At 48.4% G+C, this 70,614-nt stretch overlaps 2 protein-coding genes and 1 long non-coding RNA gene across 6 annotated transcripts in view; 2 read left to right on the top strand and 1 right to left on the bottom strand.

Moving 5' to 3' along the window:
- Nucleotides 1-32,679: 32,679 nt before the first annotated feature.
- LOC132649515 (uncharacterized) lies at nucleotides 32,680-38,042 on the bottom strand. The gene is made up of 3 exons (XR_009587984.1): nucleotides 37,698-38,042; nucleotides 37,445-37,583; nucleotides 32,680-36,641 (listed from the first exon to the last, which is right to left on the bottom strand). It is a non-coding gene; the product is annotated as an uncharacterized LOC132649515 (long non-coding RNA).
- Nucleotides 38,043-38,424: 382 nt separating this feature from the next.
- Nucleotides 38,425-60,246, top strand: Unc93a (unc-93 homolog A). 4 transcript variants are annotated; one of them, XM_060373290.1, is made up of 10 exons: nucleotides 38,425-38,571; nucleotides 43,314-43,367; nucleotides 43,587-43,732; nucleotides 45,815-45,996; nucleotides 46,427-46,656; nucleotides 48,476-48,601; nucleotides 51,516-51,733; nucleotides 53,572-53,707; nucleotides 54,309-54,440; nucleotides 59,755-60,246. In XM_060373290.1, the coding sequence occupies exons 3-10, from the start codon at nucleotides 43,646-43,648 to the stop codon at nucleotides 60,036-60,038; spliced, it is 1,395 nt and encodes a 464-aa protein (XP_060229273.1). In that variant the 5' UTR covers nucleotides 38,425-38,571; nucleotides 43,314-43,367; nucleotides 43,587-43,645; the 3' UTR covers nucleotides 60,039-60,246. The 4 variants fall into 4 exon arrangements, with proteins under 4 accessions (XP_060229273.1, XP_021511160.1, XP_060229274.1 ...); XM_021655485.2 differs by having other exon boundaries at nucleotides 38,425-38,561; XM_060373291.1 differs by having other exon boundaries at nucleotides 38,425-38,561; nucleotides 45,820-45,996.
- Nucleotides 60,247-70,320: 10,074 nt separating this feature from the next.
- Nucleotides 70,321-70,614, top strand: part of Ttll2 (tubulin tyrosine ligase like 2) — a 1,781-nt gene continuing 1,487 nt past the window's right edge. The window contains exons 1-2 of the mRNA XM_021655478.1: nucleotides 70,321-70,395; nucleotides 70,542-70,614. The exon at nucleotides 70,542-70,614 is cut by the window's right edge and continues 1,487 nt beyond it. Coding sequence (XP_021511153.1) covers nucleotides 70,321-70,395; nucleotides 70,542-70,614 — 148 coding nt within the window. The remainder of the gene's footprint in view (nucleotides 70,396-70,541) is intronic.

Below are 70,614 nucleotides of genomic sequence, written 5' to 3' on the forward strand. Positions count from 1 at the left end.
TCATCCCTTGCTGTCCCTTTTAGGAGCAGTGGGTCCAATGTGCCTCAGGGCAGGGCTGCTCTGAACACTCCCCAGACACTAGGTTCACACGAGACGGCTACAGAGCCCTTACCCCAGCAGCAAGTCTTTCTGTTGTTTTTAATCTGTGTGGCCTTTTATTATGTTTTATCTTGTTCCGTTTTCACAATGATGCATGAAAAACAAAAATCCTTTGTCCATTAAGTACAAACGGAAAATAATATGGTGATGAGAGTTAAAAAGCAGCCCTAACTGGTCTCCACCAGACTTCTGTGGCAAAATGTCTGACCCTCTGTCTCCCCACATTACAGCCCCTCCACGATGCCCATCAAGGGAGACTTTCCCGCATGCGCCTTGGCTGAGACGGTCAGCCTTTGTCATGAGAGGCTATGCCCTGCTGACCAGCCAGCCAAGTGAGGAAGCCCCTTCTTGACACAGGAGTGTGGTGAGCAAACCAGGCGATGCCTGGAGTCACAATGGGCATGCCCACTCCTCCCCATGACCTCAGTCACCATCAGCACCTTCCACCTCTCCATGCTTTTCAAGGAAACACTCATCTGCAATGGCATGTCATAGTGCCACCTGGTGGCCATCCCAGTTACCAGCGTCCAGCCACCTCCCATGGTCACCCTGCGCCTGAAGCCGGATCCAGAGCTATCTAAGTGCTTCTTTCGTCCCTCTGTCTAGGGTGAGAACTTCTGGCTCCAAACTGACCCCTCAGAGCAGCTGGCCTTTCACATTGTTGCCATAAAAAGGTCACAGGTGCCTCCCACAGCCATGTGCTTCAGACAGAGCCAAGCCCGACTGCTAAGCATGAATTTCCGTCTCCAAAGACAAAGTGTCCAGGTTTTCGGAGCCTTTAACAATGTTACAAAGCACACTTGCTTCAGAAGCAGAATCAGTCCTTGGATGTGACCAAACCAAGTGACCTGGCCAGGGTGTGACCTCTGACCTCTTCCTGGGGCTTTATCAATCTCTTTTTGGCTTTGAAAGGCCCTCTGTCCTGTGGGACGAGGCTCAATTATCTACCAGATTAGCAAGTGGCTTTGAAAGAGAGCATAGACCGGTTATTGTCTGTTTGTATCTGGATGTATTCAGAGGGCAGGGAGGACCCAGGAAACACAGGGCGTTGACCATGGCCCACTTCCCATGGCCCTGCCTGGTGAGCCTGGACTTGAGCCCATCCCCTCAGCTGCCATCTCTGCTTTCTATCACTCAAACTCTTGAATTTTAGAAACAGTCTTAAAGCCTGCTCCACTTCCCATGAAACCCCTGGTATGTCAGCAAAGATCCCGGGGGAGTGTGCCTATTTCCTCCCTTGCTGCCTCACTGCAGTGGCCCAGCCTCTCACCCTCCCCTCATGCTCTCTGCCAAGCCCCTACCAGCTCTGTCCAGAAATGGCTCATCTCCTGGCTTTGCTGAGGGAGGAGTCTTCCCCTGCCAGGGCTTTGGCTTCCTTTCTTGCACACCTCCCTGTCTCTCTGACACCTCCTCCTGCTTCCAGCCTTATCCACACGCTCCAGAGGCGTTTACATTTCCTCCTTGTTTGTCTCCTTTCTTCGGTTCTTCTCCACCTGTGGCTCAGATCAACTCTCTATTTCCTTCAACCTAGGATGGCCATCCATAGGTTGTTGGTGACCCTCATCACCCTGCACTGATCCTGAAGTCAACCCTCGTGGACTCACAATGATGCTTGCCCTCACTGAGCCAGGCAGCCACCTCACAGGTCTGGCCCTCACTGAGCCACATAGGCACTCCACAGGTCGTGCCCCAACAAAGCCAGGCAGCAAGCCACCTTACTCAGTAGCTGCTGCTGATCCAAATAGCCCTTTTGTGGAATACTTGAAGCATATTCACCCTGTGTGCCCAGAGCTTAGCAAGTAGTTGAAGAGACATGCTGTATTACCTTCACCCCTTCCATTCCTACATAACCGCACTCCCTGTCGAGGAAGGTGGTGAGACACGAAGCTAAATAAACCTTGAAGAAAAATACGCCCCTTATGAGTGAATATATACCCTGTGTGTCTTTCTGCTTCTGGGATACCTCACTCAGGATGATCTTTTCCAGTTCCCACCATTGGCCTGCAGATTTCATGATTTCCTTGTATTTTTTTTTTTTTTTATTGCTGAGTAATATTCCATTGTTTAGATCTACCACAATTTCTGTATCCATTCTTCAACTGAGGGGCATCTGGGTTGTTTCCAGCTTCTGGCTACTACAAATAAAGCTGCTACAAACATGATTGAGCAAATGTTCTTATTGTGTACTTGAGCCTCTTTTGGATATATGCCTAGGAGTCGTATAGCTGGATCTTGAGGAAGCGCTATTCTTAATTATCTGAGAAAGTGCCAGATTGTTTTCCAAACTGGTTGTCACTCATAAGTGGATATTAGACATATAATATAGGATAAACATACTAAAATCTGTACACCTAAAGAAACTAATCAAGAAGGAGGACTCTGACTAAGATGCTCAATCCCCATTCAGAAAGGCAAAGAGGATGGACCTCAGAAGAGGGAAAAAACAGGGAACAGGACAGGAGCCTACCACAGGGGGCCTCTGAAAGACTCTACCCCACAGGGTATCAAGGCAGATGCTGAGACTTACAGCCAAACATTGTGCAGAGTGCAGGGAATCCTCTGAAAGAAGGGAGAGCTAGAAAGACATGGAGAGGACAGGAGCTCCACAAGGAGAGCAACAGAACCAAAATACCTGGGCACAGGGGTCTTTTCTGGGACTGATACTCCAACCAAGGACCATGCATGGAGATAACCTAGAACCCCTGCACAGATGTAGCTCATGGCAGTTCAGTGTCCAAGTGGGTTCCATTGTAATGGGAACAGGGACTGTCTCTGATATGAACTGATTGACCTGCTCTTTGATCACCTTCCCCTCAGGGGGGTGCAGCCTTGCCAGGCCACGGAGAAAGACAATGCAGCCACTCCTGATGAGACCTGATAGACTAGGATCAGAAGGAAGGAGACGAAGACCTCCCCTATCAGTGGATTTGGGGAGGGGCATGGGTGGAGAAGGGCGAGGGAGGGAGCTACGGGAGGAGGGATACAAAGTGAATAACTATAATTAATAAAAATAAATAAATAAAATTTAAAAAATACGCCCCTTTGCCAGAAGTCAAAAGTTACTCAGGATAATCAGCCAGCTAGACCAGTTCATGCTCTCCATCCACAAGACGCAGTTACTTTCCAGTCACGGTGACCTGCTGTAGGAAAGCCGTGAGTGTTATTTCCCCAGTTTCCTCACAGCATGATAGAGGGAATGGAAACTGCCAGCCTGAGACCCGTGCGAACTGACCCCACATCTTCATCTTCTCAGCTGTAACTGGGTCCATGCTTCTCTCGAGATGATGTGGTACACGAGGTCTAGCTGTTCCTTGCCCAAAGCCAGGCCCGTGAGATGCATTTAGGGACAAGAAACCAACATGGCGGGTGGCGTGGGCTGCCACCCTCCAATGGAATAATCTAAAAACAGGAAAGTAGCATCCCATGCATACCCCAAAGAACTGAAAGTAGGAACAGGCAAGTGCATGCCCATTTCCACAGCAGCCACCAGAAACAGCCCAAGTGCCCATCTACAGATGACTGTGTGACAATTTGTCATTTACCCAACAAGGAAGTCACAGACAGGAAGGAAATACCGACATGCTGAGTGGTGGGTAAATCTCAAGGACGCTGTGCTGAATAAAATAAGCCAGTCACAAAACTCCAAACTCTGTGAGACGGCACAGCTCAAGTCTCATGTCAAAGTAGATGGGGGCTTCGGAGGGGTTGGGAGCGGACTGAGGAGTCGGTGTTTGATGGGTGTGGAATTTGATTTTGGGAACGTGGAAGGTTCTGGAGATACAGACAACTGTGAAATGGAGTGAATGTAGCCAATGCCACTAATCTAGATACAGAACAGTTGAGGTGGTAAAGTTATGTGGATTTTACGACAATTAAGCATAGTGCATTGCATTTGTCTTTATTTTGTTAATTTTTGTTTAGAATGTATTTTTGAAGTTATTTATTTCTGGTTACTTAGCTTTTTTGGAACAGATAATTATTTTATAGAAATATAAATAAAGAGAAAAACGATTTTCTCTTTCTTTGTTTTAGAAAGAGAAAAACAAAGCAGCTGTCTCATTTACTCTAAGCTTCATTCCAACGGGAGCTACGCAGAGCAGGAGAGAAAAAAAAGAGCAAATCAGCTCAACTAATGGACCAACATCTAATTGTAAGTGAATCCATTGATTTTTCAAACTAGTTAAAATGAATTAAAAATACATAGGGGTAAGGATTGTGTCTCTGAGAAATATCAACGTGAGAGAAATTATTAAATTATCACATGAATGGAGAGAAGAGTCTCGGGGATTCTCTGTGGGACTGCAGAAAAGGCATTTGAGAAAATTGCAGAGCAGTCTGTAATTAGAACTCTCTAACAAGGAAACAAATATGGCTTTTCACGTGGGCAAAAGTCCACGGCCAACACCGGTAGGAAAAGTTGCAAACAGAGCAAGGCCTGCTGGGGAAACAGACCAGAAGCAAGAGATAAAGCTGGCTGTATCAAACATACATACAGTAAGCCTGCCAATCAATCAGGACACGTAGATACCTCCAATCTTTGCTGTGGAAAATCCTGTTATGAAGGAAAGGTATTACCTGCACATCGTTTTTTTTTTGTTTTGTTTTTTTGTTTTTTTTAAATATTTATTTGTTATTTATATGGTATTCTGCCTGCACACCAGAAGAGGACACCAGATCTTGTTATAGATGGTTCTGAGCCACCATGTGGTTGCTGGGAATTGAACTCAGGACCTTTGGAAGAACAGCTAGTGCTCTTAACCTCTGAGCCATCTCTCCACACATCGTTTTGGTGGAGAGGAAAAAAAAAGAGTATCTTTAAGGCTGGGCAGTGGGAGGAGCTGGGCCGACCGCTTGCTGGGTGTTGCTCGCCTACGGCTCTCCAGCAGAGCACTGATTGGTGCACATGGTCTCTCCCATCTGGCTGATTAAAAACAGCTGTGCGTTCTGATTTGCATTTGAGCACGGAGGGCACCCAAGCCTTCCTGAGTGTTTATGAGCTGGTACCCTGTTTAAAACACATGTTCTTGCATTGAGGCCTGTTTCCCTCCCCCCCCACCCGGACATTTTTGGTCTATAGATGCTAGGAAGGTCACTTTTCTATCTGTGATAAATCACAACTTTTTTTCCCACTTCATTTTTTTTCCTCTTAACTTTGATACATGCTAATTTTCCTTTTGCATGAAGTGTTTCAGAACAACTATGTGGCCAAATTAATCAATTGTATCTTTTATGAGTTTTGAGAAGCCTGAGACCTATTTTTTTTAAAAAATACTTCCGTGTTCTAGTTTATGAGAAAGTTTTCTCAAGTGTCACACAATATGCAAAAAAAAAAAGAAGTTATTTGAAATAACATATTTCTAGGTTCAGTTAGTCTCAGTCAATGTCTGAGCTTGATTCCTCCACGCTGTTTTTGCTTCATGAAGAAAACACCTTTAATCCCAGTGCCAGGAGCCAAACCTATCTACTGAAGCCTAAGTCAATTAGTGAATCAAAGCTATCTAGTGGAGACAAAAGGTGTTTACTAGACCAAAGCCAAATAGTGAGCAAAGATCATTTAATGGAGACCTAAAGCTATTTAGTGAAAGTTATCTAGGACCCTAACTCATGGGTGATAGACTGTGAGGACATCCATTTGTTAGAGCATCCGTGAGAAAACATCCCTAAGTTATCTTGCAGGCACCCTATTTAACCCATGAAAGCACTCTTCCTGTCTCCTGCAGCAGCTAATTACCTTCCCCCTTTTCCTGACTTCTCCCTATATAAGTTGGGTAAAAATTTCTAATAAACGAAGCCTTGATCAGACAAACAGACTTGGCTTCCTTCCTTGCGCTTCTCGTCCCCTCCCATTCCTTCCATTCTCTTCCCTTAGGAACCCACGTTGAAGTCCCTAGGGTCGGGGCATATCCCAGCACTTGGGAAGCAGAGACTCTGTGAGGTTAAGGCCAGCCTGGTTATAGCTAGGGAAACATTGAGAGCTGCCTGTCTCAAAAACAAACAAAAAGAAAGGAGGGGAGGAAGAAAGGAGAAAAGAAGGGAGGGAGGAAGGAAGAAAGGAAGGAAGAATGAAAGGAAGAAAGGAAAAAGGAAAACCTGCAATTACTTCTTTAGAAAAGAAAAGCGAAGTTTGGTGGAGCTTCCTAAGAGGGAGTGAGGGAGTGAGGGAGTGAGGGAGTGAGGGAGTGAGGGAGTGAGGGAGTGAGGGAGTGAGGGAGTGAGGGAGTGAGATGGAAGCCTGGCAAGAAGATTGAGCTGAGGTACTAGTCATTCATTACCAGTGGAAGGCGGTCACATCCTAAGGCCCTTGCCATTGACAACATGAGGGCCTCTGGCTCGTGGCTCAGGCCTAACTCAGGAGCTGTGAAGACGGGAGTCAGTGTTTCCAATCTGCCGCTGACCTAAGTAACTCAATCCCAGGTGGCTGTGGATGGGTGAGCAGGCATTGGTTCATGTCTAAGGGCATGAAACAAAAAAGTTGAGAAGAATGACAGAGAAGGGATGGCAACAGAGTTGGTATCTGGTGGGAGAATTTTTGTAAAGATTTAAAAAAAAGATTTGTGCATGAGTGTGTATATGTGTGCACACGTATGTGTAGAACCCACAGAGGCCAGGAAAGGCTCCTGGATCCCCTGGGACTGGAGTTACTGATGGTTGCAGGTCACCAAGTGCATGCTGGGTAACGCTGGTCCTCTGCAAGAGCAGCAACAGCTCTTTGCTGTTGAGCCATCTCTTCAGCCTCTGATAGGGAAGACCTTTAAAAAACTGTTTTAAACATTGTGTTAGGCACCATTTAACATAGTATGTATCAACACTTTCAAATCTTTTAGTTCCCTTAACTGTCAAGAATTGTTAAAATGCACACATATTTAAAGATTAATTTTATTTAAAAAATCTAAGGTCTCAGAGAAAGAAAATAGAACCTATTCTTTCCCTCATTAAACAACAATAAAAAAAATCTAACTTTTGATGACTTTCATGAAAATGTAGGTGACAGCAGGCTTGAAGATGCATTAGGTTGGGCCTTGAGTGAAAAATCCCAGCCAGCACCTGCCCACTGTCCTCAGGTTGCCATCTTGCTTGTTTCCTGTGCACACAGCACTCTCCAGCTCAGGTCCCCTCACAGGACAGGAAGCACCTGCTCTGCCTTCCTGCCCATCTGCTGGGACCCTGGAAAGGGGAACAAGAGACAGTTCAAGGGAGCTGAAACTCCCAAGGAATGAAGTGACATGGAACACTCAATGGAGGCAAAGACTTTTACCTGCTTGATTTTTTTTTTTTTATTATTATGAAGTTTGTTTGACTGGAGAAATAAAACAGGAAAAATGCCTAATGGGCTGAGTGACTTCTTCCTTGCCAGAGCACCATCTTCCCAGGCTTCTCTGAGAAGACTGTCTCACCCATGTATACACCTGACCCAGACTGGCTGGGATTCACATCAGTGGTCCTCAACCTTCCTAACGCCTTGACTCTTTAATACAGTTCCTCATGTTGTGGTGACCCCAACCATAAAAGTATTTTCATTGCTACTTCATAACTGTAGTTTTGCTAGTTATAAATTGTAATGTAAATGTCTGTGACCCACAGATTGAGAACTGCTCATGTAGGACGAGAGCTGGGCCTGTCAGGAGGGGCTCTGGAGTTCCCAGGGAAGAAGCCACTTAAGGGTCCAGGGTTGAGGAACCACCACACCCAGCCCAGCAGTCTCTCAGAGAACCCCAGGGCCTGTCTGGAATAGGCTGGTCTCAGAGGGCTGTGAATGAGAAAGGGAGAGACCCTGCTATAAATACTGGCCTCCCTGTATAGCATCCTCCAGGCTCTTAGAAAGACCAGAATGTTCACAGAAGGATTCTTATTGTCGTGGCTCAGTGCTGAGCTCTGACGCCCAAGGGCCGGCCTGACCGTGCTCTCCGGCTCCGTCATCTTGGTTCCCTTGGTCTGCACAATGCTCTTCTCACAGTTGCAAACTGAGCTGAGAGGCCAGAGACGGCTCTGACAGAGAAGGTCAGTGAGGGTGCAGAGCCTCTTGGAGGCCATGGGGCATCCAGAGAGGTGCTGCCCACAGTGGGGATTCTGTCCTGTTGCTGGTGACAGTGGAGCAAGTTCCATGAATGTGGGACACCTGAAGGAGTAATGAGTGTGATGGAAGAGATAGGTAGGGTACTTATGGGCACACTATGGCCAGCACACAGTGCTCTAGCATGTAAGAACACCATTGGGACATGTGTCCCATAGGGGGGCCTGTTACTCTGTGCCAGAGAAAAGAGGGGAACAGGATGGGACCTCCTGGTGGCCTGGGGACCAAGCATCCATCACATGCCCCGTACCTCACCCCAGGCCATTAGCTTTTGGCATTTCACCAGCCTGGAAAGACCTGCAGGCAAGCCCTGCAGCCAGAGGCCCTGTCCCTTGGTGCTCAGCACGGCCTTTCTCATGCTCTGATTGGCATGGATCCTGGGCTTTAGGGGACAGGTCTGCAGGGCCAGCTCTGGAGGTCCAGAGCAGCCCTGGTCTGCAGCGTAAGCTCTTTCTGTGTAAAGGGGCTGGGTGGGTCATTAGGAATGCAAGCAGTGGCCTTGCTGCCTGGGCCTGCCTCACACCTGGCTGTCTTCTGTGCTGGTAGCCCAGGGAGGGGACTTGAAGAGCATGTAATGAGCTCTGAAAGCTCCCTCATGACCATCACAGGTCGGCTGTGGTAGAGTGCTTCCAAAAGACGAAGACTGCGTTGTTCTTTAAAATCAAAGTAGGTGAGTCTCAGGGAGGGAGATAGGAAGAGCTGCCGGGCCAGGAGAGTGAGGCTGGCCTTGATCAGTGTTCACCTGTTTGGCATGTTTCTCGGTAGCAGCCAGATGTGTAGGTGGGAGTGGGAGGAGGCGGGAAGCTCCATCTGTCTATCTCTGAGAAGGAGAGAGTGCTCCTGCAGATCAGAACAGGGTTCCAGTGGCCTCCGTAGGCTGGATCCCACTCAAGAAAAGCAAGGCTGGCTACCTCAACAAGGACGCTGTGTAGCCGGCTGCTTTTGCAGTAGCCTCCGGGGCATCACTTCCTGATGCACGCCCCTCCTTCCTGGTGTCATTTACCAATCCGAAAGTATATCTGTCTTGTTGACAGTTAAATATTAACACAGCAAGTGCTCTGTACAGTGTGGGTATCCTCATTCACCTCAAAGTAATAAGTTGCCATTTGTCAGGGTACTTCATCCTAACAAAGACAGACAACTAACTAAACTCAGGGGCTGCCGGGAGGGTAAAGTCACGTGGAAAGGGGCATGAGTAATCCTGACTCAGAGGATGGAAGCATTGGTGTCAAGACATCATCACTGGGAAGGCACCACCATGTCACGGGAGAGGACACGGAGCCTCAGGAAGAAGTGCTTGGCTCGTGCGGTTGTTAGCATTAGGGTCAGGCTTCACGGGTCTGACTTCCCAGCCCTGTGTGTGGTTCTTGCCAATAGTAGCCGCGTAACAACCTGCAAGACACTGAGAGGCAAAGGGTCAGGCAGGCTGGCCGGAGTTGCCTTCCTCAAGAGAAAGCCTACTTTAAACGGATTAAATTCGCTACAGCGGTATTAATTTACCCATCTAATGCTGCAGCCTCTCAGCTCTGCAGTCTACGACTGTACTGGTTGGGTTTTGTCAACCTAATACCTTCTAGCATCATCTTGGAAGAGGGAACTTCGATTGAGGAATTACCTCCATTAGACTGGACTGTGGCCAAGTCTGTAGGATATATGTACATGTGCATACTATCTGTATGTGTATATGTATGTTTTTATACATACATATATATACTTAATGGTGTATATATATTCACATATGTGTATGTATGCATGTACTTAATGATTGATGTGGGAGGGCCCAGCTCACTATGGATGGTGCTAACGTCAGGCAGGTGGGCCTGGGCTTTATCTGAAAGCAAATTCAGCAAGCCAGTAAGCAGCATCCCTCCACAGTCTCTGCTTCTGTTCCCGCCTCTAGGTTCCTGGCTTGAGTTCCTGCTCTGGTTTCCTTAGATGGTGAACTGTAACCTGTAACCTGGACAAACTCCTTCCTCCCCAAGTTGGTTTTAGTCAGTGTCTCATCACAGTAACAGGGAAGCTAGCCAAGACAGTTATATAACCCCATAACAGCTGTATCTGTAGGAGTTGGTGGTATGTTGTGAGGCTTGGACCTTGGGGCAGAAATAGGGACTTGAGAAGTTTCCTACTTCTGCCTCACTCCTAGAATAGGAGTGGAGTAACCCCTAAGGACCCAAACAGTTCAGCATTTTCTCATTTAGAGACATGTGTTGGAGGCTGGGGTCAGAGGCTGGCGATCTGAGAGGAGTTCCTTGGGTTCACATGTGGTTCTCTGCACAGGAGGCTCAGTCCTCAGGATTGTGTTGGGTCTGATGGGAGCTCACCGGTGCTCTTGCCCTGGGAAGGGATTTAGCTTTCTCTGGGACTCTGTCAACCCTTGAGAGAGCTGTCAAAGGAGATGACCCCACCCTTTTCTCGAATGTTGTGATATGTCCTCCCTTTCATGCTCCCAGTACATACCCCATCAGAGCCAGTGGGGCCATAACCCTTGGACTTTTGCCCTCCAGCCTAAGAACCCCTGCTATTCACAGGTAGCTGCCTCGTGTGTTCTGTTATAGCCGTGAAGGTCTGACTAACAGAGAAGCCCAGTTGCTAAGTTACTCCCCCTCGTTCTGCGCTCTTCAGCAGAGGACAAAGGGCTTCTGTCAGGAGAGACATCAATCGAGACATCAATTGGAGGCAGCAGCAGTTGGCTGCCTCGTTATTTTCATTAACGTGTCCATCCCTCATTGGCTACAGGTGTCTGCGAGCTTGCCTCTCAGCTCTGGGCTCTGAAAAGCCCCAATGTGCTCCTTGCTCTTGACGGAGAAACAGGAGCCGAGCACTGTGATGACAAGAACATTATCAGCTAAGTGGCACAGGGAATCTTTGCATAACTGATTGCATTTTGCTGCGCTTCAAATCTCCTTCTCCCCACCCTGCCTTCCTAATGAGCTGTTCACACTAAATTCCCTTTTCTTGTCAACGATCTTCTCTTTGGCACTGCTAATAATAAGCGACTTTAAAATGCCCTTTAATGTGAATCCATTTCGACTAATGAGTAAGAGCCAAGCCATCTATGCTCCAGGCGAATTTTCAGCCTGGGAAAGGAAACACAAACTCCTATCTTAACGTGAGGGAGGGCCCAGGAACATTGCAGCCAGGTCACTTTGGAAGCTGTGAGCATCACACAGGTTTGCAAGTGAGGCTGGAACTAAACTGTACCATCACAGTACCATCAGCATCCTTAATATCTCTCCACAGCCACCCCTCTTCCAGCATCCCTCCTGCAGCATCCCTCCTCCAGAGCATCTCACCTTCAATATCTTTTCTCATGCAGCAGCCCCACTGTAGCGGGATGCCATTCCCCAGTGTCAGAAGGTAGCCAAGTATCCTCTGTCTCTTTGTTAAACACCCTTATACATGCTTTCATAAGGGATATAAACCACTTAAAATAGTTACCACGTTTTACGTCTTAAATGAAAAATGGAGGAGGTTTTATCAATCAGATCTCAACACCAGGCCTCATTGATCTTTGGGTGTGGCTCACCCGGAAAGTCATTGAAAGGCTCACATTGAGCTTTGCCTTTTACTAATAGTTTAACATAGGGGATAGAGCATGCGCTGAGCTACAGTTTGAGTTTTGCTTGGAAGAGGTAGAGCTATCCACATGAGCAAGACTGTCAATACAAGTGGACAGGGAGGCATTTGGTGGGTGGTACACGCTCTGCCAAACTGTTCAGGAGTTTGGTATAACTGCATACCTTATCAAGTGTGTAATCAACCCAGAGGGTGTAATTAAAAAACCCAGGCTAATTTAACTGAGGATGGACTCCTGAAAGGGCAGAGTCCCCTCTAGGACCCACTCAGCTGTTTCTCGGGGTTGTTTTAGGGGTGGTAGCTGGGAATGATGGCATGCCACAACTTACAAGCATTTTCTAAAGCAAACCCCAATAGGCAGATGTGGGCAGCAGTAAGTTGGCTACTTAGATACAGTTAGGGAACGCAAGTATTTGGAAGATGAATTAGCCTCAATGCAAAGTAACCAATAAATCCTCCCTGAGGAACTGAGAAAGCTATAGAAAGGATAGAAAACATGTACAAAAATTATCAACATACAGTCATTCATTTGCCAAATTCCCCGTGATGGTTTGTCCCCTATGGCTCACGTATTTGGTTACTTGGTCCCTATTTGGTGACGCTATTTTGGGGAGGTGATGGAACCTTTATGTGCAGCCTTGATGGAGGAAGTATGTCACTGGGGGAGGGACTTTGAGATTTTATAGCCTTTCCCCCATCTACTGTTCATTCTCTGCTTCCTGTGTGCAGATATAATCTGACCAGTCCCCTTCCTCCTCTGGCTATTGGCTGGCATGTTTCCTGGACATTAGTTCCCACTGAAAGGAAACTTTCTTCCCTAACTTGCTTTTCATCATGGTGTTTATCAACATTAGTTAGAAAAGTAACTAAGACGCACCATAATAACATGTTAAGTATAGGCCACGTCATGCTGTAGTTTACATCAGAGTACAGAGTGGGGAGTAGTTATGTCACACACACAGACACACAGACACACAGACACACAGACACACAGACACACACACACACCCCAGACCTCACCTTCTCTAGTGGAGTTCTGGTGGTGTTATGGTGCTTCACTCTTTCTGTGATAATGCCTCCTGAGCAAGCTGCTGCTCTCAGGAAGAACATGGCAGAAGCACACCTCCCCCCCCCCCCCCCACCATGTGCTTGACATCCCAGGAGCAGAGTCTCAGCTCCTGTCAAACTGGAAAGTGCTGTTCAGCCATGCTGAACTAGACCTGTGGATACTGAGCAAAGAGGCCACCGTTGCTTGGGAAGGCAAGCTTTGGGGTGGTTCCGTAGGCGGCAACAGACATCAGAAAGAGGGAGGGAGTGCCTGGTGCGTGAGAAAGAAGAGCTGTGTTAGGCCAGTTGCCCAGGTTTAGGCTTTTGATATTTTATTTATTTAAATTTTTTTTTTTTTTCTGGAAAAGATGTTTGCTCTGGGTGTGCTCATTGATCTGCTTGTCTCAGAAATCCCAAGATCGAACTGTGAGAGCCAAGGCACGCTGGTAGGGGCTGGGCCTACAGAACTCTAGCAGCCTACCCAGATTTGCTAGGTACTGCACACTCAGCAGATCCCCCAGCCTGGGATCATGCGTCACGGTAGAGCTGACAGCTCCTCCAAGCATCCAATAGGCACGCCTCCCTCCCCCCAGCCCCACCCTGTGGGTACTGTGTCTGCAGCTTTGGGTAGCTGATACTTCAAATATGGATGGAGAAAGCCATGCCCCCAACACTTCATGCACCCCAGGCCGGTAGAGACGATACCACTGGGCCCTGCCACATTACTTCGTGTGAGCTTTGAGGCAGCCGCTAGGATCACCCCTCCCCTGGTTCAGTGACCACCCTTAGGGCAGCCATGAAGTGCAGTGTAGGATAAGGGAGCTGAGTTATGCAATTGCTCTATGCTGGCCGCTCAGTCTGGGTGATGGGGGGGGGCAGGCTCATAATCTCTAAAACACTTTTGGAATCACTCCGCCCCTGTCTGGAGGAAGACCTGCCACTGATCCTCACCAATCTTACCTAACTTGGTGCCATGTCCCTCACCTGGGTGCTCTCCTCAGTCATGGTTTTCGTTTTCCTTGTCACGAGAATATGCTGAGGATTTTCCAAATTCTGCTTCCCTTTGGATGAAAACACCCTTTTTGCTTCAAGCACCCAAGAGCATTGTGTCCCTAACACTTACTTAGAAATGTCTTCAGCCAAATATCCTGCTTCATGGCTCACACAGTCTACCTTCCACCAAACACAGGGATGTAAACGCATTTCACCCAGGCTTACTGCCACACGGTGGAAATGACAGGCTCTCGGTTTTCAGCGCTTGCTTCTCAGCTCCATCTAAGACACCATCAGAATAGCTCTGGCTGTTAAGTTTAGTTCAATAGTCTGTTCAGGGTCAAGACCTGAGCTCTCACTACAGCCACCAGAATCACCCCAGCATTCTAGGGCAACACAGTCTCTTCCTAGCAGCACCAGAAACTCTCCCATCTTCTTCCTACTGTGTGCGAAGTCTCCGTCCGTCCTTACGGGCGTTTATCACAGTGGCACCAAATACCAGTTGTCTTCATCTGCTCTGGCTGCTATAATAAAATACCACAGTCTGGGTGATTTACAAACAACAAAAATGGACTGTCCATAGTTCTGGAGACTGAGACATCTAAGGTGAAGATAGATTCGCTGTGTGGTGAGTGCCTACTTCCTGATTGCCGTCATGTCATCACAAGGTGAAATAAACACAAAGGCTCTCTTATTTATTTATTTATTACAATTTATTCACTTTGTAACCTCATTGCAGCCCCCTCCCTCATTTCCTCTCAGTCCCACCCATCCTCCCTCTTCTTCCCCTGTGTCCTTTCCCTAGGCCTGTGATAGGGCAGGACCTCCTCCCCTTCTATCTGACCCTAGCTTATCAGGTCTCATCAAAGCTGGCTGCATCATCTTCCCCTGTGGCCTGGCAGGGCTGAATCCCACAGGGGGAGGTACTCAAAGAGCCAGCCATTGAGTTCATGTCAGAGACAGCCCCTGTGCCCCTTACTAGGGAACCCATTTGGAAACTGAGCAGCCAATGGGCTTCCTTTGTCATGGAGTGTTACACAGTACAGCCCTTTGCCCACACAGCTTTCCTTGCAAACATTTACTTTAATAAGTCATTGGTTTGGTTTGAGACTTCTGGCTTCTGCTATACTACCATACTGGATCCTCACTGGGACTCCTCTCAGATATCCTATTGTTGCCCTGGGTCATAGGAATCCTGCAGCTTTGGACTTGCAGGACCAGCCCCTGAATGTACTCCAGCAGTTCTTCGAGGAGGTAGCTATTGGGCTGGGTTAACTCAAAGCCTTAGAACTGGGTTGGGGGTGGTGTCTGAAATGGTCAGCCCTCCAGCTCTCCTGCGCCCAAACCAGTAAAGAGGGCCAAGTCTCCCTCTTTACTCAGGTGAGGGGTGGGGCCCGCTCTCCTGCCTGTGGCAGCCGGCAAGGGGCAGAACTGGCTCTCCCACAATCACCCCATCAGGGCCAGCTCTTCCACACACATGCAACCAGCTCTCCACAACTGCCCCAGGCGAAAGGCCAGGCAGCTCACCCAAGTGCTATTGTCACTTGCTCTGCCACCAGAGGTCACTGCAAACCCACTGGGGCCTAGAAGAAAGACAGTGAGGATTAAATAAGACAATGTAAGGAAAGTGCCTGCAGCTTGGTAAATAGTTCCTAAAACTGCTCCTTCCTCACACCCATTTTCAATGCCCTGTTTTCCTTCTCCTGAGTTAAACTCTTTCCTGCTGTAAAAATCTACGAAGCTTTCTGGAAGGGATGTGGAAGGGATGGAGCCGAGGCATACTTCAGGCCTTCTGTAGATGCTTTGGGCAAATCTCCTCCTGGCAGCCTATCTGAATGTAGTGGGCACAATTTCCCCTCAGAATGTGAACTCGGACTAATAGGGTACAACCTCACCCTCATCTCCCAGTGGGAGCGGTAGGTCTCATCCCGACCTTCTCTAAGGTCTCATCCGGACCTTCTCTAAGGAATCTAATGCCTCCGACAGGATCTTGCAAACGTGCTCCCTTTCTCTCTCGATCAAGCTTTAGTGAGGTGTGGACTTACCCTGTGCACCATGAGTGCAGCTACCTGAGAAAGCCAGAAGCCATCAGAGCCCCTGGAATCGGAGAGGCAGGCAATTGTGAGAGGCCTCATGTGAGTGCTGGGACCAAACAGAGGTCCTGTGTAGGGCACTAAGCACTCTCAATCTCTGAGCCATCTCTCTAGTCCCCAGAAACTTCATAATAATGGCAAATTTTTCTTCTTTTTATTTATTATTATTTCTTTTTTATTATCTTAGTTTACTTACTTAAAATTAACTTATTTTTACGTACATTTGGTGTTTGGCTTACATATATGCCTGTTTGAGAGAGTCAGAACTACTGGAATTTGAGTTACAGACCAGGCAGTTAGGAGCTGCCATGTGGGTGCTAGGAATTGAACCAGGGTCCTCTGGAAGAGCAGTCAATGCTCCTAACTGCTGAGCCCTCTCTCCAGCCCCACAGGTGTTTTTGTTTGTTTGTTTTTTAAATGACTTCGTGGGACCCTCAAGCCTTCACCCTGCTGAAACAGCCACTTAACTTCCTCCGCAGCCATCATCCTCTCTCTCCCACATCTCACATTGCTTAGCTTTCCACTTTTGATTCTTTTCTTCCAGGGTACCATTCCATCCTAAGAGGGTCGCTGCAGGCATCACACTGCACTGAGAGCAGAGTTCAGCCTCAATGCTGTCTCAGTTGTCACAGTGAGGTTAGCACTGGGTACGCAAAATGGTTAGAAAGGAGTAGGACATTCCTGTCCAGCTATGCACACGTGGCGTGCAAACCTGCTTTGACTGCGGATGCCAATCTTTCCACATTCTTTAGAGCCCTTGCTTGCACTGAATGTCCCTGGAACAGGGAGATTAGGCCAAGCGGGATGAGACAGATTGCTGTCCGAGCTCCACTTGACCCTGTTCGTTGCTTTGTATCACTTGATTTGCATATGTTGTCAGAATCAGCCCTGGTCTTTGAGTGTTACCATAGGGACCCAGCGTTTTGTGTGTGGCCAGCCAGCGGACATTTAGATAGTTTAGATAGTTTAAGCCATTTAGATAGTTTAAGTTACTTCCCCCAGCCTTCATGCACCCAAAGACACATTGTATCACTACATTTTACTTTTACTTTTAGTTCTCTATCAGATAAAAAATATAGATATATATATATATGGCTCTGAAATGTTTTCAGGAGAGCTCTGCGTTGCCTCTTGACACCAGAAGGCAGCTTTACTGACCGACAGATGCTTGGAGGGTTGCTAGGTGGTAAGCCAAGCTGTGCCACTTAGGAATGGCCTCTGGCATCACTATCACTATTCTTGGGTGTGGATATTTTGGGGGAGCTTATTTATTTAGTGTGTGTGTGTGTGTGTGTGTGTGTGTACACGCAAAAGTGTTTAAACAGGTTATAGCAATCACTATGTAGAACAATCTGGCTTTGAATTCATAGAGATCCCTCCTGCCTCTGCCTTCCGAGTGCTGGAATTAAAGGCATGTGCCACCTGGCTTTATTTAAAAAGCTAAAATGCCTAAAGAGTTTAAGAGGTTAAGCCTGGTGCTGGGAGGTAGCTCAGCGGTAGAATATATGTTTAGCATATATGAAGCCCCAGGTTCTATTTCTTGCACCAAGAACAAACAGGGAAAATGCATTCTTTGTGTGTGTGTGTGTGTGTGTGTGTGTGTGTATGTGTGTGTGTGTATGATGCATGCATCTGTTCATGTGGGTTTGTGCTTGTATGTGGGTGCGTGTACACATGTGGACACAAATGGATGTGGAGTATGAAGGCTGACATCAGGTGTTCTCCTTGATTGCTATCCACATTATTATTATTATTATAATTATTATTTGAGATAGTGTCTCTTACTGAACCTGCAGCTCAGGTGACAACTGCTGTGGCCACCATTTTCAAAGGCTTTTTTTCCTAGGGTCCCAGTTGCAAAGATGAACCCCTGGGAAAACGCTGTCCAACTCACGTCTTGTGTCCCACATAACCTCTTGTCCTGCTTCCAGAAATGTTAAAATTCCACCCACCTCCAAAGAGCTTTGACTGGGACCAAAGACTCCTGCGGACTTGGAGGACGGGTCTGTGAGTTTCTTTCTTCCTTTCTCTCCACTGCTTAGGAAAAGTAGAGGGAACACAGACCTCATTCCCTAGAAGCAAACAAAAGTGGGAAGGGGAGCCCAGAGATGCACTCCCAACGCCAGCGCACCAGAGACTTTTTTCTTTTTTTCTTTTTGCTTCAGTCAGTCAGACCAGCAACTGCTTACATCCCTTATCATTTTTTTTTTCTGCCAGAGATCTGAGATCTGAGCTTGTCTACACAACATCCTAGATACTTCCCAGGCTTCTGTAGACTCAGGACCACAGGACCACCCTGTAGAGGCCTCAGAGCAGATGTTTAGGATGGCACAGTCACTCCTTACAATGCTCTGTAAGCCAAACCCTTCACAGTCTCGCAGCTCAAGGTCCTCTGCTGCTTTGGCTCACCTCCACCTTTGCTTCTGCCCACCCAGGTTCCAAATGCTCCTTGCCAAGCTGCTTAGCATTAAAAAGAGGTCAGATATGCCACCTAGCATCCAGGAGAGGAGGCAGGGCTGGGAGTGTGAGCCAGCATGTTCAGCTACTTTGCGGGCTAAGCTGGGGTCATATACTGCCTTGGGGCAGAAGGCCTGTCCTGCTGCCAGCCCTGAGTGCCAGGACAGGTTTTTTCTGATGTCCTCCATCACTTCCAGGGCCACCACTCCCTCTCACTGACATGCCTTCCTGCCATTCTCCCCGATCTCTCATGGAGGCATCGTCTCTACTCTGAGGGGGAATGGAACGGTAAGGCCTGGATAGATCCAGACACACTTTCAAGGATGGCTTGTGACCAGATTTCCAAGCACAGATATGCAGAGCCAGCCAGTCCAGTCTGTGACCTTTTAGCATCACAAGTTCAAAATCCTTCAACCAGAAGGTGGAAATCACCAAGGCCTGCGAATAGGAGAGATAGCACCTAGACCTGCCCCAAACACCCTAAAACTACTTTCTCTGCTATCCACTCAACAATCTGTTCCTCCCTGTGTCTTTCCCTCAAGCTCCTTACAGCAAGTCCTCATTCTGCATGGAGAGGACCCCAGGATTCAGAAAAATAAGCCCAGGAGGAAGCGGAAACTCGGGTTCAGGGTGACCGACTGACAAGACTGAAGCCCTGCAGCGGTATATGGATCTTGCAGAGAGAGTGTCCTGAGGGCCTTGCCCAGGGCAGCTCTACATGGTGGCTGGCATTGCTCTTACTAACGCACCTCCTTGTATCCTGAAGCCTAGGTCCCCATTGTCGAAGTTCAGGACAGTGATTCACACCTTCCCAAATCAGCCAGTATCAAATGGCCTGAAATTGCCAGGGCTCCAGGCCCATATGTCTCTGGATCAATATTTACTTCTCTTCTTTTAACACAGCTTCTCATGCCTGTGGCCATGCAGGCCATCCCTGTGAGCTGTACATCATGAGCTCAGGGGTTGAGCTCTGGGCTGTGACATCCCCTCTGTCATAATTGCTCCTCCTCCCTGGGAACACAGCGAACAGATCCACGCGTCAACCCCCCGCTGAGCAGCAGCAGGCTTGAGTCCTGTAATTATAAGCATGACGAGGTCTGTCCCAGCTGGAGCCAGATGGGAAGTGCATGATGAAAGCCCCTAATTACACGTATCGGCAAGGAGAACCAGGTGGGTGCAGGTCATAACGGCTTCCAGAAGGGCGCAAGGATGCCCATCGGAGAAATCAGCCCTGAGACACAAGATGGCAACATACAGCTTCTGGTGCCATGAGGGGCTGGGCTAGGTATTTCCCTGCCCTGCACTGCCTTGGGGGGTCCGCAGGACTGGGTCTGAATGGTAAGACAAGAGATCACAGCAGCCTGGAAGCCGACTCTCTTCTTTTAACGAAGACATGGGGGTTGTGAATCAGAGGTCCACCCAGGAGTTATTTCTAAAGGAAAAAGAAAAACAGCTTAATGGGCTCCGGGACCATGTTTTCTAAGCGACAGTGGACTAATGCAGGTGTAAGCACACATGCAACACAAATGCACATGTGCTTCATCCCTTACCCACTGTAAAACAGGTCCTTACATATGTGGGTGCTATCCTGTTGCTACATGCAGCCTACCGGTAGGTAAGACCCTTAAAGAGCTTCTATGTCTGGGCCAAGTCATACGGCTGGTGAAGGGTGGAGGAGACAGAGCTACACCCCCCAGCCAGTGTAACCACCATCCTACAGAGCCCCCCAAGAGCCATTCATGTCTAGCTCCAGACAAAACTGCAGGTTTCATAGTGGGTCAAAGAGATCACGTGACGCGATCATTCTTCCCCTCACCCATATGTCCAGCCTGAAATAACCTACACAGGACAAATCAAGCATTCATCTAGTGTAGTCACAGCCACAGGACCCATCGCTGGGGCAAAAGCCACTTCCCTGGAATCAGAGTTCCAACGCCTCTGCTTGTTTTGGAAGAATCATCTGAGCCTTTGGGGTGAATCCTAGGAAACTTAATGAGATCCTGTTCTGTCTCACAAAATGAAGCCCAGGGGGAGCAAGGCTGGAAACCCAGCAAGAAAATGCCACGGAGGTGGCTGTGATATGCTTCCTGGAGGGTCGGCAGAGAGGCCGGTGTGGAGGACGGAGGGAACTGTTTAGGCTGGAGGGTTCGTGCCGCCATGCAAAACAAACAAACCAACAAACACTCACGCCTCAGAAACAGAAACAACCTATTTTCTCTTTCAACATTAACAAATTTTGTGTATTTACTGTACAAGTGTGTGTGCATGTTTGAGTGTCAATGTGTGTGCAGGTACACATGAGCCATAGTGTGCATCTTCATGTGGAAATCAGGTGACAGCTTTTGGGACTGGATTCTCTCCTGGTCTCCTGGCACCTTGTGTGTTCTGGGATTGAACTCTGGTCATCAAACCTGTCCTGGCAGAGCTATCCCTTGGCCCAGGACCTGCTTTCTTAAGGTCATGTCTTAGTTGAGTTACTACAGTTATGACGAAACACCACAGCCAAAAGCAAGCTGGGAAGGAAAGGGTTTATTTCAGCTTACACTTCCACATCACAGTTCATCATCAAAGGAAGTCAGGACAGGAACTCACACAGGACAGGAACCTGGAGGCAGGAGCTGATGCAGGAGCCATGGAGGGGTGCTGCTTACTGGCTTGCATTCCCACGATTCGCTTTCTTATAGAACCCAGGATCACCAGCCCAAGGATGGCACCACCCACAATGGGCTGGGCCCTTCCCGTCAATCACTAATTAAGAAAGTTCCCTGCAGGCTGATTTTATAGAGACATTGTGTTAATTGAAGTTTCCCTCTCTCAGATGATGATAGTTTATGGTAAAGTTGACATAAAACCAACCATCACAGGCCAGGATGATGCCTGGGCTGGAGGAGGCTCAGACAGAGCAGCAAACACAGGCTTCATTCTCCAGGCAACGCCACAGCCTACTCTCAGAGAGACCCTGTGTTTGACCTAACTCCTGTTGTCTCCGACTTTAAACCACGTAATTTCATCTTGGCTTGTGTCCTGTGACTGAGGCTGGCTGGAAGGATGGTATGTGCCGAGGGATGAAGGAGGTATATGCACTGTCACTGTCTCTTATTCCCAGGGGTGGCTGGGTGGACTTCTGGATCCCACAAACCCAGATCTGAGTACTCCTATGTGGGCGCAAAAATGTCCCTGTTAATGAATATCTTTGTTTCCTCATTAACCTGTCTTCTTCGAAGATCCTGCCAAGGCTGCTGGATAAATAGGCATGAGAGAAAACACCACCTTCCCTGCACAGGATTGCTCTAGCTATGGCTGGGATGCAGGAAATCGTGTCTTAGTGAGCAGCGGTCCACTGAACCAGGACCTCAGGACCGATGATAGACGGTGGAGAGCAGGAGACAGTCTGTTGCTTTCTTGTTCTTTGCTCTGCTGCCTGCCCTCCCAGGGCCCCCCTTGACCCTCCCTGTTTCATTATCACACTGACTGAGGTTTGATGGAAACCTGACTATTGCAAGCATCGCTGAAACTGCCTGGATGTGGGGACAGTTGACACTTTCCCCAGTGGCAATGTTGTAGCGGAGCTGTTCTCACCTAGGAGAAGCTCTTTATGAATTTGAAGTTTTTTTTACTAGCTCATGCACTCATGACTACAGGTCTAGAGGTGCTCCGAGCTGAGCCTGCAGGGGGCTTATCTTTATAAAGGTAAAAAACCACAGTTTGGGGCTGGAGAGATGGCTCAGAGATTAAGAGCACTGGCTGCTCTTCCAGAGGTCCTGAGTTCAATTCCCAGCAACTACATGGTGGCTCATAAACATCTGTAATGAGATCTGATGCCCTCTTCTGGTGTGCAGGTGTACATGCAGACAGAACATTGTACACATAATAAGTACATAAATAAATATTTCTTTAAAAAGCCCACAGTGTGGTGGCTCCTGTTGACAGAGTTGTGATTGTTGGGTTTCCGATTTGGGACAAGCGGCTGAGGGGCCTATTTAACATACCAAAGCAGACCTGGCTGGTTCTCCCAGTCTCCCTCAGTCCCTACCTGTTAAAAGGAGTGGCTGGCACACTCCACTCTCTGCCCTGAACTTTCCAGGCCAGGGACTGGGCTTCCCCTCCCCAATGAAGCTCTTTCCTATATAATCCAGACATTTCTCATTTCTCTCTCCCTCTCTCCCTTCTCTTCCTTCCCTCTTTTCTTTCCTCCCTTTCTCCCTCTCATCTTTGTCTGTCTCCCCCCCCCCCATTGCCTGAATTTCTCTCTCTTTGGGAAGTGCCCCCTTCTCTGTCTCCTGGATGGCAACTTCCCTGGCCCCTGTCCTTAGGACTGGTGAACCTGCCCCAGAGCTGCCCCCCATAAACCTGCCTTTATACTTTAATTTGGCTTCAGTGATGACTGATAACAAGGATGATAGGACACGAGCTTTTAAAAATAACAGAGCACAGTTGTAGCACATGCTGCTTCTGTTTGATCAGGTAGCGGAAAGCCTTGTGGTTACAGAAGCAGAATGATGCAGGTTAGCAAAGGTTCCTGTAAGAACCATATGTGCCCCAGGGTCAGGCTGACCTCAGTTTTAGCCTGAGGTTGGGTCAGAGTTTAGCAAATAGGTTTTTCTCACTTCTGCATTCTCAGCTGTCCTGCAGCCTCTGGAGAAGGGCTCCCATCTGCTCCATCATTAGCCGTATGTGGGACCTTGGGAGCTGTAACAGCCATTCCTCTCTGGCTTCTTGTTTTAAACATGGTGGAGGCAGCAAGCAGTAGCTTTATCACCTTCACCACCACCACCACCACCACCACCACCTCACTGCAGAGGTGCTGTGTCTGCACCGGACATGCAGGCAACAAAGACAGAGGAAGCCTGCTGTCTAATGCTTAGGCAAGCTGCCTCTGGCATTGTATTTCCCCTCACCCCTGCCCCGATTTGAACGTGAAACACGCCCTCACAGTTTCCTGGGTTTGAACCATTTGGTCCCCAGCTGATGGTGCTGTTTAGGAAGCTTATGAAATCTTTGGGAGGTGGGCCCTCGCTGGAGGAAGTGGGTGGGCCTTGAGGGTCTGCAGACCAGCTTATTCCTGTTCACTCTCTTCCTGACGATGTAATGAGACCGTGGCTCTGCCATCATGCTGGAGGGTACCAGTGGGAAGAGTCACTGAGACAGCTCCTTAGAGACGAGCAACTCCAGGTGAAAAGGGAAAGTATCTCACACCCATGCTACCACCTGCAATCCCAGAAAAGGCACTAAGGCCAGCCAGGCCCTGGTTCTCTGCCAAACCACAGGAACCACCAAGTTGGAGCCAGTGGGTTTTCCGGGGCCTTGGGAGAATCAAGGGGGGAATGCTGTGCCGAGATTCTGGGCTGCCTGTCATACTGCAAAGGCGCAGAAGCAAAACACAGGGAATGCTGGTTCTCTGAGATTCCTCTTGGGCCCGTTGGGCTTGTTCCCTGCCAACTCCTCCTCACCCCTGATCCTCCAAGGGTCAAAGTCATCCCAAGAACAAGAAACAGAATCAGAACCCTGCAGGGCTCTCTGACACCTGGGGATCAGCTCAGCCATGCCCTGAGGCAGTTAGAAGGGATGAGGAAGGCATCTTCCTGGCAGCCGTTGGAGCCGGATAGGTGATTTAAGCAGCACGAATGAGGCCCGGTGTGCCTTGTCAGCATGGCCACCTCCTGCAGACCACACTTACTTGGCTTTGTGTTCAACACACACACATACTTCCTGGCAGGGGTTTCCTCCTGGTTACAGCCCTCATCCCACCCCAGCTCATACTACGGGATGCCCCTACCCTCAAAGCCCATGACATATCGTCCTCAAGAAGTTTGCCATTCTAATCTATATTTGTTTAGACACGTCCACACAAAGCCACAGCTCTCCCTTTAACGGAATGGGAGTTTACTCCAGAACCATTTTGAGTGACCATGGCTCCAAGAACACAGATTTAGGTTCACTCCAAGTTCTACATTCCATCGTGGAAGCAGTTTCATAGTTTTACAGGACAAAGAAAGTCATAAATAAAGGCAAGTTTAAAATACCTTGGTGGGTTTATCAGAGGCAGGTTTAGCATGATGCTGGGAGCCTTTCCATAGGTCCAAGATACATTCTCCGATTTGGGTTTAGTGTAAGCTAGTTAATGGATTCAAAAATTTTTCTTTCTTTTTTTTTTTTTTTTTCTATTCAAGATGTCAGTTCCAACTCTGAGGCAGGCGAGAAATAGCTGTTCTGAGGGCTAGAACTAGATAAGACAAGCAGCCTCTGGACCTGCAACCTCTCCCACGCCCAACCCACAGCTCTAATCAGCCAGTCGGTGACACAAGGGGGACCCTCACAAGTATATAGGCCGGGAAGTGAACCTTGAAGAGGTGAGAACAAAGACCGATGCAGATTGACTTTGTCAGCCTGGATCAGACCTGGGAGCCTGAGGCCAGGTTGTTCCTTATCGTATTTAAAACACAGTACAATTTGGGAAAAGATTTCCAGGCAACAATCAGGCCAATCAGTCTAATTCCAGGCGCACAATAAAGCTTACGGTGTCCCTGCATAGTACATGTGGCTATGGGGTGGGTTCTACTGCTAAGAGGCCTAGAGTCTAGTGTGGTCTCTGATGGAGATAGCATAGAGGTCAGCAGACCTTAGAATACATGTGACGTCTGCCCTAAGGATGGTTTCTATTAACGGGGGGGGGGGGGGGGGGCTAAAGGTCAAGGTCTGAAGAGAGCGAGTCTGGGATAATCATTCTGGGGAATTTGAATGAAGTCTGCCTTTACAGATAGCAAAAAGGTCTCCAGGTCATTAATAATATCTACCCCCAGGCTTCTGAGTGGTACACAGGTATTTTATCTCCTCCTTTGAAAAGAGGCCCCTATGTGTTTAACATTCCTGGCTCCCCAGTATTCTGTGGGCCCAAGGACCTTTGTGTCCCAACAGATGAAAAAGGGGGTCTCATGACATCTTCATGCATGTATTGTGAGGTAGCCTTCTCTAAGATGGCTCAGATGTGGAGTTAAGACAATAGAAAGCCTTTATTATCCAGTCAGTGACTACGGTGGGTGTAGATTTCAGTGTATCCTTGAGCCTTCCTCAGGATGAGCTTTTAAGCCCCATAACTGATATCCTATGCTTACATATTTCAGCTAACAGGAAGCAAAAAAAAAAAAAAAAAAAAAAGAAAAAAAAAGCAGGGTTAGTACATTCAGAGACTTTTCCAGAACTGTGGACTTTGATGGATTGGGTCTTTGTTTTTGTTTTGGCAGGTGGTGCTGTCTACCTGCTGAGTTTTATGGCTTGAATGATGCTTCCATCATGGAGTCAGTTCTGCTAACGTCTGGGGACCTATGAGTCCGGGGAACAATTCTAGCATGTAATAATCTTGCCCCCACACAGGCCTCCATTGCCCTTTCTATCTCCCATCCCCTTCTCCGCCTCTAAAGGTCCCCCTCACGCTTTCCCACAACCCTCAAATGATAGCTACTCCCTGATTTTCCTTAATAGGACGATCTCCAAATGCCATTCATTCTTCTCTCTGGTTTAATAAAACTCCACTTGTGATAGGCCACATTTTTATTCTCCATTATCAGGTCTACCTAGGCTGGTTCCATAATTTGGCTAATGTGAACCCTGCAGCAATAGACACAGCCGGGGTCTCTACAGGAAGCAGACTTTGACTCCTCTGGGGATGTACTCAGCAACGCTGGAGCTAGCTGGGTGTGGTGGCACGTGCTTTTTTAATGCCTGCTCTTAGGGAGGCAGAGGCAGGCAGATTAATGTGAGTTCAAAGCCAGGCTGGTCTACAAAGCCTGGGACAGCCAAGGCTACACAGAGAAACCCTGTCTTGAAAAACAAACAAATAAAAGAAATGCTGTAGCTGGACTCTACAACAGTTCAGGCTTTAGTAGTTCAGACACTAGCATCCTGTTCCCACAGTGGCTCCACTGGTTTATACTCACACCACAGCGTGTTTTGTCATCTCCCTACATCCTCACTAATACATGTGTTTCCCTGATGGTGGCAGTTATCCTGATTGGATGTAGAGATAGGCTCTCAATATCATTTCGATTTCATTTCCCCAGTTTCTAAAGATGCCGGAACCCTTCACGCGCTTATTACTTCTTTTGAAACGGGTTTGATCAGTTCATTTGACCGCTTGTTGATCGAATGGTTTGCTCTTTCGCTGTTTAATTATTCAGTTCTTTGCATACTCTGGACATCAGTCCCTTGCCACATGAATCCTTCAGTTCTGGAGGCCATCTCTTTACTCTGATGTTTTGTTGATGTGCAGAAGCTTTTTAGTACCGTGCAGCCCCATTTGCTAATGAATGCTGTGATTTCCTTAGCTCTGTGAGTCCCCTAGGAATGTCATGACTTACGCCTAGATCTTTGAGAGTTTCCTGTGCTTTCCTGCAGGGTTTGTTTCAGGTCTCACACGAAGTTGTTGGATTCATTTTGAATTGATGCTGTACAGGGAGACGAATGGTTTTCTTCTTCTCCACGTGAGCCCAGTTCAGGCTCCTCTTTTCTACTCCGTGGGTCTATACATCTATCTGTCTTTGTGTCAGTGCCATACACGCTTAGTTACTGTGGCTCCGTAATGTAATCTGAGATCAGGAATTAAGTGTTGTTTTGTATAGGATTTGCTTGACTGTTTAGGATCAGTCGTTAAAATTAAAGATTGCTTTTTGGTAATGTAGCCATTTTCACTGTTAATTCTGCTAATCCCTGAGCATTTAGAGGTCTTGTCTTATTCTAGTATCTTCATTTTTCTTCTCAAGAGTTTTTCTTGTAGAGGTCTTCTGTGTCCTTGGTCGTGCTTGTCTCTAGGTTTTATTTTGATAATATTGTTAAAGAGATTTTTTTTTCCTGACTTTTCTAGTGATTTTTTTTTTCCAAGACAAGGTTTCACTGTGTAACCCGGGCTGCCCTGAAATTCTGTAGACAAGGCTGGCCTCGAACTCACAGAGACATGCCTGCCTCTGACACCCAAGTGCTGGGATTAAAAGGTGTGCACCACCACTGCCTGGGTGTGGACTTTTTATTTTCAAATAAAGAGATGACTTTTTGTTGTTGTTGTTGTTGTTGTTTTGCTACTTTACTGGCAGTGTTTATTAGATCTCAGAATCTCTGGAAAAGTCTCTGTGGTCTGCAAAGTAGAACAGGAAGAGGATATGATTTCTTTCTCTCACTTTATGAATCTAGCTAAGAACTCAAGCAGTGAGTGAGAGTGGAGAGGGCTGGCACCTTTGTCCTACTCCAGGTTTGGGAGAAAATGCTTCCCCCTTTTCCCATTGTCCTGTAAGTTTGCTGTTTGCGGCTCTTGTTATGTTGAGGTATGATCCTCTGCTCCTAGATTCTCACAGGCTCTCTGTCCAGTTCTGATGAATATACCATGTTCCTCTCCCTTTCAGACACTGTGTCCCTCTTTAAGATTTATATCACAACTCTTCCTTTGGACCCAAATGAAATGCTCTGAGGCTTGGGGAAAGATGGGTGCAGTCAGGCTGGAAAGGGCACAGTATGGTCGCTTTCAAGGCTTTCAAATAACATAGTGTTTCCTTATGTTACTAAAAGCAAGACTTGCCCTGGGTAGAAGTATGGGTAGCTCTTGGGGCTGTTGATGTGAGAAGCTCTGTCCTGGCTGACTGTGGTTGACCTAGCCTGGCCATCACTGCAGCTGAGTGCCTTTCAGACAGATCTGTGCTCCCCATAGTTCTGGAGACTAATCTCAAGGACCAGTGTGGTGGCCAAGCTCCAGGGAGGACCCTCCTCAAAGTTGCAGGTGTCTGTCTTCTTGCTGTGTCCTCACAGTGTAAAGTGATCCCTCTGGTATCCCCACTTATAAGGACATAGATCCCACCACAAAGGTTTCATCCACTTGGCACAGTCATTCCTGTGGTGGTTTGGATGAGAATGGTCTCCATGGGCTCATATATTTAAATGCCTGGTCACTGGGGATTAGGAAGTACGGCCTTATTAGAAGAAAGTCCAATGGGGGTGGACTTTGAAGTTTCAAAATCCCAAGGCAAGCCTAGTGTCTCTCTCTCCCTGCTGCCTTGCAGATCTGGATGTAGAACTTCTTCAGCACCATGTCTGTCTGCATGTTGCCATGCTTCTGCCATGATGAAAATGCACTAAACCCATGAAACTGCAAGCAAGTTTCAATTAAATGCTTTCTTCTTCCTAAGAGTTGCCGTGGTCGTGGTGCCTCTTCACAGCAATAAGACACTGACTAAGACACTTCCCAAATCCTAAACTTCCAAATAGTATCAACTTAGGGGGATGATGATTTCAGCATGAATTTGAGGTGCACAAGCAGACACGCTCCGGCTGGAAGTTTGATGCTCCAGTCTGGATTGTACCTCTTAACCAAAGTGGAATGACTTCTCCAACCTCTTGGAAGCATGACTAGAAGGGCGGCAGATTTTTTCTTTTTCCTGGAAAAATAGGGCAGAGCCGGTAGGATAAAGACTCTGCTTAAGCCTGTGGATCTAGGACTAGCTGCTTCAGCAGCTGTTGACATCATTTTTACAGCAACCGGGGGAAAATGTCAACCTTCAACACAACCGGGTGTGGTGGCACACACCTGTAATCCCAGCACTGGGGAGGATCTCTGTGAGTTCGAGGCCAGCCTGGTCAATAAAGTGAGTCCAGGACAGCAAAGCTATACAGAAAAACCCTGTCTTGAAAAAACCAAAAACAGATTCAAACAGTCTTGAAACTATGTCCTGGGGTTTCACCAAGTGACAGCTGTGTTCACAGATTCCAGATACAGAGGGCTGCAGGAATTCCATGACTTGTTGGTCAGGAGTAATGATGTACTGAAAGGACCAAGATGTCCTATAAGCCAGTGTATGGATTTGTCTTTGGGTAGATTGGGAAGGGCATCTGTGAAACGTAACATTAGCAGAGAGCAGAGAGTTTCAGGAAGCTGTGGTCTGGCCCAGTCTCAAGGTCCCTTTACAATGGGGTGTGTGGGTGTCTGAAGATCAGCCGGGCTATGTGTGAGGTCTTACCACCAGTGGCTTCTTGATTCTACCTGATGCATTTGAGCCCATTCCAATCCATCTTGTGTTTGCTTTTTTTCCCCCAGTGACAAACATAAACATGAGCAGACTGATGAAAGGTAAGAACTAGATGGTCAGGCTGTTTATGCCTGCTCTTTCCTGTTGCTGTTTCATCTCTGTAGTAAGTTACGGTTTTCCCTTCCTGGTCAGGAAGTGGGGTGAGTAGGATAACCTCACTGGGGGTATTTATACACTGCTTGCTCAGGCAAATGGGGAATGTGTGAACTGGGATGTGACCCGTCCTAGATATGGTTAAGTGGAAGGTTTTTATTCTGGATGTGAGGGAGAGAACAGCCAGAGGCATCTGGAAGAGTCCAGAGCAGAGAGAGAAAATGATAGATAGACTGATCATCGCCAGCAATCTGAACTTGATCATGAGAGGAGAGGAGGAAGTAAGAGGGGGAAGAGAAAGAGACGACCAAGAGAGGAAACTAAAGAAGAAAGCACAACTAAATTAGCAGGGTCATAAGAGTGAGAAGCTTCGGGGAGCTGAAGAAGTTTAAAGAGAGAGGGGCTGAGAGAGCAGAGCCCTGATGCCAGCATGGACTCTGAAATGTGTAAAAGGCACTTGTGATTCTGAGGGAGCCCGGACATCAGCATGTGCTAGGCACGCTAGTGGGTACCACAGATAGCCTTTTCTCTCTTCTGCTAGCGATAAGAAAAATGGCTTCTTCAGTAGAGGGGAACCAGATTGACATTCCTAAGGAATGCTGGCTTTTATCTAACCACCAGAATTTGAACATGATGGAGAGGAGCAGAGGTCTCTCCCTCAGTGTGTTGTTTCAATCGCCATCCGCTCAAAATAACCCCTTGTGCCAAAGTGCCATATACATATGAAGGTGATGTGTGTATCTCTCAGTAACGGTACCCTCACAGTGGTGAGCACAGTGCTGTGTCTGTTACTGCTGCAGCAAGTGTGAGTAACTGAAATTTTCACCACAAGCCTCAACTTCTAAGCATAACCAGAAGTCAGGAGGTAAAGAGCTGGAGGTAAAGAGAGCAAACAGGTGTCATCGGCTACTAGGACTCCTGTTTCCTGTCATCTCACGATCCTGTGCAGCTTAACCTCGAGTTGGGAAGAAATGGAAAGAGCAAGCACCTTTCGTCAGTTTCCTACTTTTCTGTAATAGTTCTTGGTGAAGCTTCACTTCTCCTTTGCATACTACGGAGTCTGCTCCTTTAATCTTCTGCTCTGGCTCGCTCTTTGGTGACTCTGTCCAGCTCCCTGGTTTCTTGGGTCATGCACAAGTGGGTCTTAGAAGGTCCTGTCCATCACTCTCAAAACCCCTGTGCCATTAGGGAGGGAGGAGGATGGTGTTTTCTCTCCACAGGTCAGGATGCTCTCACATTGACCAGTGTGGCTGCCCAGGTCCCAGTTCTTCCCAGGGCCAAGCTTCACTGAGGCCTCATGGTGATAGAGTCCTAGGGGTGTCTGTGTCATCCACACCCTATATGTCACTGGAGCAACCTTGTGCTCAGGGACCCGAGTGTCCCTCCACTTTGAGGGAGACACTTCATTTATCTCTAGTTTCTTCAACCATTTGCAAATAGCATTTGTCCTCCCATTTTCCAGGCAAAGGAACCAAGACTTGTCTGTGCAAGGGACTCAACACTAGACAGTCTGAAAGCAGCTGCCCCAAATCTGTTTAGTTAAAGAAACTCCTGTGCTTTATCCACTTCCCATGATGCTCTTTGTCATAGTGTTTCCTGTCTTCCTAGGCATTTGCAAAATTTCCTTAGGATGCTGTCGCAAGTATTTCTCCTCCTCTTCCAAGTTTCAGAAGGGGAAAAAGAAAAATCCCACCAATGCCTAGAATTTGGCTTGTCATCGATGGGAAAGACTTTAGACTGCCCATCTCCAAGAAGAAAAGACTATGTGGCCACCAGGAAACTATGGCTGTGGATGAGGGCTTCAGCTCATTGAGAGAAGTGCCTGAGCGAGGCTCTTGTGCTGCTGTCCCGTGATGTGAGACAGGGAATCAATCTGCCCAGGCAAAGGCTGTGGGATACCTGTCTTCAGAGTGGGTTCTGAACATGTGGAGGAAAATCCTTCCTCCTTCCCTCCCTCCCTCTCTCCCTTTCTCTTCCTCTTCTTTTTTCTCTTCTTCTTTCCCCACCCCTCATTCATTGTCCTGCTAAGGATTGAGTACACAGCTTTCTGCATGCTAGACAAGTGCTCTACCACTGACTTACATTCCAAGCCTTCCTTCCTTCCTTCCTTCCTTCCTTCCTTCCTTCCTTCCTTTCTTCTTTCTTTTTAATTTTCAGGCAGGATCTCCCTCAATTGCCCAGGCTGACCTTGAACTCACTCTGTAGCCCAGGCAGGCATTGAACTTTCAGTCCTCCTGACTCAGTCTTCCCAGTAGCTGGGATTGTGGGTGTGTACCACCATACCTCACATTTCTCTTCTGTTTGGTATATAAACAGGATTATACAATGACCAACAACAGTCCTACCCTGAGAGCTGTAACCTTCAGAAAAAAAAAAATTGTGTGTGATTGGCAGAAGGTTTCTGGTCTGTTTTGGTTTGGAATCTGACCATTTTGGTTTGTTTTGTGAGACGAGGTGTCTCTACGTAGCCCTGGCTATACTAGAACTCACTCTGTGGACCAGGCTGGCCTTGAACTCACAGACACCTGCCTGTCTCCTAAGTGCTAGGATTAAGGTGTGTGCTACCACAATCTCAAAAAGAAAAAAAAAAAAAAGAAAGAAAGAAAGAAATAGACAGATCCCTTCCTGGAAATTTGGGTCTGACTTAATCAATTCTAGTAAACATTGTTTATTGGAAATCTTTCTTTAGAATTTTTAAACTGTAGATGACCTTTGTTTGATAGGCAAGAAAATTCTCTGTGAAAGAAGGTGGCTTCATCCCTCAGCTGGCTGTGGCATGCTTGTCAGATGCATAGAAACTTGTTTTGGGGGAAAGCTGTGTAACGGATTTTGGACTGGTTATTGCTTTTTGTTTGTCTGGTGGTTGGTATTTGGTTTGCTCTCTGTTACTGATATAAAACATTCTAACAAAAAGCAACTTGGGTAAGAAAGGGTTTATTTCAGCTTATACTTCCAGGTCACCGCCTATCATTAAGGGGAATCAGAGCAGGAACTAAGCAGAAACCATGGAGAATCTCTCTCTCTCTCTCTCTCTCTCTCTCATATGGGGTCTCACTGTCACCCTGGCTGGCTGTCCTGGCACTCAACATGGATCTGCCTACTATTAATTCCAAAGGCAAGAAGAAGACCACTACCACAATTTTTGAGCCAAATTTGAAGCAAGATTTATTAAATACTGGCAAGACAATAAGAAACAGGTCAAGTCCATATCTGTAATTCCAAGAATGTCCACAAAGTATGTTAGTCATGTGCTTATGAAGGCAAAACCCGGAAAGCTGTATATTTCTTCCCCTTTTCCAGTGGGGGCAAACATACTTCCTGCTGTTCTTCCTACCTATGCACCTCCCACTGACGGGCGATCAAGCACATCCTGCAAGTTGGGGCAACCAAACTTGTTTATGGAAGTGAAAACACATGGGTTGTTATCAAACATGAACAGCAGCCACCCCTAGAATTCTAGGAAGTTCTCTGTCCTAGGGCAAGTGGGGCTTACAGGTTAAGGGCATATTTATTTTTTAGATCTCTGGCTCTGTCTCTCTCTTGATCTTTCAAGACAGGATTTCCCTGTGTTGCCTTGGCTGTCCTGGACTCGATTTGTAGACCAGGCTGGCCTCTAACTCACAGAGATTTGCCTGCCTCTGCCTCCCAGAGTGCTGGGATTATAGGTGTGTGCCACCGCGCCTGGCTGATATTTGTTTCTATAAAGGCCCCACTGTCTTCCCAGATCTTGGTGGCCTACAGCAGTCCCTTCCAACTTCCCTTCATTTCTTCTGTATCATTCATTTGAAACTAACAGCTGTGAAAGACTGAGGGGTAGGACCACAGCCGCTATCTGAATTAGAACAAAACCACGTGTGCTTTTTCTCCCTTTCTCTCTCTCTCTCACACACACACACAAATGCACATCATGTGCTTGCTAGCCCGGTTGGGGTTCTGCAGCATACTTTTTTTTTTTTCACAAAAAGAAATTGCCTTGCCAAGTCAGTTTCATTTTGTGGGTTGTTTCTAACAGCACCATGGCCAGCTCAGCTATCTTCCTTATGCAGCCCGTGCCCAATCTATTGCTCTCCACATCATTTTTTGAGACAGGGTCTCTCGATGAATCCGGAGCCCACTGGCTAGGCCAGCTGGCCATCAAGCCCCAAGAATGCCTCCCAGTGCTTCAATTCCAGGCTAGCTTCCGTGCCAAGCTCTTTCTGTGATTTTAGGGGATCTGAACTCAGGTCCACATGATTACACAGCAAGTACTTCACCAATGGGGGACATCTCTCCATTCTCTTATGTCATAATTTTTTTTTTTTTTTTTTTTTACGTTTAAAGTATTTGGTCAGGATGGAATAATACAATAAGCTATGTCTTCCAACCAGCAGCCAGCCAGCCAAGAGTCATGAGTAACAGGGCTAGGAGCTGCAGAGAGCATGTGGGAATTGTGGGGAGCTCCTAGGAAAACCTAGGGAGCTGCAAGGAGCAGTATTGAGCTGCAGAGATGTAGAGGAGCATGGGGGAGCAGAGCTTCTGTGCTGTGGGTTGGGAGCGAGGCCAACTCGTCAGTCATCTCACTGGCGCTCGCTCAGCCATTCGTTCCATGGCCGTAAGCCTCGTCTAAGTTACAGGCATACTTTACAAATGGCACATGCTGACATGTCGATGAGGAGAGAGTTGGCCGCAAGGTAAAGTATGTTAGTTAGTTCCATAGAATGCAAAAACCATGCAGCGTCGCAGAGAAAGGGGTGGGCCTATATCACATCCAAATATGGCCAAGAATGCTATTAAATGGAAATGCAAATATCATAGAAGGCATAGAATAATTGGACTTTTATTAAAAACAAACAAACAACCTGTCTGTGAGTTAAGAGGCAAACAACCAGTCAGACAGAGGTCAATATCAGAAAACGCAGCCTTGGCCTCCTGCCTGTTTGCATACTGCAAACTCTTACCTGCCTCCAGGCTTCTGCCACAGGCTGCTGGATGATTTTGTCATCTCGCATCTGACCCCTGTCTGCCTCCTGCCACTATTCTGGCTGGCTGGGGTGTCCAGAATCTCCCTGCTTGCCACAGCTGCTTGGAACACCCCTCAAGTTTTAACTCAGTTTTAACCTGGTCTCTGGACTAACTCCAGATCCCTCAGCAGGCACAACCTGTAAGGCATGTGGGAAGAAACTGCACGCCACAGCACAGGACCCGAGAACACTGCCCCCATCAGAGGAGATGTCCGCGAAGCCAGAGATCAAGACTGTGTCTACAGTTTTGTCTCTGGCCTCTTGCCACAACACTGACACGCAACAAAATGCCAATGTGTCTTTAAAGAAAACATTCAGGGAAGCAGTCAAAGCAGGGAAACAAGGATCCCACAGAGACACCCACGTGATGGAGAGGGATTGCTGCAGCAGCTTGCTCCTAGCATCCCTGGTGGAAGCCCAAATGGTACCGATTTTGTCTTTTGTGGCTCTGAAAAATATTCTGCAAGCCTGACTCCAGGAATTACAACTGGTGTCAGGTGATGGTTGAACCCAGGATTTGTGATCAAAGTCTTTGAACTGAGTATGTCGACTGTGGACGTGTTGGAAGATGTGATGAGAGCACTGAGTGTGGTGGAGCACTCACTGAGTGTGGTGGGAGCACTGAGTGTGGTGGAGTACTTGGTATGGTGGAAGTGCTGAGTGTGGCAGAGCACCGAGGAAGACAGACTCCGCTGACAATATTACAGGCACGCTTTCTATGCACCATAGATTTGCTGAGTGAGTTACATGTTAATACTGTGTTTTTAGAATTTAGAGACCAGAAGCAATCTTGTCCTGGCCTTCCCTTTCTCTGTGAGTGGTTAGTGGAGACAGAGTGGAGGTAGCAGACTGCCCCTCTGCAGCGGCACACACAGTACTGGAGGGAAGCCTGACCTGGCCCCACCTGGAAGGAGCTTGCCTGGTTAGAGTCCCCCCCCCCGCAGCCCCCATGGCTGCATACAGCCTCGTTCTCCCAGATGTCAGTCCTGTCCCACCCACAGACCGGTCTTTGAACACCTGCCTGGGGTGACTTTCATCTGTGGCTGGATGTATGGCTCAGGCGCATGCTGGTCTGCCTCAGTCACTCTTTCCCGAGAATTTTGCTCTGGGATGCCAGAGTGGAGGAACTTTTTGTTTAAGGGTAGACAGGCAGGGTTGGGGGTGGGGAGGTGGAGTGATTAAGAGGAAAGCTGGTCCTGAACTTCCTGTGGCATCAGCAGAGAGGAGAAACTTCCGTCCTCCGTATCACAGAGCCATCATTAACAGAAGTGTGGCCATATTTGTTTCTCTTGGCAAAGCCTGTGAGCAATTGACCTGCTGTCCTGCTGTTTGTCCAGAGCTTCCCAAGGAAGATGAAGTGGTGAGGACATTCAGGGAGTTGCCCTGAATGTCACACCTGTGAATGGAGCCCTGGGGCTGTCCATGGCCTCCTATTTCCCAGGCACTTATCAGAGATAAGGCTGACTAAACATACTTTGGACAGCAGGCACTTGGCACACAGCGCCAGAACAGGTTCCCAGTGTGCTCCACCTCACAGGTGGGCTCTGGGCTCTGGAGGTGTGAAGATGGGCTGGCACTCCACGAAACACTACAATCTTGTCCTCATGGCTGGGGGGGGGGCACTGGGGAGCCATGGTGTGACCCTGAAGTGGGGGCTGCCTAGGATACTTGGAGGCAGTCAGATCTCTGATTCCCACAGATGAGGGCCATTTCCCTGCCAGGGCTGGTCTAACGCACAGGTAGCAATGCTCTCTACCTTCTTACTAAGAAAGCTCACCATCGTCTCTCAGAGTCTCATGTGGATGTGTGTGGGACATCGAAGGCAAAACCAACCAGTCAGGTGACAGATCTGTTAGGGAGAACCCTGAAGGAGAATGGCCAGCCTCCGTAGTGCCTGGCCTCAGCGCCCTCTGTAGGCAACCAAGGCCGCAAAGAGTGAGTAAAAACTGAGGGCGTCAGGGGCCTGGCTTTAGATTTGTAAAGGTCTTTAGTCCGCAGGAGGGCAGACAGGCTGCGCAGGGTGAGTTGGAGCTGGGGCTGGCTCAGTCCACCTGCTGATCTGGACATACTCTTCATGTCTTGCTACTTTCAAAGCAGCAGGGTGGGGCGTGTATTCGGTGGTGAGGCTGCTCCTGCAACACAAAAGCTGAAGAGCGGAGCCTGTCATCGCATATCACGATTTCCTTGGGGCCTGGGTGCAACAGAAGTCAGCTTGGCAGTGAGTGAAAGCACAGTAGATGCTCAAGGCAGCGGTGTCCCTTCCAGCTGTGGCCCTTCTGGCCTCCCAAAATCAACAAAAGAGCGAATTTGACTCATGAAAAGGGGGCGTGGGTGAAAGGCAGGAGAAAGAGGCCAGCTGGAAGACTATCTGGGACCCCTGTGTGATGAACCAAGCCTGTGTGCTCATCCTCTTCATCCTCTGCACTGAGAGATGTGTGTGCAGACAGACACACAGATACACAGACATGTGTGTACACACACATACACACAAACACACAAACAGGCATATACAAAAACAAACCCACAGACACACACACATATACACAGACATAGACACACATACACACTGACAGACACACAGGCACACGCACGAACACACAGGTGCACATGCACAGACGCACAGACACACAGAGACACACATGCTCACACACACACAAACACAGACACACAGGCACAGACACAGGCACACGTACAAACACACATACATACAGACACAAACAAACAGGCATACACAGAGACGCCCCCCCGACACACATACACACAGACACAGACAGACATAGACACACACACAGGCACACAGGCGCACACAGACACGCACACAGGCGCACGCAGACACGCACACAGGTGCACACGCACACAGACACACGCGCACACACACTTAGCTTAAGTTTTGTTCTTTACTAACAAGTCTGAAGGAACAAAGGGGTGAGGTAACAAACCTCAGCTCACCTCTACTTTGCTGGAGCCTGCAGCTTCTCCTCAGTCAGTCCTAGGCTGATTTGCTCCTGCACAGTCCCCGCTGGCTCTCCACACTTCCTGGTCCGCGCTGTCCTGTGGGACAAGTCTCCAGGGCTGTTTGGAATACCGGCTGGAGAAGAATATCTCAAGATAAGCGCACAGGCCTTTCTAACCCACTTTCTCCTCCTGCCAGAATCCAGAGAGCTCTGTTCTGAGCCCTTCACGATGGCTGTTTCGCACTCACCTGTGCACTGTGAGGAAGGCTGACTCACTGGGCCACAGAGACCTTTGTCCTGGTGCCAGCTAGACGCTAAAAGCCCCAGGTAAGAGAAAAGTCCCATCTGGCTTACTTGAAGTCATATGATTGAGACCCCAGTGTCCTACCCAGTTCAGGCACAGAATAGCCAGAGTTGGTGTGAAACGCGATTCCCCACTTCATAATAAAAGCGCTGGAGATTCATTTTGGATTTTTCAGAAGTCAGGACAGGAAGCAAAGATGTTTGGTGTGCTAATTGGGCATAAAACCATCTTTTAAAACCCATTTCCCTGTCTCCCTCATTGCCTGAATTCTTCAGGCAGGAACAATCCTTCCTGTATTTCCAACATAGTCCCCACCCCAAAATCTCCTTGTGGCTTGCAATCCCTTTCTGTTTCCTGTTAGGTGGGTGGAGTCACACAGTAGATTATAACTCTTCAACAGTAGGATGAACTAAGTGTCCAGGCCAGCAGGTGCCAGCTGCTGGCTCCGGAAGGCAGAGGGCTAATACCTCCTGCCTGTGGTTCTTTGATGTGTTCTAAACTGGACCATAATGATTTACTTCTTCCAGCTGCGTGAGAGCACCTGTGGACTTCTCATTTGGGGGCTCTGTCAGCTGACACCCAGGTGTGAAGGCCGGCCCCTCCCACAGCCTCCCCTCCCCCCCACCCCCGTAGAGAACCTGCCCTTGTGAGTCACAATCCTGCCTGCTCTCAGCAGGGTCATCACCAGCCTGACTTCTTCCTCAGCTGAAGTGGGCGCCAGCCTCCCTGTGCTTTACCTGGCCATCTCAGCCTTGGGACCCTGCTAGGCAGTACCACCGAAGAGGGACAGACCAAACGGGATGGGCAGGTACGGCCAGGTGTGTGTTTGCTTGCCTTGGAGGAGGCAGTTGATGACCTCGTCTTGCTGGTCACCCGCCAACACACAGGTCCCTACATAAAGTCAGTGGCCCACAGGAGAGCTTGATGAGTTAAACCTTAGAGCCACTGTCTGGAGATGGTGCTCCCTCAGTGTGTGTATGCAGACGCGTGTACACAGAGACACTGGATATGCAGTGTGATGCTTCGCAGATGCGGATATTTAGAATATACTTACGCGTCATTTACATAGATGTTTTTCTTGAAAATGAGCTTTTTCTGTGCATTTCGAACCAAATACTATTTTTTCCTGTTAATTTTATGTGTATGGGTGTTTTGCCTGCATGTATGTCTGTGTACCATGGTCAAGCCTGGTACCCTGGAAGCCAGAAGAAGTTATTGGATCCTCTAGAACTGGAGTTACAGACAGCTGTGAGCCACTTTGTGGGTTCTGGGAATCAAACCCAGAGAGTGGTCTTAATGGCAGAGCATCTCTCCAGCCCTAAAGACACTAATCTTTAACAAGACTCTTAATAACTGGCCTTAGTAACATTGGGTACTTACCCTGTCTGTTTGTGGAGTCTATCTTCCCTCAAATCTTCCCCCTGACTGGTTCTGTAGTTCCTAGTCTGATCATTGCCAGCACTTAACAAACAGGCTTTGCTACTTGCTAACACAAAAACAAGTGTTGCCCAACGCATTTTGTTAAAGACACAGTGATTCTGAATAGTGCCAAAGTTTAACCTGGAAACCACATTGGCATTCTAGTACTCTCCAAGAAGCTGTTTGCCGGGTAGCGATTGGAAGCAAGTAGGTCACAAAACTAGGTAAATGGACACAGGGTGATATTTATCCAGCACGGGACAGAGTACTAGCTTTATAGTTGTGTGTGTATGTTGTGGGAGCAAGGCTCGTCCTTTGAGCTTTCCCAGAATAACTTAACGCTACTTGGCTTTTCTTGTGGGGACAGAAAGATTAATTACGAAAAGGCAAAGGACTCATCAGGTCAATTGCCAGTTATGTGCACCTGTCTGAGTACTTTGGACACACGTGAGGGTGTCCCCCATCTGTCCAGGTCTTGGCCTCTCATGCACATGGTGAGCTGCTTGCCTCACTGAGGTGACAAGCTGTGAATGCTGCAGACCCAGGCTTTCCCTTCCAGATGGCAGACACTCTTCCCTGGGGGACATTTATGAATCCCAGCTGCCATGGGTGGTGGGGTTTACTCTGCTGCCCCTGAGGAGACTGACTTATATGTGTGCGTGCTCCCTGCCCTAAGTGTGTTTTGTTGACCGTTCTGTCTTTAGTCCGGCTCTTAGAGCCACGCGAGTTTGCTGGATTGACTTCTGAATTGGGTTGGTTGGTTTGCTGGTATCTGTTTTCTCCCCTGGAACTTGGCCCCATGAGCACAGGCTGCTGGCCGCCCAGTCAGCAGCCACTTAGTGTATATGTGTATATGTATTATACACATATAACTGTGTATTATATAATGAGATTAAAAAACAAACACATAGCAGAGTTATGAGGGCTTTGCAGACATGTATTTGACAACTATTTACTAGATGCTGCTACTTCAGGTGGTGTGGGGCTTAGTGGGATCTCTGACAATGAAGCAACTTTCCCTGTGTTTAAAATCACGATGCAGCCACTAGTTTAAAAATATTCATCAACTCAGTGGCTTTGGGCACATGGGCTAACCGAAAGGGTATGTTGTGAGAGTCCTATCCAAAATGTAGGCAGTAGCATTTTGTACATTGCAAAATGTGTGCACAGGTGTTTTCTAAAGCTGGGCCTGGCTCTGGTTCACCAGGCACAGCAGCAGTATAAGCAGTAAGGTAGGGCTGAGACCCAGACCCTGATCTGGCCTTCTCCTTCTGTACAGGGTGGCCATACCTTAGCCAGACTGGATGGCCACGGTCAGTGGCTCTGCAGGCTCCACAGTCAAGAGTGGCTGGCGCACCAGGCCACTCAAATGTCAGTGTTGGAAGCGTGCTCTAGAGCCTCTGAAAGGCAGCAAGACCCAGATTCTCAGGTGGTCACAATCTCTGCTGACCTGGGGTTCCATGGTGGGAGGGCGAGGGCTATTTCTACTGTCTCTTGTTAAGATGGGTCTGTCTGGGCTCTCTGGAAAACAGTGGAAAGTAGCCAAAGGACCTCCCTGTCAACGCCTTTGCTAGAATGGCTCTGACCGTGCCTCTCTGAGAGAACACCACGTCCCGGCAAGCTCTCCGTTCACTTAGGAGGTCGTTATGCTTAGCCAGGCTATTGCTGCGACACACTGTGGGGTTGGCAGTCCTCTCTGGTCGCAGGCACACAATCTGAAGGACCACTCTTCCAAAGCTGCAGTTGCACAGATGCAAAGATGGAGGCACGGAGTATGCTTACACCTGGAGCATAAGAATTTCAGAATTCCTAAAGAGAGTGGTAACCCCCATTCTTGGAATGTTTCATTTTCCTGAAGAAAAATTAATAGAATCAATGACTGCTTATTTGGTGCTTTTAGAGTTTAGTTGTGAATGCCAAGAAAGCTCGCAGTAGCTTGCTCACGAGAGGTCTTCCCCCAAGCTATCGTTTAGACTTTCCTCAAATTAGGAGCTGTCTTTAGCTTCTGGGGGTGGGTTTACTGATTAATGTGATTGTGAAGGTCAAAGTCCCTGCTTTTGGCAGTAGCAGAACAGTCGCCCCTGATGGCTCGTGAGTTGCGTCACCTGGAGTCCCGAGGTTAAAGGATATTTCTCCCCTGAGGTCCTCATGGAGTACTGGGTCCTTCATTTGCTCTCCAGTAAGTGATCACAGATTTACTCAAGCCTTGTGTGGGTGCTGTTCTGGTTGCTGTGGTTTTGTTTATTAACTTTATCTAAGCTAGAGTCACATGAGAAGGGGGAATCTTAATTGAGAAGATACCTCCACAGGAGTTGTAGGGCACCGTAGTGGTGGCACCAGGGGAAGCTGACCCTGAGATGGATAAGAAAGCTAACAGAAGGAGCAAGACAGCAAGCAGTGTTCCTCTACGGCCTCTGCTTCAGCTCCTACCTCCACGGTCCTGCCCTGACTCCCCTCAGGGATGGAGTGAGACCTGAGAGGAAAACCATTTCCTCCCTGCCTTAGTGTTCTGTTGCTGTGAAGAGACACCATGGCAACTGCTATAAGAGAAAACATTTAGTTAGTTTGCAAAGGCCCATGTGATGCTAACTATTGCATTCCTTTACATGCTCCTTGAGCTCGCCTTGTCTTGTTGATGTTTGCTGGGATTATGAGGGGTCAGGGCGGTTCCAGGGCTCTCTACACTGTGAGCCTCTTGGACTCTCGCAGCCTCCTGTAGAAGCTGTCGGACAACTTCGGGTGTCATCCTGAGGCACGCTGACTCTTTTGAGACGAGCTCTCTCATTGGCTAGATTAGCCAATTAGGCTAGACTGGCTGGCCAGTGAGTTCCAGGGACTCTTCTCAACTCTTTCCACCTCTGAAGCCCTGGCATTGTGAGCACACACCACACCTGATATTTTTACACGGGTTGGGGAAGCAGACTCAGGTCCTCACACTTGTGAGGTAAATGCTCCACTGACTGGGCAGTCTCCTCCTAGAATATCCTGCCAGTCTTGTGTTGCTCTCATGTCTGTATGGGCATATTAACCCGTGGTTAGTAAATATTTAAAACCATGTGTTCCACAAGGCCGGTCTAAGCTACAACCAGCTAAGCTGCATGAGCCTTGTCTCCGTTATTGGTGGTGGTCAGTTACCAAGGCTGTGAGATTCACTTGCTTGCTCCATCCTGAGCAGAAATGACCAAGGACACTGCCCCTGGGGAGCAATCAAAAAACAGTCAGCTTTCCTAATAAATGGGCAGAAGGGTGCTTTGTGGAGACCAGGTCTCACTATGTAGCCTTGGCAGACCTGGAATTCTAAGTGAACCAGGCTGGCCTCAAACCAGCGTGAGTGTTTATTTGACTTGTATACAGCATGTGGGACGCTATTTGACACTCTGGCCTGGCCTATCCAGCACGTGCCCACCTGAATTGTTAGTGTTAATTAACTAAATGAAGTCCAAATTCAGTGCCAGCTATAGCTTTTTAAAATTTTTATTTTTTTTACTTTTATTTATTTATTTTTTTTGAAATAGGAATAGGGTTTCTCTGTGTACTTTTGGCTGTCCTGGACTCACTTTGTAGACCAAGCAGGCCTCGAATTCACAGAGATCTGCCTGCTTCTGCCTCCCTGAGAGCACAGGTATGTGTAACCATGCCTGGCTAAATTTATTTCTTTTTATTTTAAAGGCATTGGTGTTTTGCCTGCATGTATGTCTGTGTGAGGGTGTCAGATCCTTTGGAACTGTTACAGACAGTTGTGAGCTGCCACGTGGGTGCTGGGGATTGAACTGGGGTTCTCTGGAAAAACAGCTGGTGCTCCTGACCACTGAGCTCCCCAGTCAGCTATATCTTAAGAACTCAGTGGCTACACATGACTGGCAGTGGCTGAGTCAGCCAGCACAGCTCAGGGATGAAATCCTGGGCTTTGCTGTCTTATAATGGGACCTAGGTTTCAAATGCTAATTAGTTATGCTCCAAACGCTGCATATAAAATTGGTCTCCGTGTATGATGAGTTACTACATCACTGAAGACATCATCGCAACATTGTGAAATCACATGTCTTTGCACTATTAAGTCTTTGGCCCTGGATCCTACCACAGTATCTATTTTACAGAAGTTGGATGAGGAGTCTAAAAGTATTTTGCTTTGTTGTTTTAGGACAGAAGGATTTTCCGTGTTCTGCACATTTGGCAAGTTCTCTGGACATACAAGGTACTATCATGTGTACAAGAATGTGACATTCATATCTGAAAGGAATGGGGGGAAAATCACAGAGGAGCTGATAAGAGTCATAATCTTTTCCCAGAGAGGGAGCATAATGTGGACTCAGTCCTGCCAAAGCTAGCGCATGAACCTACGTCTAACGCAAAGAGATCCATGGGACTGTTTGGTACAGGCTCCACTTCCTGCTCTCTGATTGGTTTCTTTTAGGGGGCAACAAGCTTGCTCTTCCACTGACATCCACTGATACTGACACCTCTGTCTGAATAATGGAGAGGAGCCTGAAGAATGTCGTGGTGGTTTCTTGTGGATTCTTCTTCCTCTTCCTTGCCTACGGGGGTCTGCAGAATCTACAGGTGAGATGTTCTCGTCTTGTTACCCAGTTCACCCCAGCACCCTCTCCCACACAACTTCCTGGATTTTTTTTTTCCTCAAATGAAGTCCTACAGGATTTAGGCTTGTTCACATTCCTCCAGAGTGACTCCAGAGCTCCCCAGTCCAGGTGTGTGTGACCCCGGAGCAAGAAGGAGGAGGGGCTGGTTTGGAAGGACGCATTGCCTTTGAGTGGTTAAAAAGAGACAAAGGATACAGAGTTAATAAAATGTGACTGATAAGAAAAAAATAAAATTAAAAAAAAAAGAGAGACAAAGGAAGCCACTGGATTTTATGTGCCCTGGGCTTTGTCGTTGGACGGAAACATAAGTGTGTTAATCCTCATTCAACCTTACAAAAGCTTTAAGCAAAACTACGACCTTTGACAAAGTTGTCCGCATTTTGAACATTTATGGAATCTTCCCTGCTCATCTGTGAGTCTGCATGAAAAATAAGCAGCATCTTTAAGAGACTGGGGCTTGTGGGTTGTGTGCACTAGGTCATGTGGGCCTGGGGAAGATTTGACAACAGTTCCTGTGGTAATTACAGTAAAAATGGGCTCTTTTTTTCTTTCTTCCTCTCTCTCTCTCTCTCTCTCTCTCTCTCTCTCTCATCTCTCTCTCTGTGGTTTCTAACAGCTCCTATGTGTACACCAACTAAAGTTGGCAGATGCTTTGACTTTTGTGTGGCCTCCTAGTGGAGAGTACTTCCCAGCCTTTTCTTGGCCTGATTGAAAGAATGCCATATATGTTTGTGTGATTAGGTCTACTGTGTGCCACATCCATGTACTTGTTTTTATATGTCTGCATAGATGAGCTTGCCTAGCACATGCCAACCCGGACACTTGAGTGTGGGCATTCGTGTGGAAAAAGTCATTAGCTTCTGAAATGCTGACTCTGCTATAGATTTTGACGTCTGCCCTCCTTTTCAGTGGTCTACAGTTGGAAGCATTTGTCAGTCACAGATGTCCCTCCCCTAGTTTGCTTTGGTGTGTGGGTGGTAGAGAAATCCCAACATTGACAAGTGCAGTCAGGATTTCACTAGAGATGCAAAGTAGGCAAGCCATTGGATGTGAGTCAAGTACCCCGGACAAAACTGTCAAAGGGCCAGGTCGAGCCATGCTTCCAGCTATCAATACACAGGAGGCACCCGGGTGACCCGACTTCAGAGAGAGAGGTGCTTTACTCCATCTTTTAAACAGATGGCAGGGATTGCAGGGACTGACTGGAGGAAGGTACAAGTGTCTCTTGGGTGCAGCTGACCCATGTCAGGGGACAGGTAGCATAATGCAGGGAAGAGGAAGTTTCCTTGTCTTCTCTTTCCTGCTTCTTATTCCTCTCCTGCTCTTCCTCCTCCCTTTCCTGCTACTCTCTACCTCTTTGCCTTCCTTTTCTCCCTTCTTCATCTTTTTTCTTCTCCTCTTCCACTTCCTCCTCCTTCCTCTCCTCCCTTCAACCTCCTCACCACTCCTCCTCTTCTCTCGGCTTGCTTCTTTCCCTCTTCCTGGAACTTCTTCCTCTCTCCCTTTCTTCTCCTCTTTCTCTTCATCATTCTCCTTCCTTTTCTCCTCTCATTCATTTTCTCTTACAAATGACAGGAGAATAAAGTGTACTGCTGGTTCTTTGAGCATAAAATCCAGAGATGGCTCTTGAGCTGTGTGGATCTGGTTTGAAATTTGACCTTAGGGTTTACATCAGCATTATGCCAAGTATTCCTGAAATAATGGCTCAGAGCTCTGGATAGTGGTCGTTCTATCGTCGCTCTGAGTGGGTCTTCTCTGAGGTTCCCCCTAGAACTGCTCCCACCTCAGCCTTAAGGCTGGAAGCCCAAGCCCAGCTGAAGCGACCATTTCTGAGCCCCAGCTGCCTTCTCTCTGGTAGTCGGAAGCTGAAGCTGGCGTTATTTGCCTTTACTGAGTGTCCTTGTGTAAGAAGGCTGGTGTATGGTGGCTCAGGGTTTGGAGGTGGCCCTGAGCCTGGGACCAGCACCCAGTCATACCTTGTCTTCTCACCAGACCCAGTTCCATCAGTTGTCCCCTCCTCTGATGTTTTGTCTTTCTTCCACAGAGCAGCCTCTACAGTGAGGATGGCCTGGGGGTGGCCACACTCAGCACCCTCTATAGCTCTGTGCTGTTGTCCTCCATGTTCCTCCCGCCCATCCTCATCAAGAGGTGTGGCTGCAAGTGGACCATTGTAGGCTCCATGTGCTGCTACGTGACCTTCTGCCTGGGCAACTTCCACGCCAACTGGTACAGCCCCTCTAGCTGGCCTCCCCAGTGTGTATGTGCCTTGCACTCTCACGCAGACCACTGTTCTCAGCTACCAAGTTAGAAGTTAGAATGCCTCCCACTGAGCTTCTGTGGAGGAATAGAATTGTGGCTTCCTCTCATGCTCCTGACCTCAGACCTCAGAACTGAGCTTCTCTTAGGGTCTCTCTGGGGGCCTCACCTTCACACACACACACACACACACACACACACACACACACACACACACCAACACATCTTCATACCCCTCATGGCAATAGAGAATTTGATGTAGAGGATTCTCATGGAGATTCAGCCAGTAAGGGGACCAACAATTCATTCCCTGAACCCTCAGCTTTTGAGAACAGGGCAGAGGGCATCACACCAGCCTGTGTGGGCACACCCTGAGCCCTTCCTCCATGGTCTTTTGCAGGTACACCCTGATCTCTACCTCCATCCTGCTGGGAATGGGTGCAGGCCCTCTGTGGTCAGCTCAGTCTACCTACCTCACCATCCTGGGAAATTTGCATGCAGAGAAAGTGGGAAAGCTTGGCAAGGATGTGGTGAACCAGTACTTTGGCATCTTCTTTCTTATATTCCAATCATCTGGAGTGTGGGGCAACCTGATTTCTTCATTGGTGTTTGGCCAGACACCCAGTGAAGGTAAAGCATAAAGGCTGAGTGGCCTTGGAATAGTCAAGTCTTCATGGCAGCTAAGTAAAGTCCCAATTCCATCTATATACCTGCCCTTACTCTGGAGGCAGGTGGTCCTGCCCCTCTGGGGATAGTCAGGAGGATGAGTCTTTCCACAGATACCCTGTGGAGTTTGGGGGCTCTTTGGGAAGCTCTAAGTCAACTCAAGATACCCCAAGGCCCATGCTATCAATACAAAGATTTATTTGCCCAGGAGGAACAGAGGGCAGGGATAAGGGACAAAGACAGGAGACAGGAAAAGTGAGAAGAGGAAGGGACCACGGGAGAAGAGAGAATAGGAGCAAGGGAGATAGGAAAGGGGTATTTGTCTCAGAGTAAGGGGATGGGACAAAGAACTGTGTCTGGATAGAGAGGAGACAAATGTGTCTCACAGGAAAATGGCAGTATATAAAGGTAAATGGGGAAACCTTGTATTAGGACAAGGTGTTTAATTTTAAATGGTCATGTTAATTAGGTAAGTCAAAGGGGGCTTTTGATTGCTGGACTTCAATACTTTGATAGTTGGACCTTGGTAGTCCTCAGGAGAAGTAAGTGGAGAAATAAGGGAACAGACCTTGGGAGCTAGCTTTGGGAATGGAATCTATGTTCAGCAAGGCAAAGGGAATTGGGGAGAAGGGAAAGGTTTGTCAGAGCCATATTTCCCAACTGGAGAAAGTCCCTTCAGGTGTCATGGGAAAACTTAGCACTTCCAAACTCCTGCAAACGTAATGTGGGTCCCTGGAGTTGCTAAGAATTTACATGACTCATCTTCCTATAAAACTGACCCATAAACTGGTGTTATAACCATTTCTGAGACCCCTTGTCCAATGACGGGGAATGTTCCATGTCTGTTTTTCCCCAACCCCACCCACACAGGGACTTCATGCTACTCTCAGGCTGGGGGGCTTCAGCCTCTCACTCTTACAGAAGAGCTTTCTGGAAGTGACAGGCTCTGGATTAGGATGACTTCTTTCCCTCCATCCTGGCTCTGAGTCTGGCTTCTCCCCGGCAATGTGCTGATGGGAAGCTCACAGACCTGCTTTCTCCTTTCATGATGATTGTGTGTCCCAGGCAGGGAGGACACAGGGAGAACACAGGTGAAAGGCCATGGGCTTTGCTTAGATACAGCCAGGCCACTCTATCCCTGCGTAATGAGATGACCTCCCCATTGGCTAACTGAACCTAAACAGAAGAGATGTGCCCAAAGGCTTGTCTCCTATGTGCCCCCAGCAAGCTGACAACACTATCAAAGTAGTTTCAACTTGGGTCTGTGTGTGTGTGTGTGTGTGTGTGTGTGTGTGTGCACGTGTGTGCGTGCACGTATTTCTCCCTGAACCAACCACCTCTCTCTCTCTCCACACAATATCTATATATGCGTATATGTATATGATTTATTTATTTTTATTTTATGGATATGGGTGTTTTTTCTGCACCTATGTCTGTTCACCACATGCGTGCACTTGCCTTCAGGTGCCAGAGAAGGAATCGATTCTCTGACACAAGAGTTACCACAACAAGAGTTGTGGGCCACAGTGTGGGTGCTGGGATCCAAACCTAGGTTCTCTGAAAGAGCACCCAGTAACCTTATCTTCAGATCCAACTCTCCAGCCCCCCATACATTGTTTTTAACATGTAACCATTCGCTTTCTGAAAAAATAAAAATAAATAAAAAGACACGAAGTCACTGGCCACAGGCGGACATCCTCTCACTGCTGATTTTTAGGAAGTCTTAAGCATCCTAACTAGCTATTAGAATTCTCACCTCATCTTCTTGATTCCAACTTCATAGGGCCCGTCTCAAAGGGACAGCTCACAACCTGTGGAGCCAATGACTGCCCGATGGCTCCAGAGGCCACCAATGGCACCCACCGCCCCTCCCAAAAGCTGATCTACACACTGCTGGGCATCTACACTGGTACGTACAAATGCCCAACCCCTTACTGTGGTAAAGGTCCCTTTCCATCCCATAGATGAACATTCTCCAGAGAAACCCCTGCCACACTTACCTGGCAGAATAGACACCAGTGATCGTGACGGCGTTCCCAGGACAGTGCATTTCCATCACACTTTGACTCGGCTGGTCCCTGTGATCTCCCCAGATGTGGGGGATGCACTCTCTCATTTGTTGTAGTGGGGATGATGTTTGTGCTTGCCCTTTAATAAATGAAGCAAACCCCTGCCAGTTATAGGACTAGGCCAGTATCAGTTGCTAATTGCTGAAAGCCAACTCAGTGGCCAGTGCTATCCAGCAGAGCCGCCAGTGACCGTGCAATATGGGGACGCAGTTCTAGGATGAGGGTGTGGGTAGAAGAGTGGGAGTCAAGTGCTCCAGGTGGCTTCCCTGTTTCTACTGTCCTTGATCATCTGCAACCTGTCCATTTGCTTAGCAGATATCCTGTTTACACTAATGTGTGATGGGGACAGCAAGGGGTCTCGTGGCTTGTGCTTTCTCAGTATCCACCCCCATTCCCTCTCTGCGGTGCAGAGGCCAGACAGCTATGGAAAAACTACTGGGATAAACCGCTATCCCTTGTCCCCTCTCCACCATTCTTAGTCCTAGAGAACCTGTGTGTGTGTGTGTGTGTGTGTGTGTGTGTGTGTGTGAAAAGGCAATGCTCTCCAATTGGGCTGTTACTTTTTCTGACAGGTAGGGCCAGGAAGTTAGATAATTAAGACATCACATGGTCTCACTGTATCACTCCCTATCGTCTTTGTTGGGGGAGAGTAGCCACACACAGCACTGAAGAACGAGCATGACTCATTTCAATAGAACTTCAGCTATATATGTATATAAAAAGGTCTTGTCCTGCAGACTGTATAATATCCATCCAGGTTCTCAAGGAAGCCCAGGCCACAGGCAGGTGTAGTTTTTGCAATTCTATAGCTCCTCACTTATAACCTTTTGGGTCTTCCACAGGGTGGCACACCCACAGGTCCCTTTCAGTACATTCTCTGGCAACACCCTCTGTCCACACACATCATTTACACACTGGATAAATCCAGCTGCCTGGAGAATCCTGTTGCCTATGTAGCAGGTCACATGGCTTAGGCAAGGAGATCAGGCGGGGTGGAGATTATCACCTTATTCTGATACCTGGAGATTTTCTATGACTCTATTTTCAGCATGTCACCATAAACAAATAAGAAATGATAAAAACGAGCTGTAATGCCCAGAGTGCCAACTCCCTGGCAACCTTCCAAGGTTTCTGCACATTACATTCATAATGAAGTTTCTGTGGTATGTCTTTAGAATGCACTGTCTCATTTCCATGACACCAGTTCGTGCCTTGGAAAGTCTTGGTCCACCTGGCATTAGACATACACCCCCTGAGTAGAGAATGTGGCTTCCGGGTCTATGACCTGCCACTCATGGGCTCTTACTGCATCTCGTCAGAGATGGTGTTCTTTAGGCCACTCCAAACTTGCAGTCCCTGGCTGCAAGGTGAGATTGGAGGAGGAGTTTCCCACCGTCTGTGGAGGAGAGACACACACTTTCTCAGACTTACCCATAGCCGACATGTAGATGGTCAGAAAGGCAGAGTGCTTCCCATGCTCTGACACATGTTCATTTAAAGGGTGACTGAAAAGTGCCCATGGCAGGAACCGCCCAACCTCCCAACCTAATCAGCGCCATTGAAATCTTGTGTTAAAGTGACACTGGAGGGAAAGTAGCTGGGCTACAGAAAGCTTTGAAGGGATCTGGACTTTTCTGGGTGTGTGTTAATGAAGGGGTTAATGACGAGCACTGAGACTGGGTGGGACCTCTCTGCAAACAACTCAAGAGAGCTGGCTTCGTAAGTCCACAGTTTAGTAAGGCTGGGGCACAACGACTCCGTCAATCTACATCAGTGTCCACAAGGGAGCCTGCGGCCAAGATGGGAAAAGGCATTAGTGAGACAGACAAGACGAAATTGTATCATTTTAAAGAGTGGCAGGAGTATGCTATTGGTGCTGGGAGAGCTGCTGAAAGGGGACCAGCACACAGACCAAGTGAGTCCGACCCACACTTTCTGAGTGAATCTCACATCTAGAGTCTGGACACCCTTAATCCCTGGGGAACTGCCCTTGTCCGAAAGGAGAATAGAAGTTCTCAAAAGGTCATGAAAGGCACCTCACATCACCTCATGTCACTAGGGGACAGATGGGCCTCTATATGAGTCTGAACAGCCACATAGTATCTGTGCAGGGAGACGAATGTAAAGTGAGCAGACAGTGAAAACAGATTCATTTGCATGTTGCATTTTGGCCGTAGGTACAGAATGTTCAGGGTGAAATGAATGGTTTTGGGTTCCTGTTTTGCTTTTTCCCCCCGCCCTCCACACACACACACACACACACACACACACACACACACACACACACACACACACACACACAGGTAGCCCTTTCACATGGTTCAAAGCGCAAATGTAATAAAAGGTCCCAACACCAATGGTACCCTCTGTTAACTGTCCCTCAGAACACACCCTCTCTCCGAGGTCTGTTCCCAGACAGCACATGTCTGCCGGGGCCTTCAGAGTGTGTAATGCACAAACAGATTTCTATGACCCTCTTCAAATGACACAAGCTTTGCTTTCCTCTCATCATCTGTTTGGGGAGACTTTTGTTTTTATTTCCTTTTAAAAGCATGCTTTTCCTCTGTGTGTGATAGCAATACCGACACAGTCTTCAAGGGAAAACTAGCCACAAGTTCACTGTTGATTTAACACATACGTGACCGAGGGCAGCTTGTCACTAGTTCCCTGACGGCTAGTTGTCCATGAAGATGAGGAGGGTGGAACTCGTGTCTGATCCCGGTAGCACCGACAACTGTCTGTGTGTCCTTCTAGGCAGCGGTGTCCTGGCCATCCTACTGGTAGCCATGTTTCTTGAACCCGTGGCAGAAAAACCGAAGAAACAAGGAAAGAAAAGGTCCAAGACACCACCTTTCTGGTCCACATTGCTGTCGACCTTCAAGCTGTTTAGAGACAAGCGTCTGTGCCTCCTGATCCTTCTGCCAGTGTACAGTGGGCTCCAACTAGGGTTCCTCGCTGGAGAATACACAAGGGTAGGAGAGAAGCCCACGGCTCGCACACCTGTGCTTTGCCTGAAGGGACCTGAGGGTGTCCCAGGACCAATGGCCCTGGGGCCCTTGAGCGCATGGTGTCCCTGGTCCCACAGTAGATGAGTCTATGATTTGAGACATCTAAGAAGGGCTGAGTTCTTACCCGAAGGAAGGACTTCCTGCTAGCTAGGTGTCTTCCCAACGAAGGACAAAGCTGGCGGAAGGTCTCTGTTAGCAGCCGTGTGTAACACCCCTGTTCATTCTGCCAACCTCGGTTTCACCACGCATTCTCACTGTTGCTAAGCGTAGGGGAAGGCGTTAAATCTATGAGTAGTGTTGAGCTTCCTTCCCGTGCCACTTTGCATATGTTGTCTTCCAGTCTAGAAACCTGGGTGGCCCTACCACCGTCATCTCTCTCGCTCACACACTACCTGGCTTTTCTGTGCTTACCCAAGTCCCCTGACCTGGGGCCACACAGGAAGTAGGAAACACACAGAGTGGGCCGTTCTCTAGTGGCCAAAGCAGTCGCGGCTACTGTCTTCTATCTGGGCCTGTCCCCAGGATCAGTTTTTATGAGGAACCCCGATGCTGCAAGATGGAGAGGGCCGCTTCCCCCAGAATCCTTCTGCCTCCTGTGTGAGATTCTTTCCCAGGGCACACTGGGCTTAGTGCAGATACAGGAGGCAAGGCTGGCATCACTGCTGTATCCCCTGGTCTTACATTTAAGCCTCGGCCCTCCTCACACTAGGAAATCTCCTACCTCGTCCTCACTGTCAGCCAGAGGTAGTGCTCCAGATTATCAGGACAGATGGTAGCCCCCCCACCCTAATCTGGACTTCCATAAACTTGCAACTACCTCCAGGCAAGTGGACCTTGTGCAATATTTGAGTGTCCTGGGCCTGTCCAGAGGCGGCAGCACTCATTTTATTGGAGAGGGATCTCAGTTTTGTGTCTTTATTAAGAAAGTTTAGAAAGGGGTCACACCTGCCAACCAAAGAGTGAAGTTGATCAGTCAGGAAAGTGGGACGGCTCGGGCTCAGGTGAGGATGGCTTGCCGATAGGTCGTTGTCAGGGGTTCAAGGAAACTGATGGCCTGGGAAACACCCAAGGAGACCATCTCCTGGCAGCAGCTGAGGGACTGCTTAAGGGAGAGCTTAATGACTCATTATAGTCATTCGTCCCATGCATGTCCTGTATGCTCTCATCATCTTCATCCTCCCCTCTCTTGCTCTTCATGCTCTGAGGATGTTTGCAGATAGGTACCAGGTCGTTGTCTTCTCATCATCTTCATCCTCCCGTCTTCCTCATCACCCTCGTGCTCTGAGGCAGGCACCAGGTTGACTTCTCTCCCTGTGGTGTTTTGCAGCCAGGCCTGATGTCAGCGGCACCACTCTTAGGACAATTTTAACAGATTCAAAAGGGAACATCAATAACATCAAGAATGCAGCCTGCATCCTGCCCCCAGTCTTTCGTTTAAGTGTTCTTGATTCTACCAGTAAGGGAGGCCAAGTGTCAAACCTGCCCAGTGGCCTCCCTCGCCATCTATGGAGGTCCTTAGAACTAATAGGAAATGATGGGACCTGCCAATGCCCTTGTTAACTTTGTGAAAAATAGTGTGTTCTACACCTGTGGCAAAGAATGTGTGGAAGGGGTTTTCCCAGATGCCTGTCCATTCTGGTCCAAAGCAGACCCTCTCCCACATTGCCATTCACTGTTGCTCTCCCTGGCTGGGAGCAACAAGTCCTGGGCCACATCAGCATGCCAACTGTCACATGGCAGCTTCCGACAGGAACCGTAGTGAGGTAGAAGCACAGCTAATGGAGCTCTCCGCTTCTCCCCAGTCTTATGTGACCTGTGCCCTGGGCATCCACTTTGTGGGCTACGTGATGATCTGCTTCTCAGCTTTCACCTCCCTGTGCTCCCTGCTGTATGGGAAGATCTCCAAGTACACGGGCAGAGCCGCGCTCTACGTGCTGGGTGAGTAGTCGCACAAGTGAGCATAGGCTCAGGGTGCTAATGAAGACGCCCCTACAGGGTAGGGAGGGCTGCCGAGGAGCCTAGAAGAGGGATCCCTGTGGGTTTGCTTTCCTGCCTCCCCGCTGCTCTCCCTCTGACACCTCCTGCCCTCCTCCAACAAAAGGCAATACACATTCCCCCTCACAGGGATCTGCCGTAGAAGCTACACCCCAAGGAACAAACTCAGGTATATCACTGCTCAGGTTTCTCCTGGTCTTCACTCTCATTTCCAGACTGGTTAGGAGCCTAGCTCACACTGCAGGGAAACAAGTTACTGAGCCACAAGCCGCACAGCAGGGGCTGGGGTCCCACAGCCCACAGCCTCGATAAGATGTTCCAGTGTGGGTCTCCACAGTCCAGAGGCCTGTTTTGGAGCCAGTCACATACTCACACACCAGAGTTTTCTTTCATCCTGTTTCTGAGCATTGCATGGGAGCATTAGAAATGCTAAAGGCACATGGATGCAGATGGGATGGTGGTTCCCAACAGAGGATACCTGAGGCCCTGCCCATCTCAGTCCTGTCCCTCTGCCCTGTCTTGTTCCCTCCTTACCCCCGACCAGGTGCGGCCACTCAGCTCTCTTGCATCATCGTCCTCCTGCTGTGGAGCCCGACCTCGACCCAGATGCCTGTGTTCTTTATCCTTTCTGGCCTGTGGGGAATGGCAGATGCTGTGTGGCAGACACAGAACAATGGTGAGTGCCCAGCACAGGTTCGCAGTGCCTCCATCTCCTTCAGTCATCTGTCTTGAGGGTAGCAGGGACAGAAGGCAGCCATGAGGGTGGAAGCGAATCTCTCTGTGTATGGGAAGTAGAAGCTGTCAGCGGAAGGCAAGTCTAAAGCCAAGGGAGGTGAGAGACAGACGGGTCTCAAGGACCAAGCTCTAGATCTGAAGTGAGTTCTCATCTCTGAGCTTGAGTGAGGTAGGCAGGTCAGGTGAGACAAGGGGCTCCATGAGGCACAAGCTGTTTCCCTGGAGTGCTCACAGGTGTGCACAGATGAGGAACCAGAGGAAGGGAAGGCAAGGAGAGTGTACAGAGCATCCAGACAGGGGCCGCAGAACACTAGGATGTATGTCACCCTGTGACCTGAGGACACAAGGCCATAGAAGGTGGAGGAAGGGACACAGGAGAAAAATACCTGTGGGTAGAAGTTAATTCTCCTGATGGACAGTCAGAATCCGAAACAAATGTGAGAAGGTCCAATGGTCCAAACAGATCCATAAACAGGAAACATGAACCTTTGGCCTTGGAGAACTGACTGGTGATGGAAAGTTGAAGTGAATGTAAAGAAATCGTAGTAGAAGCCACCTGAGGAAGACCTTGCTCAGTTAGAATGCATGGTCAGGAGGTCAGGAGGTCAGGAGGTCAGGAGGTCAGGAGGTCAGGAGGTCAGGAGGTCAGGAGGATCAGTAAGTTAGGGCCATGGCTAGATACAGGATGATGGCATGTCTTTGGAAAGGTGCTGTCCCAATGGGCTATGGAATGGGGCACTGGGCCTAGGGCCTGCACCAGGGAGGCGTCAAGAGTCAGCAGGGAGAGTTGGTGGTGTGAAAAGGTTAGAGAAACACTACGGCATTCGCACTGGATTGGTTGGAGGCTTTTGCTTCTACCCTGAGAACAGTCAGAGGGTGTCAAAGGAGGGCACTAGGCTGAGAAGGATGCAGGATGCTGTGTAGATGATATCCGTGCAGGACAGGTGACAGGGTGTGTATTGGGGTGTTGTTGTAAATGATATAATAAGGCCAAGGTGGGAACCCTCAGCCCTAAGTCTCCCACAAACACCCAAGGCCCTGGATTATGCCTAAGGTAGGGAAGGGCTGTGTCTGGAAAGTATTGATGACCCCAAGAGAGCCCTAAGATGAGTGTGGTTCATAAATGACCCTTTTCTTGCTATAGTGCCATCCTGTCTATACTCAGGACACATTCAGTCTTAGGTATTGGCTAAAGAAAAACCGCAACAGCTTAAGGCCAGGATTGCCAGAGCTGCAAGGCCAAGCCATTCCTGTGTATCTGCACATAATCACAGCATGTCACTGCAGATGTCAGACCACATCCTCCAGAGCTGGTCCCAGCTGCAATCCCAACGTGCTGTCTGTTTACAAGAGCTGAAAAAACAATGCCCTAGATAAACCTAAAAGAGCTGGGTATAAAAGGCCTAGCTGGGTCCATAGCACAGTTGGAAGCTCAACCAAATGACAAGCGTATGTTTGGTGCTTTCATTTATTCTTTTGCTTGCTTGTTCATTTTTGACAAAAGCCAGTAAACAGGAACAAACGGCTAGACTTTTCATGGGCTGTGATGCACTCCTGCTCATAGGAGTATATGAGATCAGGGTGGGGGCATATGTGTGTGGGAGTGTGGAGAAGGGGGGTAAGCAGAAACTCACTTTAGCGTTTCATGGAAGTCCAGAACTGTAAGCCATGACAGATCACCTAGGAATTTTAGGCAACTTATCTAGTAAGCACCTGAGAGAAATTTCATCAAACCCCACACAGGCCTGAGAGAATTCCATGAAATACCCATGGAGTCTCACTCTCTGCATGCTGACAACTTTGTGAGCTCACTGAATTTTCGAAAGTATTTAAGGAAGCAAGGAAGGCACCTGGAAAGACAGCCTGCTTTATCTCCAATTCTAGCACTGTAGAGGTTTAAAGTTATGGCGGCAAAACACTTTGTTTTCTTTCTCTCGGACATATACGGACAATTGCTTTGACATTCCCTTTCTTTATATGGGCATGAAATACTCAGAGCACTTTGGTTAAACTCTGCAACTCACCTAAGACACAACATTGTATGTCATGAGCTCTCAAGTCCAGTGAGTGACCTGAACAATGACTCTGTTGAATAAAGGGTGGTAATTTAAAATGAAAGAGATTTAATCTTTTTGTACAGGTAAGAGTGTAATTTTTGTTGTCTTTGTTGTTAGAAGATAAACCAGTTTCTCAGGAGGCAGTTTTCTTTGAAAGCATGTGCTTGCAGCCACCCCAGTGAGGAGTGTGCTGTTTGTGTGCTGAGTCCCTGCAGCTGGCTCCCCCCAGCTCCCCACAGCACAGCACATCCCCAGGACATCCAGATGGCTGGTGGCTCCTTTTCAACATGGAAAGTTGCATGTAGCTTTGGCCGCATCTCAAGAACAGGGCTGCGTGGAGCTGGGGAGATGGCATAGTGGGGGAGAGCACTTGCTGCTGACCTGAGTCATCGGAGGGCCTTAGATCCCCAAGACAGAACTTATAACCCAGCACAGCGGAGACAGGAGGATTGCTGAGGATTGCTGGCGAGGACACACTAGTGGAGAAACAGAAAGCTCAGGTTCTAGGGAGAGGCCCTGTCTCAAGGGAATGAGGTTGGGAGTTTTAGAGCAGGATGCTCAACACCCTCCTCTAGCCTCCGATTGTACATGCGTGCACATAAACACACAGAGGACAGATGTGGCAATATGCTCTCTTCTAATTCACAGAACGGAATGAAGCTTATCCCACCTCTCGCTGAGTCACCATTTTTTGCCCACCCTCAGTTTAGCAATGTGTCACAGGACTTAGATGCTTGCTCCTCTTGCTGGGGCTGGGTAACCCCAAGGGCTCCGGGAATTTCTTCAGTCTCCCAGCAGCGAATCTGACTATGTACTCATTCAGTCTGACAGCTGAGGGTGGATGGATGCAGTTGCTATGGCAACCCTCATATGCCACACTCAACTGCATTTAAGACACAGAATGTTTCATCTAAAAATATGCTTTGCCCCCTTAGCTGCTTGAAAAGGGCTATTTTCAAGTTCATAAGTGCATGAAGTCTGGCTTCGTCTGAGTGCCCCATTTGTTTAACCTGCTTTCCCAATGGCTGAGATGCCTGTTTGCTGATCACATCACCTCATCTAAGGACTAGAATCAGCGTCTCAGTCACTTCAACCCTGAGTGCCCTGAGCAGATGAGGCAGACAGGTCAGGCTGAGGCTGAGAGCAAAACAAATCTCTTTGTAAGCAAACAGTTTAGTTCACAACAGTTTTATGTTTATAGACAAGCTGCAGACAGTACCAAGTCTCCACAGACCAGTAGCCAGTCTCCCACTGCTAACCATCCTTCATAACCAGAGAAAGGAACGTGCTATAGGACACAGGTTCACTTTGGCTCACAAAGGGCAGATATCCTAAGATTTCTCCAGTTTACCACAAGCCTTCATTTCTGGCTCTAGGATCCCCTGTTGGGTCCTGCTTTGCACTTGACCTCCATGATTGTGTAGTTAATAGAGAGACGGTCACCTGCTTGCCATGCCCCCTCACTCATCCATCTAGATACTGCTGGTGTGGATGCCTGTTTTCTCACATGCCTCCCATCCTCTTGTCTATCTAGTTGTTAGAAATGTGGACAAATGGACATCACTTCTCCTCCCTTTTCTGTCTAGGTTTAGCTGCTGCAGACACCTCTCCCTTGGGGCTTGCTTGATTAACAGGCATTCCTGAAGGGAAGGTGGTTGCTCTGCCCAGGGCCATGAGAGTTCTGGAAAGGCAGCTGTGGTGATGCATCCACATCCTTAAGATTCTCTGGATGTCTGGAATGTAGCTTCAGCTGACGGCACTGTGTTGGCAGAGAGGAAGGGACAGGGCCATTTCTGCTGGTCCAGTTGCTAGATGGATCATTCTGAGTCTCCACAGATATCAGTGATAGAGTTCTTACTCTCCAACATCTCTACCCTGGGTACTGCATCCTAGGATCCTCCACGTTGGACCTTTCTACCCACAGTCATCAATTCCAGGGCACTCCCTCCTGGCATTCTCTATTCCAGGTCCTCCATCTGAGGGTCTTGCATCCCCGGCCCATAGTGGGAAGTCAAGCAAAGTTTCTAGAGGCAGGGCCTGAGGTTGGTCTTGGTAAGGAGAGGAGTTGTGTGAGTAGGGGCTGGCTGGGCTGACACAGCAATCTGAGGCATGGACAGAGCATGGGAAAATCACCAGGGCCTGCCATTGTCTCAGAGTTTCCTTCCCAGACACACCTGCCACTCTGCCATGTGGCACAGTGGGATTCTTGCAGCTCCCATGGAGACCCATCGAAAATGCCCCCTCCCTGAAAGGAAGCAAAAGTGACTCTGTCTGTAGCAGTTATCAGGCTGTGTGAGTTGCTGTGACAAAACAAAACAAAACAAAACAAAACCCCTACAGGCTGGGCACTAAACTCATTTCTCTGTAGTCCTGAACTCTGGGGACTGAAGAGGAGTTCCAGCCCATCTAACACTGTGATGCCTTAACCACTTGGCAGAACAGACCAGTTTTGGCTTATTTGAGTACATGCTGAAAGTCTTCTTTTGGTTTCCCCCCTTAAAAATCCTTCCCTCAACCCCCTTCTCACGGAACTCTCAAATCTGGCTCAGGAGGTCACAAACTCCACAATGCATACTGAATTCTTTGCTCACCTTTCTTCATCCTTAGAGTGAGGACCAGCCAGCTCCCTCCAGCAGCTGATGGCCTGTGACTCCCATGTTTCTATGCTACCCGCTGCCAGAGGACATCAGCTGACTTGCTGTTATTTTTACTTTTTTTTTTTTAGAAGAAAAATATCCAGATTTTCATTTTCAAGGAAAAAAAAAACAAAAACAAAAACTGGCAATGGCAAAACCTATGTTCAGGATTATAATGGGCCATGGATGGATCTTTGTGTACGTCTGTGCATCTGTGGGTGCTATATGTATGTGGATGTGTTTTGTGTATGTATGTGGTGTCCGTGCGCATGTGTACATGTATGTGCATTCACATGTGTATGCATGCATGTGGAAATCAGGGGTCTACGCTGTCTTAGTCATCCTCCATCTTATTTTCTGAGACAGATTCTCTGTTTGATTCAGCTGGGTCAGCTGGGCAGGGAGCCCTGGAAATCCCCCTTTTTGTCTCTCAGCACTGGGATTACCTTGGACGCTGGGAGTCCAAACTCATGCTTGCACCAGCGTACTTAACCCACAGAGCCAACTCCCCAGCTCTGTTTAAGTCTTGCACAGCATTTTCACTCTAGTCTCTCCTCCACAGCTCTTTATGGTGTCCTGTTTGAAGAGAACAAAGAAGCTGCTTTTGCCAACTACCGCCTTGGGGAAGCCCTGGGGTTTGTCATTGCCTTTGGGTACAGCTCATTTCTGTGTGTGAACACCAAACTCTACATTCTCTTCAGTGTCTTGAGTGTGGCCATGGTGGCTTATGGGATTGTTGAACACCTGGAATACAGGGCTGTTTGCAAGGTGTTTGCTGCAAAAGGGAAAAGCCAAGGAGAAGAAGATGAAGAAGATGAAGGAGGAAAAATGAGAACAGAAATGTGAGGTGACCAAGAAGGGCATCAGCGGAGGCGTTCCACATGGCAGCACTCAGGAGATAGACTTAATTCTTCACAACAGTTTCGGAAATATGTGGACATTCTGAAGATCATCTATAGTTTTTTATGTATTTTTCTCAATTTCACAAATATCCAGTCCATTTTTATTTTCTACTCATAGAGATTAAAGCTAAATGCAAAGGGGTAGCAATATATCCCAGTGCTGGTGTGTCAGCTTTGTAAACACAAGGCCGCATGATCAGTCCCCAACACTACAAAAAGAAAACAACAGCTAGGTACTGGGGTTGGGGAAATGGCTCAGTCAGTGCTTTCCTTACCACATGTGAGGACACCAGTTTGAATGCCCAACACTCAGGCTAAAAAAAAACAAAAAAATCAGGGGATGGTAAGGTGTGTGTAATGCCAGCACCAGGAAGGCAGAGGAAGAAAGAACCGTGGAGTCAATGGCTAGCCAGGCGCATGAGTGCCAGGTCCACTGAAAATCGTGGTTTCAAAAGGTTAATAGCAACCAAAGACACCCGATGTCAACCTCCTCTCTCTCTCTCCACACATACACACACACAATACATGAAAATATGTTAAATTTAATTACAGATATAAATGAAACATCAATTTTTTCTAGAATAGGTTTACCTTAATTTTTGTTAAGAGATATTTATTGTTGTGTTTAATAATTGGAAGAAGAAAGACAAATAGGATGGACATTGGAAGTAGGAGAAAACGAGAAGCAGGATAAGAGCCAACTATAGAGGGCCTCTGAAAGACTCTGCATAGCAGTGTATCAAAGCAGATGCTGAGGCTCATGACCAAACTTTGGGCAGAGTGCAGAGAATCATATGAAAGAAGACAGAATAAGACCTGGAGAGAACAGGAGCTCTACAAGGACCAAATATATCTGGGCACAGGGGCTTGTCTGAAACTGATTCTCCAACCAGGGACCATGCATGGAGATAACCTAGAACCCCTGCTCGAACATAGCCCATGGCAGCTCAGTATCCTAGTGAGTTCCCTAGGAAGGGGAACAGGGACTGTCTCTGGCATCAACTCTATGGCTAGATCTCTGACCTCCCCAGCCCCCTGTGAGAGGAGCAGCCTTCCTAGGCCACAGAGAAGGACATTGCAGCCAGCCCTGGTGAGACCTGATAAGCTAGGGTCAGATGGGAGGGGAGGAGAACTCCCCTATCAGTAGACTTAGAGAGGGGCAGGGAAGAGATGAGGGAGGGAGGGTAGGATTGGGAGGGAATGAGGGAGGGGGCTACAGCTGGGACACAAAAAGTAAATAAACTGTAATATAAAAAATAAAAATATAAAAAAAAATAATTGGTTCGGTGAACATCTAACACCACAAATTTGACAAATGGATACAAAAGCTCAACTGAACAAAGCTTAACAGGCAGTTTGTGCCTCTTGAAATTTCCTGGGGGCTGCTCTTATATTTATGGTTGTGAGCCTAGCCTTCCAGCCCCCCAGGGGCTTTTCTAAACAAAAGCGCAACTGTTTTATGGACCTACTTCCTGCCTAGGTATGTTTTCTAGAGACTCACATGAATCACAAACATGCACATACGCACACAATACATATATGTGCGCGCAAGCACGCGTGTGGTTGCCATGTCAGGGACTGTGTGTGTTAGAGGACATTGGAAGGTTTTCAAAAGGTGTGCCGGAAACACAGTGATCACTGTGGTGAAGCCAAACATAATTCATGCATAGAACCTGCCAGGTGCTCGTGCTGTGACCATGACGGGGTCAGATACGGCATGTGTGTTACATGCCTCATGCCCATTCTGCAGACGCCACCCTCATCATCCCAGTGGCATCTTTTCATCCCTCTTGAACATCTCTGTCAGCGGCAGAACTGCCATTCTTCCACTCACACTTTTTTCCTCTCAGTCCTTCGTCATGGGTGGTGGATGGTTCATGCTCCTGCACAGAGCACGTTATCCCTTGGAGAACAATACTTTTCAGTGCGTTTTCCTCATCTCCAGCTCATGCCTGAAGAGGTTATCCATGATGGAGGTGGAGATATGACACAGGAGCAAGACAGATTTTCCTGTATCATGCAGAAGTATATGCATAGCCTAAGATGTTTCATGCATGAAAATCCTTGTCTCCTTTAGTCCCTGGGTGACATTCTGAGAATGGCATGGCATCCTTAAGAGAGGGAAGTCTGAGGGCATTGGTGGTGGACATGGGAGATGTTGTCCTTGCTCACACTCTGCTGATGGGGACCCGTAGTGCCTGAGCTTCCTGCTTTGGAAGACCTTCCTACCTAGGACCTCTCCTGTTTCTCCCTGGTTTCCTTTCCCCTTCCCGCCATATTCCATCCTGCTCCACTCTGGCTCTACTCCACAGCCCAGGTTCATAGACAGTGGCCCCTCTGAGATGTAATCCTGTTTTCTCCGAGTCCATCCTTAATGCAGAGAATGCAAAACAGGTTCACATGACACACAAGGCTGTACCGAATGAACCGATTATGATGACATTTCTTCGCTTGACAGGTGTTTAATTAACATTGTCTTAGATATAGCCAGCAAAGCTTTGGCAAAACAGTAAAATTCCACTCTGGAGAAATTTCCCCTTTCCACAAACAGTGTGAAATGAGTCAGTGGGCAATTGATGTCACTAGCAATAAGACAGGAGAGACAAGGAGACAGGGTCAGCACCAGGGTAAGAGAAGAAAGGTTAGGAAGACATTTAGTTACTGCATTAATGAGTGCAGCGTGTCCAGTAAGGGGTCAAAGAATTGGTCAGATATGGGTGCACTCTCTAGATACAGCCTGTTTGGATATGGTGATGTAGAAAAAGAGAGCCAAGAAAACTTCAGAAGGCTGACCCTAAGAAAGAACGGTCACTTCCTTACCTGGAGAATGTCTGACTCATGGCTAAGACACCAACATCCTGGCACTAGGCTTGTTAATTCTGAGGTGTAACTGACACTTAGGTTTTTGCTGTTGTTGTTGGTGGTGGTGTTTTGCATGGACATTATCAATAGTGAGGCTGGGATTCACAGGAGAGATGACAATGTTGGATGCTCCTATCACAGAGCAACACACAGATCACACAGGAAGAGCACAGCTGTGCATGCGTGCAGATGCAGACCACAGAGGCCTTGGACCTTGGAGGATAATGATGACCAGGAGGAGTGTGAGGAGCCAGGAAAACAGATCAGGGAGAGAAACGAAAACCAGAGCCCAGTCACTGGCCCAGCACTGACAAGGACTACTCGGGGCGGCTCTTGTGCTGCTGTGAGGAACGAGGCAGATGATGGAACAGAAAGCATTTCCCACCTATCATTCCGGAATGAGACTTGAACAAATCAGATTTTCTAGAACTTGAAATTTGTCTCTGTCTCCAACATTCTTTCCAACCAGGTGACAAAGCCCTGGTTGACTTTCACTGGAAAGCCCACTGTAGGCCCAGCACCTGCGTGTTGGGAGACATGGTGATTGTAGAGAAGGCAGTTTTGTGTATGTCTTGGGACTTCAGGACTGCTCAAGGATTTAAAACAGCCAGATCACAGAGGCCTAGAAGAGGGTCTTTGGATGTGATCTCTATCCAGAGCAGCCATGTTCTGAATTAAAGTTCCTGACCGTTCTTGTACCTGAACTACATTAACAGTTAATCAATAGTCAGCGATGCTGGTGCCTCAGTGGGCTGATCATAAGCATCTCTGGCTCTGAAATAAGTATCAGATGAGTCCTCTCGCTCCCACTGGGATTCACCACTCACGCAGCCATGGACGCTGGAAGTAGTAGCAAAGCCTTAGCTGAGGGAGAAGTTTGGTCAGTATCTTTGGGGACGGCAAAATACTAAAGATTTGCGAAACTCATCTGTTTTGTTGCGAATAAATACTTGCAGGGTTTCCTAGGCTACGGCACAAAGAGATCCCAGGAAGAGAGGTCTCATTTCCAGAGGAATCTGCGGACTTCCTCGTGACAGGTAGGCCTCAGAGTTCCCAGACACGGATGGTACAAACAACGCAACCCTCTGGCACTCACCAGCTAGGGTCCTGCCTGCCAGTCTTCTCTGAGGTAGGTAAGGCCCTCCTTTTGTGAGGACAGCAGGCTGTGCATTGCTAAACAACAGGTGCTTCTGTCACTGCCTCTACCCACCTAGCTACATGTGGACAACACCCACTCTTGGCAGCTGTACTCAAACAGAGGCTTGGACTGAGTATAGGGACAGAGCTGCATGAGTGACACCTAGAGTCCAGCACCTTCTGGAGAGGACACAGTCTAGTCAGTGAGTATGCAGTGGCCTGTGTGACACCACAGCGCTTGCTGATGGGGGCTTAGCAGGGAAGGATGTCTAAGCCGCCCAGGCCATGTACCTACAGGCAGGTTTCAAACCAAAGGATGCATTTCTAGGATGTCCTGGGTCCTGGGTGCTGGCCACACAGAGCAAATGGGTATTGGGGTTCATGTCTGTGACAAAGGAGGAAAAGAAGGAGTGCTTACCTCTGTATGGTATCTCATCGGTGGAGTCAACTGAATTCAACCAAACCCCTTTGATCAGCCAGTGTTTTCAGGATGAGTGTTGATGTTGGGTGTGTGATTGAGCAAGATGGCCCATTGGCACATCTGACCATTCTTATTATGTACATAGGAAGTGCTATGGATTCTAATAGGGAGAAGGAGAGCCCTCTGCGTAAAAGGGGGAGCTAGGACTGACCTCATTGATGCTTTCATTCATGCCTTGATGGATTCAAAAGTTTGGGACAAAATATCGAGAAACGGAGACTTAGGAGGGTGGAGCCTAGTTGGAGGAAGCAGGTCAATGAAGCACATCTTTGAAGGATGAAGCTTGCCCTGGCTTTTTCTTGTCTCTTTCTTTATGCTCCCTGGATACCATGGGGTGAGCAGCTTTGCCACACACACCCCAGGCTATGATATTCTGCCTGTTCTCTGACACAAGGGACCCCAACCAGCAATGGATGGAGACGTCAGGAACCAGCAGCTAACGCGAACCTTACCTCCTTCCAACAGTGTCTTCCAAGTGTTTGTCACAGGACTGAGAAAGGATACTAGAGGCTTACAGCTACTGTCTGTACGTGCTTGAGAAAGGTGAACATTTTGGTGTCTAAATGGCTGGCAGTTAGAGTTAGAGGTCGCTGAGCTAGGCTGTGAGAGGTAGTCATTGTGTTCCCAGGGCTCTCAGAGGCCAGCAGACCCTGCGGTGGACAGGATAAAGGCTCTTACCAGAAGATAAAGAACCACACACATGACATGTAGGCCATAGACAGTAAATCAATCCTAAGAATCCAGAAAAGACAGGTAATTCATTTCTTTTTAAATACCCAAAGTGCAAATCAATCTTTTAGGTAGAAAGGTGCATACCTTTCATTCTGGCAATCGGGGAAACAGAGGCAGGAGGATCTCTGTGGCTTTGAGGCCCCCCTAATCTGTCTACATTGTCTACAAGAGAGACAGACAAAGCTACATAGAGAGACCTTGTCTCAAGAAAACCAAGACAAAACAAAACAAGGCGTGGTTTTTCTGTTTTGGGTTTCCTCATGCTGGGTGCCAGCACTGGCAGTGCTCAGTCTCTGGTGCCCCCTAGAGAAATCTGCCTGCAGCACTGGAAACTGCCTTCGTGAATCTAGCAACAGAGTCCCCTAGGAGGACACCTCTGCTTCACCACCATTTCCCCTCTCAGTTCCTGCGTGACTGAACTTCATGGTGTTTAGTCACTCAGCCTAGCACCTGAGCTTGATTCTGGCTTTCAAGTGCAGAATGAGCCGAGCAGATCAAATGTAAACAAAGAGCTGACTCCTGACTTCAGAGCCTGTTTAGGGAGAAAGTCTGAGAACCTGTTGTGTTATGGACGTGTCCAGCCTCTGGGTGCTGTGTCCCCTCTACTCCCTCCCCCCCATCCCTAGTCTTTAGGTCTCCCCATAGAGCCAGGATGCCTTGTTTTTCACTAAGTCTTCTCCCATGAGCCCCCTTCTGCCTAGGATTACATCAAAGTATGGGAAAGAAGGGCCCTTCCCCTTTCTAAGGCTGGAGAGCTTGTAGTCTGGACTGAACCATACTCGAAGAGTGCACAAGACCTGTAATTTTAACAGTGATCCCATAACGAGCCTGGCTATGGCTTCTGCAGAACTGGGGATTGGTGCTCATTGGGTGATGTTTGCGTTATGATGACGTCAGTGTGGGGGAAGGCAAGATTCACATGCTTTAAAATGTGCCTCTGTCTGTTGGCGGCATGCTTGAGGGTTCCAGCGCCTTCACTTGCTCTCGTCGCCATGCTGTTAAGTGGTGGTTGGCATTTTTCTTGACGTGAGAGCTCTGGCCTTGCTAATTTCCCATGATTGGCATTCCATGGTACCTGGGCCCCAGGCACACAATGGAATGCACCTGAATCACAGCTTTTGCAAACAGTAACTGGTGAGTGTCCTGGGTAGCCTCCAAGATCTGGGCTGACATCATCCCACTTTGAGGCGGGCTTTCAAGTGAGGACTCCTGGTGGAGCATTCCCCAGTGAAACAGCATGGGGGCTCCCTGTTCCTTCCTTGTATCTTAGTGGTCAGCTAGATTCCCTTAGGCAGCTTTTCTGTGGTGGTCTGGCCTTGGTCTTGGCCTCTGGGGATGCTCACCAGGGGCTTTCCACCTATGAAGCCTTGGTGCCAAGTGAGCTCTTGGCAGCGTGTGCTGGCAACGAGGAGACCAAAACCGCAGCCACGTTGTTAGACCTGCTAATAGGCTCATCCAAGAGAAAGCTGCCAGGAATTTGGGTTGGGAATCACCAGGGCCCTGGGTAGAAGGGCATCTGTGCCCTTTTACTCTGCTCTGGCAGTTTACTGTAGTAGCTCCATGTTTGAGCTAGTGGAGTTCCTAACCAAGTTGAGAACTGACTCCAAGGGAACTTTTTCTAAGTTTTGAAAGAATGTTCAGTGGCATCCCAGTGATCAACACACCTGGCAGAAGTGCCCGAATCGGGGAAGGTTCACGGTAGCTCACAGTTTGGGAGGGGATTTCAGGCGGTTGTGTTGGGAAGGCGGGGTGTAGTGTGAGGCGTAGACAGGACACCTAGACTGCAAACCACGCAGGCAGCCGTGGCTCTTGTGGCCACACTTCCGGCTCCGAAGTCCTCCAAACAGCCCTCCAAGCTGGGGAGAGCCTGTGAGAACTCTTCAGATGTCGATGTAAAGGAGTTCAGAGTAAAGCTGTTGGCTGGAGGAGTTCGGCTAACCGGTGCCCATTTGAGCTCGGGTTCAAGGTGTCTGTGGTCTCGAAGTGGTGGGAACTGCTTGTGAGCCGTTCCATGTTATTGCTGGGATGGTGTATTTGCAGGTCACAGGCTCGCCAGGCCATGCCCAGGGTGGTTTTTAAACCTGTGTAAGATGAGCTCAGTTAAATCTCGTCCTTACATCGGCGCCAGCTGATATAAGCTGAAGCTGGTGGGGCCCCTGCCGGACCGTTTGCCTCTGCAACCGAGTGCTCCAGGCTGCACGGCTTTCCATCTACCTGGGGCTTCGTTGCAATTTCGTCCGGCTCCAGCACCATCTTCCCAGTTTCCCAAAAGCATCTCCTGTGGGTTGTGGGCTAAACACCTAAATACATAACAGCAGATATTACACCCCACCTGCACCAACACCTCTAGCCCACGTGCGCACGCCGCCCCCCAACACACTCTCATGTCCTCAACACTCTCACATATGCACACACAAGCCCACAGACCCCACATGCACACACAAACGCATACAGCCCCCATCCTACCCACCCCATCCTCAGACATCAGCCCCCCACCATTCCTACCCACGTCATCCCTCCATCTCACCCCTCCACACATACACAGACACACACGTTTCATGCCTACCTACCATCCCCTATGCACCCGATACACACCCCACACACTCTTACCCCCACCCACCTCCACTCAGCCCTCCACCCCTCCACACACTGACACACACACATCACAACACCCACCCAGACACCCCCCCACCCACACCCACACAGTTAATGACGAAAGAGTGCTGGGGTGTGCTCTTCGTATATGTGACACCTCTCTGTCCAGGAACAGAATTTTCCTCAGAACTTCGGGTTTGAAGGTTGCCTTTGCTGACAGACTCCCGGCTTCCGACCTAGGTAAAAGAGACTCCGAGAGAACATGGAGAAACTGCAGCGGAGATGAGCAGTGGGTAAGAGTCACAGGGATGGCCTGGGAGTGCTTGCTCGTGGTTGTCACAGGGAAGTGCGCAGGGGCTGGGGAGGTGGCTCGGTGGCGAGAGTGTTTGTTACACAAGCGCAAGGAGCAGAGTTTGGATCCCCAGAGCTTACGTAAGGGCTGAGTAGATGTGGGAGCTCAGAGAGACCCCAGAGCAAGCTGGCTGCCTAGACTAGCTGAAGCTCTAAGTTCTGGCTCAGAGAGTGAGCCTCAGTTTCTAAGGTGAAGAGCAGCTGAGGAAGATCCCGGGGCTCCACACACACGCACACACACAAGCAAACGTGGTAATTCACAGCGGACTGTAACATCCGTGTTCCTCCCTCCCCGTTCTCTGGCTGGCTGGCCCCTCATTTACATGATGCAGGAACACATGATGCAGGAACAAAGCAGGCTGGCCTTGTGGGGGTGAGGCAGCCAAAGGGCTTTTCCTAAGTCCCAGGGTTCCTCTGAGTGAACGGGTCCCTTCCTGAAAGGCCAGAGGCTTCTGTGAACAGCTTTTGTGCTCCATAGAGGAACCCCTGTACCAAGTCAGCACCTTGACCACAGCACAGCCATGACCCACACTATGGTCTATACCATCGTCTGTGCCACGGCCCCACATCACAGCCCATGCTGGGGCCCGCACCTTTATGTCACGGACTTTACACCACAGTCCACACAATAGCCCACACCCTGGCTCATGCAACATCGCCTGTAAGTAGATACACGAGCATGCTGGCATGTTCAGTCACCTCTTATGAGCAGCGGGAAGGCTTGCTTCTTTGGAGGAAGGGAGCAGGAGTTGGACTTGCACAGTCTGGAAGGGCGGTCAGGCACCGGCAGCAAGCACATCTCAAGGTGGGACGCAGGATCACTGCAACACTGTGCTCTTTTGAGCCTCGTGTGTGTTCCGCACAAGAGTGTGTGTGTGTGTGTGGGGGAAGTGGGATGGCAAAAAGTGGGCAAGATCTGCTTCGATTTTTCTGACTCTGTGTCCCCCTCCCCTGCCCACACTGGTTCATGAAATCGTGGCTTAGGCTCCACAGTGCTTAGTACCAAGTAAGCTTAGGAAACATGCCTGTTTCCTAGAGGTAGACGGTATTAGGGTGGGAGGCTGGCGCGAAACCCGGGGCTTGCCCATTCTAAGGAAGCGCTCTCCCCCTGGGTTACATCTTGGCCAAAGAAAAGCGTTTTTAACTTGAACGTGTCACTCATGATTATCTGACCGTAACCCCTCTGTCTATGTACACCACAGTTTATAACACAGACACCCACCATACCACGCGGTGCCCAAGCCCAACCCCCTCCCTCACCACACAAACCACACACACCACATACACAGACACACTCACCACACACAAGCTTACCTACATCCACACGCACTCACAGAACTTGAAGCTCTTGTTGATGCCGTTAAACTTAGCTTGAGAGCGCACCACAGGCTGTGTGGCTTTAAGAGCCACGCGGGTCTCTCCCTCTGTTCCTTGACAAAGCTCTAGTCCCACTGCCACTCTGCTGACTCTGTCCTAGCCCAGTATCCCCCCCATCCCCAGTATCATACAGTATCATACAGCACCGAGCCCAGTGTGTCAGTGGAGGACTCATGGCTGAGGAAACCCTCAGGAATCTCACACGATTGTTTCAGCCTTTTGCGCGCGTGTGTGAGTGGGTGTTTGCTGGTGTGCGCTCAGCCTGTGCGGGTGTGAGGAGGCGGAGGCTGATACTGGGCGCCTTCCTCTATCACTCCCTGCCTTATTGTTTGACCCAGGCTCTCTCACGGACCTGGAACGAACTCTGTAGCCTGAGCTGACTGGCCAGCAAACTCCGTGGCAGTACTTGGCTTTTTATATGGTGTCAAGGGTCCAAACTCAGGTCCCCGAGATTGTGAGGCAAGCACTGAGCCATCCTTCTAATCTCAATCTTTTTTTAAAAAAGTGTGTTTAAATTACTATATCTATATACTATATGCTATATACTATATACTATATAAAATAAACTATGTCTATAAAATATACTGCATACTATATCTATAAAATAAATTGATACCTGTTTTGGTTTTTTTGTTTGTTTGTTTCTGTTCCTCTTTCCACCAACAGTGCTGATCACAGGAGCAGGCCTACAATGAATGATCTGCAGGGTTTGGGTAGTGTGACTTCAAACATTGTCAGCTGGTCACCAAAGAGACATAATATGAGGGTAAGTGGCAGGCCCTGCAGAGCTTGGTTTATCTGCGCAGGCAGAAGGAAGGACCCCTGTGTACACGAGCAGGAGCCTAGAGGGGAGGGGCAGAGGGGAACTGTGTCCTGTCTCCTCTGAAGCTCTGTTGTCTGACCCATGTTTAGAAAAGAAACTCTTTGAGGAAAAGGAAGGAAGCCCCGGGGCCCGCCGTGAAGCCGCTGGTGTTCCGAGTGGACG

Source organism: Meriones unguiculatus, chromosome 20, assembly GCF_030254825.1.
Source record: "Meriones unguiculatus strain TT.TT164.6M chromosome 20, Bangor_MerUng_6.1, whole genome shotgun sequence".
Taxonomy (NCBI): Eukaryota; Metazoa; Chordata; class Mammalia; order Rodentia; family Muridae; genus Meriones; species Meriones unguiculatus.

What these genes read in the sequence shown, in the direction of transcription:
- Unc93a (XM_060373290.1), top strand. Translation starts at nt 43,646, where the DNA reads ATGGAGAGGAGCCTGAAGAATGTCGTGGTGGTTTCTTGTGGATTCTTC. An exon ending in TGGCCAGACACCCAGTGAAG is followed by an intron (nt 46,657 to 48,475) that starts GTAAAGCATAAA and finishes CCAACTTCATAG; the next exon opens with GGCCCGTCTCAAAGGGACAG. An exon ending in ACTGCTGGGCATCTACACTG is followed by an intron (nt 48,602 to 51,515) that starts GTACGTACAAAT and finishes GTGTCCTTCTAG; the next exon opens with GCAGCGGTGTCCTGGCCATC.